We start from the raw sequence: 69,703 nt of genomic DNA, 5'->3' as shown, positions 1-69,703 counted from the left end.
AAATAGTAACAGGATACTTAGCATTTTAAATGAGTTCTGGGCTTGGATCCACAGTTTTCTGGAAATCAGAAGTATTTTGCAAGTGAATTGTGCTCCCTCTAGGTTGTTGGAGGAACAAAAGTTAACATTTTCAATAAGAATGGTTTTAGATGGTTAATTTTGGAATCTAAAAACCTAAGATTATATATTTGTAACATTATAGAGTAATCATTAAAGAGTGACTTATGAGCAATGACAAGAAAAGCAGTGATCCTCAGATGCCCACAGGACTTCAGCACAGTGACTCAGTCTCCCAAGCCCTCAGGTGTTTCTGCCCGCTGGCCTTTTGCAGGTGTCCTCTTTGCCCAGACACTTCCACCCAATCTCTGCAAGACGCTTGGCCCTTTGCTGATATTTAGGCTTCAACTTCCATGCTGCTGCTTCAAAGAGAGTTTTCTTCTGGATCATTCATTTTTCTGTCTGAACATTCTGTTCTTTTTCTTCATAGCACTTATCTCGCTTTAAAATAATATCTGTATTTTCTTGCCCATGTGAGCAGTAAGCTCAATGATGGCGTGTTTGTGTCTTTCATGGATCCGTGTCCTGTTGTACACTATGCGCCTGACCATGTCCCTGATGTTAGTAAATGCTTCACCTGCACTTACTAAGTGAATGACCTCCCTTAGCGAGGCCCCAGGCTGCCCTCCTTGAAGAAACACCTGCGCCGCCAGCTGGCCCCAAAGCGTTCTCCGGGGGGATCCAGAACCCTTGTCAGATCGCAGCCTGTTCCCAGTCTTGGTCCAGCAGCCACTCTCTTCCCTCTCAGTGGCTGCAGGACCAGGATGCGGGGGCTGGGGTAGGGTGGGGGGGGTGGTCGGTGTAGGACTCCCGAGAGCGTCAGCGGGACAGTGTGGGTGGCAAAGGTCTCGGGAAGGGGAGTGGAAAGGAGGTGCGGGTGATGTCCGTCCGAGAACTTCCAGAACTTGAGGAGAAGGAGGGACAAGGACCTGCCAGGTGAGGGACAGGAGGGGCCGAGGAGGGGGCGAAGGCCCGCTGTGTCGGCAAAAACTTAACAAAGGGCCCAGGCTGGGGGAGGGGTGGGGCGGGTGGAGGTGAAGGCAGGGCTGCGATCCCGGCAGGTCGGGGTGGCGGCGGGGAGAAGCCCAGGTGAGAAGAGACGGCCGTGGTGCGTTTGGAAGGCGGGCTGGACCCTTGTGAGCGGCGTGGGAAGAGGTGAGCGCTGGAGAGGTTGGACCAGAGTCCGGGGGGAGAGGGGTTGTTGAAAGGGTTCAATTGGAGGTGGGACGTGAATTTGGGTGGAAGGAGAGAGAACCCAGGTCTGGAGCTGAGACCTGTCGGTGGGCGGGGGTGACGGAGAAGGTGAGAGAGTTGGGAGGAAGGGCAGTGGGTAGGAGACGGGACAGGGGGCCGCATATTCCTGCAGGTGTGGGGGTTCCTTCCCCCGCGCAGAGGAAGAGAGAGCGGAGTGAAGCAGCGTCGCTGCAGACAGTCCCCCCTGCCAGGCCTCAGCCCTGATGGGGCAGAGAGGCCGAGGGCGGGCGGGGCGGGTTTGCGGAGCTGGCGCTGGCTGGGGGTCCACCTGGGTGCTCGCAAAGGCCGCCCAGTTTCCTCTGTTTCTTTCCCAGTTTATGGAAAGAAGAAAAAATGGGAAAAGTGGCGTCCCGGGAGGGTGGTCAGGGAGAGGACGGCTCCTCTGGTTTTCAGCGGAGCCAGAAGGAGGAGACAGTCATGCCGGACCGTAGGGGCCGAAGCGGGGGCTCTGGACGTCCGAGCGAGGGGCCAGCACACAGCGGACGGCGTCTGGGCGGCAGGCCCGTGAGATGAGCGCTTTGCTCTCCAGACCTTTCTGCTGCTGTTCAGGTGCCCGGAGGGAGCGGTCAGCGTTTATACATCAGAAATGTCCCGGGTGAAATAAATGTCCTTGTCTGAGCGGATGCCCCCCCACCCCGAGTGGACATCCTGTCCTCACCGTGTGCTCGGCCAGAGAAAGGGCCAGGACAGAGTCTGGGGGACAGTTCCCGTCCAATAAGTGAAGTGATTGATGGGACGCGTCTTCTCTGGCCGTAGCCACTTTGAGTCGTTCTCCCTAAAGATGAGAGCTGACGTTAATATTGTCGCAAAAGTATGCAGGTCCCATAAAGGACTTGAGGAATCAGGTAGAATGTGTCAGGATAATTGCTTTCCCTCCAGTTGCTAAACTTGGGACCTTTCTTGTCATGAGTTGCTGGGTCTGGACATTCTCGGAGTCAGTGTCGTCTGGTGACTTGGCATCACTGAATGATTAGGACCACAGTGCTGGCTGTGTTCTTCCTTATTTTCCAGTGGTGAGTAAGGTGGAGACAATGACACGTCATTTCCTGGGTTCTATAGTTTCCAATCATATTTTAACTATTTTAGGGGAAGTTGTGGAAGATGTGGCGGCCTTTCAGCTGGAATTTTCCCAGATTTAATGGATTTAAGCAGGACTGCTGGAAGGGGACCCAGGGACCGGCCCTAAAACTGTGAGTGGGGGCTGCATGGCCCCTCCAGCGGGGGCATCCGATTCGCCTCCGTGTCCCACATGCCACCTGTGCACAGGTATCGGGGTGGTGGCATCTCGCGGTCACCCAGGACAGCTCTTTGTGGCTGTCCACCACGTCATGTGGAGCCTTTTTGCTAGGATGGTGGCTTCAGCATCCCCTGAGTAGTGTCTCCTGGGACATGGAGGAACAGATGAGGTGGATGGAGAGTCATTCTACAGAGGACCAGCAGAGGTCTGCTCGATGTGGAAAATTGTGAGGGTTTTCTAGGTTTTTGTGTGGTGTAATGGGGAGTTTGGGTGAGGCAGTTGGACAGAACACAGGCTTGTTTGTGTTTTGCTGCAAATCCTAGAGTAACTAAGAATATTTGAGACTATTAGTAAACATGTCTTGTGGAATACTTTAAAAATTGTTCTGTGAATAAATATATTTCTAGAAGTGATTGAATTTTTTAATAAATACCAATCTAAAGAGTACTGGCGTAATAGAGAATTCACAATTTCTTACTCTTAGTTTTCACTAGAAATTAAGGTTTTTTTTTAAAGGTTAAGAATGGTAATTAAAGGTATAGAAAAAGCAGTAGAGCAAAGACCTGTGTATAAGAGAAAAACAAGATATGTTGTGATTGAATCAAAAGTTATGGGATACGGTCATGTATTTTTCAGAGAAAGGGAATTACCATATATTTTGCTCCATAAGATGCAGTTTTTTTCCCCCAAAAGTGGGGGGAAATGTTTGTGTGTCTTATGGGGCGAATATTGCATCATGGACCATGGTATGTATTACCTGACCTGTCAGCGGTGGCGACAGCTGTTAGAAGAGGAAGAGTGGGTCCACACAAAACCCCTGGGGATGCTTAAATGTCCCAGTCTACTGCTGATTCTCAGGGTGTCTGTCAGTTGCCACCCTCCTCTGCCCATCACCTGGGACCTGGGAGAGTGGAGAGAGCCACCTGACACTCCCAGCTACAAGCACTGAGCTGTCCAATCAGCTGAGGCTAATAACAGGCATGCGGCACAGTGCCAAATGCCAATTGTCTTTGACACTGGGTGGGGTGTGTGTCAGTAGAACCGCCTCCAATCAATCACTGCATTTTAAGCTCTGCCAATCATGAGAGGCAGGTGGGTGGAGCTGAAGTAACATGTTGTCTGCTGGCTACTGGCTCTGTTAGATGCTACAGCTGTCTCGTCTACCTCCATACTGTTTCCAGTTCACCCCAGATTTCTGTGTGAGGAGGCCAGCAGTAACTGGGTGCGCAGCCATAAGTGCTGAAGTTTGTCATATATAAAGGGAGGTATGGTGGGGTCACTATTCTAGTAGTAACACAGGCACTGAGGGGATAAAGGGGTGTCACTAGCCGAAACAGCACTGGGGGTCTTCCGCCAGCACCTGTAACCAGGATAGTGATACTGTCAGTGACTGTTACAACCAGTGATACCTCTTAACTCCCTTAATGCCTGTTATTAAAGGCCCCCATAAATCCTGACGCTAGCGATCATGAGTTCTGGGGGTTCCCAGAAAACTAGAAGAGTACTTGAACTTTAAAGGGTCTCCTCATTTGTTCATGACAGCGATGATGGTTCTTAATACCGGTGTTAACTGCCGTTCACTTTGCATGGTTGAAATATTATTCTGTTATATTTTATTAAATATTTTAGCCCACCATTTGGTTCATAATATTTTGTTTTCTTGTTTTCCTCCTCTAAACCTAGGTGCGTCTTATGGTCAAGTGTGTCCTATAGTGCAAAAAAATAGGGTAATTTTGTTCTAAGTGCGGCTGGTTGTTTTAGAACGAGACAGAGGAAAAGCAGGATGAGAGCAGAATGTTGAAAGGGAAGTAGTAGAAGATTTGTGAAGAGAAATATATAGAGAGGAGGTTTTATAGATGGTGAAGCTGAATACGATGAGAGTAAATTTAATTAAGAAAATGACTGTAAATAAGAAAAGTAAGGTGATGTAGAAGCAGAATTTGGTTCTATTTTATTTTGTTAAAAGGACGGTTTTCTTGTATTGTGTAGCAGCAGATAAGATAGCATGAGACATTTTCTGCCTACACAGTGAAGATACTATGTGTCCTTAAAATATGTTTCTGTTTTATATTGTTTTAACCAGGTCTTTGATTACTAAAGAAGGCAGTCTTCTCAATCCTAAAATCCAAAGATGTGATAACCACATAGTGACCCAGAGCCAACGTGACAGGACCCCTGCTCTCTCGGGTAAGACTCCTGCTGACACTCACAGGACTCAGAGCTCACACCCCAGGATCCTCTCATCTCTCAGGTTGGACTCCTCCACAGTCGCATGCCCCAGAGGCGATGCCAAAGGACCTCACACTCTTTCAGGCGGGTCCACATTTTATACTAAATGGATCTAGAAGTGATGTGAGAGGATCTCCAGTTCTAACGTGAGGGAACATGTCCCCATGGTCAGAGGACTCAGAGGTGACATGACAGAACCCCCTACTTTCTCAGGTGAGACCCCTCCCCACAATCCCAGGGCCCAGATCTGATACGTCAGGGTTCTATACTCTCTCAGGGAAGACCCCTCCCAGCACTCAGAATCCTGAGCGGATGTGGCAGGACCTTCTATGCCCACAGAGTGGAATCGCCCCCCGTGCTCAGATGCACACTGCTAGGAAATGGTCTTCTCTGCTGCCATCTAGTGCATATCTTAGGGATGGCACCTAATAACTAAGCCCTTATTTTTAATGCATTATTTTAATTTTTTTTCCTGTTGAAATTATTCTTTAACTCCGCATTGTGATTTATTTTAAGGGATATTTAGAAATTTATTTTATAACTTATTTTTTTAAAGATTTTTAGTTTATTTTATTTTGAGAGAGAGGAAAAGGGAGGGAGAAAGAGGAGAGAAACATCCATGTGTGGTTGCCTCTTGCTCATCCCCAACCGGGGACCTGGCCCACAACCCAGGCATGTTTCCTGAGTGGGAATCGAACCGATGACCCTTTGGTTCCCAGGGCAGTGCTCAATCCACTGAGCCACACCAGCCAGGGCTATTTCATAATTTTTAACTGTAAGAACTTTCTAGTTACCTTTTGTGACTGGTTTCAAGATTATCTGCAATTAGAGCAAGAAACAGAAAGGGCTGAGAGGGGGGAAATCCTAAAATATTTGTCTCAGCCCAAACTGAGTTTAGTGGACAAAAGGGCTTTGAACAGGTGTGACATGCCTTGCACACCTTCTGCCAAAGAAGCCAGTTATTTTTCCTAATGGGAGACATTAAATATTAATCCCTGCCTGTTGTCATCTAGTGGTTACAATTTTACTTATGCCTTTTAACCCTGTTTCCAAATCTGTTGCTCCCAGAATACGACCAGGATGCCAGTTTGTTCATCAGTGCCAGCCCTTGGGAACCGAGCATGCTGCTGCCCGGGGACAGCCGACTGACCTGGCCTGGACTTTGCAAAATCCTTGCCCCTGTGGGCCACGTGTTTAGTAGGTGAATGAGCTCCCTTGCCAAGGCCCCAGGCTGCCCTTCTTGAAGGAACACCTGTGCTGCCAGCTGGGGGCCCTCACCCAGCACCGCCTTGTTCACCATTTGGCTGCTGGCCTCGCTACCTGCGCCGACTCCTGAGACTTAGCGGGGGCACGGGCGACGTCTGTCGGAGAACTTCCAGAACCCCGGGAGGAGCGCTTTGCTCCCCAGACTTCCGTTCTGCTGTTTGGGGTTCAGCAGGGGGCAGTCGGCATTCATCCATCAGAAGTGTCCCCGGTGAAACAAATGTCCCCGTCCGAGCGGATGGCGCTGCAGTGGGCGTCCTGTTCTCAGCACGTGCTGGCAAGGGAAAGGGCCGAGACGGAGTTTGGGGACAGTCCCGGTCCCACGGGTGAAGCGACTGATGGTGTCTTCTTCGGCCGTAGCCGCTCTGAGCCGTTCCTGCTAAAGATGCGAGCGGATGCTGACACTGTCACAGCATTTGGTGTGTCCCACGTGGACCTGAGGAGTCAGGGGAGAACGTGTCGGAGGGCTGTTCAGTGTGGGACCTTCGTCACCGCGAGTTGCAGAGCGTGGACACCCTCAGAGTTGGCTTAGGTTTGCGGGTCACGTTGCCCAGTGATTGGGACCACAGCGTCGGTGCCCCCGTCCTGGTCTTCCAAGGGCGAGCCATGCGGAGACGGCGCCTGCCCCGGGGCCTGCAGTTCCCAGTCGTGTCTTCCGTCCTGCAGGAGAGGTCACGGAGTCCGCGGCTGCACGTCCGCTGCCAGTTTCCCAAATGCAGCGACTGAAGCAGGGCGGCCGGAAGGGGCCCCGGAGGCCGGCGCGTCCCCGTGAGGGCCGCCCGTCAGGCAGGGGGCGCCCGGGCCCCTCGCAAGCCCCGCCCCCGCCGTGCGTCGGTCTGGCGTTGCCGGCGTCCCGTGCGCCCGGCGCGCTCTGTCCTGTCAGGACGCCGGCGGCGGCTCCGTGCGGGGCCGTTGGGCTGAGGCGGTCGAAGCGGTTTCTTTGGCCCCAGGAGGCACCTCCCGGGACCGGGAGGATCAGGGGAGGCGGAGGGCGCCCGGGTGTGTTTGTTGCGCTGCCGGCTGTAGAGGCCGCGAGGGGGGTGGGACCGTTTGTAAGCGTGTCCCGTGGGTTGTGGAAAAATCGTGCTGCCGTGTCTCCCTAAGTGACCGAGTTTGTCCCCGGCCGTCTAAGGAATGCGGCGCGACAGAGTTCTCAGCGTCGAGTCAGTTCTCACTCGGAGTTAAGGGTGGTTTTGAGGTTGAGGTTCTGCTCCGTCCCGGCCGGTGTGGGTCAGCGGGCGCGGCGGCGGGCCCGGAAGCCGGGGGTCGCCGGTTCGATTCCTAGTCAGGGCGCAGCCGTGGGTCTCGGGCCGGGTCCCCCGTCCGGTGGGCGCGCGAGCGGCGACCACACACGGTTGTTTCTCTCCCTCTCTCCCTGACTTCCACTGTCCGTAAAGGTAAAAAAACAATTAAAAAAAAAAGAAAAGAAAGGAGCTTAGGGCCCGGGTGCTGGGCGTTTTGGGAAGCAGAGAGCCGAGGTTCCTCGTCAGCGGGACGGTGCCCCGGGCGGGAACCGGAGGAGGACCCTGCAGGGCCGAGGCCGCCTCGGGAAGGAGGAACCTGGGGACGGTGAACTGTGGAAACCGAGTCAGTGAGACGGCTGTTCTCAGTCCCAGTGGGAAGCGGGTCTCCACGGGACCCGTGAGTCCTGGAAGGAAGGGACGGTGCGCAGGCCCCTCCTCCGTCGGACCCCGGGGCGACGGAGCGCTGAACGGTTCGGTGTTTCCGCGCGTCCCGGCCCCTGTTCGTGGGGCTTCTCAGCCTAGGACACTCCTCCCCGGTCGGTGCGGGGCGGCAGGCACTTTGTGTCGTTTCCGGTCCCGCTTCCCTGGCAGGCGACAGAAAAGCGGCCCTTCAGTTCCAGGACCCGAAGGGACCCTTGCCGATAGGGAGCAGGTGTCTGGTTGTCGGCACCATTGACTTACGGCGGCCATTCATCCCCCCGGGGGATCTGACGTCCTCGTGCGGCTCCTCGGCTTTGGTCGCCTGCGTTCACCGCTCCCGCCCTTCCTCCACCCCCGGGACTGTTCAAACGGGCACAAGGCCTCAGCCGGAGACCCTTCGGTCCTCTGTGAAAGCAGCACCTGTGCCCTCGCTATGCACGCGTTTACCTGCGTTTTCCTAGGCAAGTCTTTTTTGTAACTGAGACTCGAAACACATCAGCAGCCCAGGGTAGGCTCCGTGGCCCCCGTGTCTGGCCAGCAGGTTGGCGGTGGAAGAGTTGCCACCCCCAGATAGTGCCCGGTTCCAGGGGCGGGGGGGGGGGGTCAAAGGGGCTCCCGCAGAGGGCGGAGGTGGGGGAGGGGGGTCTAATCTGAGGTCAGAGAAGTCAGTCCGTTCCCGTCTGCAGATCGGGATCCCTAGGAAGCACCTAGGCTGTCCCCGGCACCAGGGCCAGCCAAGCGGTCAGGGGTGATGTTCCAGAGCGGGGGTCCCCCAATTCCTCACACCTGTGTCCTGGGGCATGGGGGAAGGGGAGCGCTTTGCAGATGTCTTTGCATTTGTATGGGGCACAGATAGGGTCTTAGTGATGCCAGTGGCTTTGGCTCTTTGGAGTCTCCAAGGAGATGGGAGGGGTCCAACCCTAGGAAGGTGAGGACAAAGCGTGCAGGGCCCCCGGCAGGTTCTGCAAAAGGTCTCATCCTGTTACCAGGCCCAGTGCTTTTGAGGCCGCAGTCAGGAGCTTCAAAAGAGGGTGCAGCCATTGGAAGGGGGAGCCGTGCAGCTTTGAAAGGCGAGAGAGAACCGTGCCGGGTGCCTTGCGATACCTATAGGCTTCTCCGGATGGTTACGCGGAGGCCCGTGTCGTCGCACCCCAGATCCTCAAGGAGAGAGCAGACGGAGAAAGGTCAGGTAAGTCTGGGTATGTGTCTGGCTTCTCTCCTTTTTGGGGTCAAGGGATGCGCCGGGGCCCGTGAGAGAATAGGGCCGCTAAGCACTCCCGTTCAGAGCCCTGCCCAGGTCGGAATATTTTCCATCAAGACCTGTTTTCTTCCATACTAGTTGTTGGGTGTTACAGCGAGGCGCCCCACGAAAGAACCCCCTTCTTTCGGTAGCAGTCCGGCAGTGTCCGACAGCAGCAGTCCCCGTGGGGGCTGTGTAAAGCGAGGCCCGTATCCCCAGAAACACGGTCTTAGGCGTCAGGACGACTCCCCAGACTTAGGTACGTGTCGGGGTCCATGAGGCCCAATCATGATTTTGCTGGGGATTTGGTCTGTGGGAGGCAGTGCACCGACATCGGGGTAGTGACTGAAAGTTATGTCCGGGTGCCTTTTCAAAAAAATTTCAGTGAGTGTTTTTTTGGGGACTGTGGACATTCTTCCACCAGTTTCCAAGGCTTTCATTCCCAGGTCATGGAAGGGATACCTAGCATGTCAAGGCTTTCCCTCCTCCCTCACCAAGATAGACTTTTTCGTGATCTCAGGACAGCGCGGCCGCACTCTGAGACCAGGCCCAGGAGCGTTGGGTGCGCGGCTGAGGCCCATCTGCCAGTGCTCCTCGCCTCCTCCATGAAGTTGTTTGTGAGATCCCCAGGTGAGGTGCGGGCCCTGCCTCCGTTTTTCCTCCATTCCCCGTTGGACTGGACCGAAATAGCTGAGGTCGGGTCTGCAGAGAAGGCTACCTGCGAAGGACACGGGCAGTCCCCATGCGCCAGGGGCCGCAGGTTTCTCGGGGGTCAGGCAGTCCTCGACCCCAGGAGTTATGGGGGGGGGGGTTCGCTAAAACCAGGTGCAAACGCGTAAAAGAAGTGTATTAACTAACTCCCCACTTCCAGGAGTTTGCAGTCCGCCATGTTAGGTGAATCGTAGAGCAAGAAACATGCCGTGTATCGTGTTCGTGCTGCGACGGTCTTGCCAGCTCGCCGTCTGTGGGGTCGGTTGAAAGGTAAACATTTCAGGGAAGACAGGATCACCCTGTGTCTTGGGAGTGAGAGGTCAGCAGGGAAAGCCGCAGAGGACCCCGGAGTCAGCACAGCCGAAGTTCAGAATGTCATTTTCAAGTGTATTTTGCCATCGTAATTGACTCCATTTTAATTGGAAGTCGGAATTTGTTTCTTTTCACGATTTTTTGAGGGGAAGTATTGTCTGAGGAATGTATTTTAAAATATTTTAAGATTTGTGATTCATGTCCTGTTTTTCTGTTCCAGTTGTCTCACTTGTGTGCCCCATTGCTCCCCTGCACTGCGCTCACCCGTGTCACAGTCCACCCCCACCGCGTCCTGCAGGTTCGTGGGTCATTTGCAGAAGTTGGTTGACTAGGGCCTTCCCACAATTTCGCTGCTTCTCCCCCTTCCCCATCCCCTTAGGTCCCTGTTTGTGTGTTCCTTGCCACACCTGTGGTCCTGTGTCCCTCTGTTTTTCTGGCCTGCTGATTTTGCTAAGCACAATCGTCTCATCCATGTTGACAGAGAAGGCAGTTCTTTTTCTGTCTGTCGCCAGAGTGCCATCCCATCCATGTGCCGCAGTTCTCGCATCCACTCATGCACTGTTGGGTGGTTGGGATGTTTCCAGCAGCTGTGTATTGTAAATAGGGCCCCCGTGATCCACGTTTGCCTAGGTTTTTCTGGATCTGTGTTTTAGGATTCTCTGTGTATGGCCCTAGCCATGGAGTTGTAGGATGAAAAGGCATTTCCATGTTCGGCTATTTGAGGAAATTCCACACCGTGTCCCACAGCTGCCATAGCCGTCTGCATCCCTACCCACAGGGCACGAGGATTCCCTTTTTTGCACATCCTGTTCAGCAATTGTTTGTCCTTTTTTTCACGGTGGACCATCTGGGTGCTGTGAGGTGATGTCTCACCGTGGCTTTCACGTGTGTGTCTCTGATGGGTAGTGATGTGGAGCATCGTTTTCTAGGCGTACGGACAGCCTGTGGGTCCTCTTTGGAGAAGTGTTCATGTGTTTCGCCCATTGTTGAAGTATGTAGTCTGCTGTCTTGGTATTGAGATGGGTTAGTTCTATATACACTTTGGAGATTCATCTTTTTTCGAAGTTATCACTGGCAAATATTTGTTTCTGTATGGTCTTGCTGTTATTTTTTTTTGTTCTTACCTAAATCTGTCTTGCCTTAGGAGAAATATTGGTGAAAATAGTGCTATGTGGTGCATCAGAAATTTTCCTATCTATGGTTTTGGTTAGGACCTTTACGGTGTCATGGCTGACACTGAAGTCTTGGATCCATCTTGAGTTTATTCTGTTGTGTGGTGCAGTTGTTATGGAGCATTTGCGAGCAAAGAGGACACGAGGCAATTTAGAAATAAATTTATGGCACTTATTTACCTGGCCAGGGACAGGTCTTCCCACCTTCAGAAGCAGAAGATGGGAGAGCCACCCCGCTTTACAGACTAAAAGGTTTTTAAAGGCGAAAGAGCTATACTCATGTCCTTGGGATAGCTAGATAACAACAAAAGAGAAAAAAACTGCACAGGCGTGAGAAACTACATATACACACACTTTCTAATTTAGAAGGGGCTTCAGCTGATAAATACTTGGCACAAAACTATTCTCATGTCCTTGGCTACAGCTAGGGTCAGCTATCAAAGGGAGGGAGGCCTCAAGGTTGCTAGGATACGTGAGCAAAAAAATAACCTGCCACTGGGGTAAAACGCAAAAAATGGCAAAGAGTAAAAGATGACCCATTACACAGTTTAAATTTTTTTTGCATGTCTGTCTTCAGTTGTCTCAATGCCATTTGTTGAGGAAGAGGTTGTTGTCACTCCATTTTAAGTTCCTTCCTCCTATGTAGAATATTATTTGACTGTATAGATTTGTGCTTATGTCTGGGCTTTTTTGTTGTTTATATGTCAGATTTTAGGCCTGTAGTCTAGCTTGATATCAGGTATTGAGATTCTTCCCACGGTGTTTTTTTTTTAAGTCTATTTTATTGATTATGTTGTTATAGTAGTTCCAATTTATTTCCCTTTGCTCCTCTCTGCCCAGTATCCCCCTTCCGTGCAGCCATATCACCCCCCTTTGTTCATGTCCACAGGTCGTTGATATAAGTTTTTTGGCTTCATCATTTCCTATATTATTCTTAACATCCCCCTGTCTATTTTGTACCAACTGATTATGCTTGGTCCCTGGACCATTTCTCTCCCTCCCCGCTCCCAGCTGATAACTCTCTAAATGATCCCCATACCTATGATTCTGTTCCTGTTCTGGTTTGCTTTGTTGGATGTCGTTTTTATTTTTTAGATTCAGTTTTTGAGAGTTGTGAGTTTGTTGTCATTTTCGTGTGAGTTTGTTGTCATTTTCGTGTTCCTAGTTTTGATCTTTTTCTTAAGTCAGTCCCTCTGACCTTTCCTATAATAATGGCTTGGTGATGATGAACTCGTTTAGCTTCCCCTTGTCTGGGAAGGACTTTATCTGTCGTTCCATTCCAAATGATAGTGTTGCTGGATAGAGTGAGTCATCCTGGTTGCGGGTTGCCTTTCATCCCATAGAATGCTGCTTGCCAGTCCCTTCCTGCCTGCAAAGTGCCATGTGAGAATTCAGTTGATAGTCCTATAGGCACCCCCCTGTAGGCAACTCTGCATTTCTCTCTTGCTGTCCCCAAGACTCTGTCTTTATCTTTCCCCTTTGGCATCTCAGTCGTGGTGTGTCCTGGTGTGGTCCCCTCTGGGTCCAGCTTGCCTGGGGCCCTCCATGCTTCTGGGACCTATATGTCCATCTCCTTTGCAAAACTTGGGAAGTTTTCCTCATTTTTCTTCAATTCCTGCTTCCTCATTCTGTACTGGTTGACCGTTTTTTTCTTCCTTATGGTCCAAATCATTGATTTGAACCCCGGTTTCCTTCCCTTCACCATTGGTTTTGTGTGGATTTTCCTTCGTTTCACTTAGCATAGCCTTCACTTCTTCCCTTATGTGTCTGCCATACTCAAGCGTATCTGTCAAGCCTGTGAGCATCTTTATCACCAGTGTTTTGAACTCTTCATCTGTTAGGCTGGCTGTCTCCTCGTTTGTTAGGTTGGCTGTCTCCTCATTGCTTAGTTCTCCCACTGGAACCTTGATCCATTCCCCCTTTTGGGCCTTACTTCTCTGGCTCCTTATGTTGACAGGCGCCTGTGTTTGTTTGCCTCTGTGTCTTAGGTAGGGCTGTTGCACCTGTTACATTGTAAGGGGTGGAGCCTTAGGTTCAGTGCAGAGCGACCCATTTCACCTCGTTGTGGCGCTGTGTGGGGCGGAGGGGACTGAGAGGGAGCAATGCCGCTTGCTCAGCACTTGCCCCTTTTCCAGGCACTCCTCCCACTTCCGTATGGGACTGGAGCCTCTCTAGCTGTTGCCCTGGCTGTCGTTCCCAGAGTGGGTGGGTCTGTGGACATTCGAGGATCATGGGGACCCTTTAAACAAGCGGACTCTGCTGAGAGACCGGCAGTTTCTGCCTCCTCCCCAACCCCCACTGGTTTGCACAGTCAGAAGCAATGAGGCTTGATTGTCCTCAGCGCAGGGACCATGAGCTGCGTGGTCTGGTCTGGTGTGGGGAGCGGTCTCCAGGTGTCCTTCTTGACTTTTTAAAATGTGTGACTGCACTTTCCACCAGCCTGCCACTGCCACCTCTGCAGCCACCACACTGCATCCTCTCTGCCCCAGCTCTGCCCCTCCTACCTGTCTGGATGAGTATTTCTTCTTTATATCTCTGCTTGTTGGACTTTCATGCAGCTCATTTTCTAGACCTTCTGGTTGTCTCTAGTTTTGAGGTAGTTGTATTTTTTCTTAGTTGTAGAAGGAGACCCAGCGTGTCTGTGTAAGCCTCCATCTTGGTCACAAGTGTCCAAGTTCTTACTTTTAAACAATTTGTTCCAATCCTCACCCAAGGACATGATTATTTATTCTATTTTATTTATTACTCAATATTATTTTTAATATTTGTATTGCATTTTTCCATTACCATTTGTCCCCCTATCTCCTCTTCTATCTCCACCCACTCCTGTCCCCCTATTTATTTATTTTTATCCTCATCCAAGGACTTGTTTATTGATTTTAGCGTGAGGGAGAGTGAGAGAGAGACTGAGAAAAACACTGATGCGAGAGAGAAACATCAATCAGTTGCCTCTTGGACACGCTCCGATTAGGGACCAAATCCACAACCTAGGCACATGCCCTGACTGGGATTTGAACCTGCAACCTTTTAGTTTACAGGATGACCCTCCAACCAAGTGAGACACAGTTGTCAGTCTAAACAAATTATTATTTTTTAAAACTTTCCTCAGTGACCTTTAAGAAGTCTGATCTTTGAAGACAGCATATGTGGGTGACAAACTCCCCAGGGGAAGCTCTCAGTCAGACACTGTCCAGAGTAACTAGGACCAGGGCCAGGGACAGACAGGGCAGGGCTTGGGATTCAGGAAAAAATGTGCCAAGTTTCAGAAGGTATTTCCTAACCCAGATGTAGAGGGCAGTGAGCTGTTTTGTGTTCTTGACTGACCGTTGCGGTCAGTGACCCCCTCACCTGCCCAACTGTGGTCTTCAAACAAGCCGCAGCTCTCTTGCGTGGGTGGGAGACAATCACGGCAGAAACCAGGTGGGGCTGGCCACAGCTGCGGTAGCCACTGTGGCACTGAGTGAAGGGTGTGATGGAGGCAGCCGACCATGCCATCCTGTCACCTCTGCTGCTGACATCCTTTCTGTCCAAGGATGATCAACCCACCCCACTGAGGGCACTCAGAGTCAGGGGGAGGAGTTGGGAAGCCAACAGGTGTAGGTGGAGTGGCCTTGGAGGCCCAGCATGTATCATAGGGACAAGACAGTGACCTCAGCTGCCTGATGGGGGACAAGACCCAGCAGATGTGAGGCCGCAGTCACTCATTGGAGCTTCCTCTTCAAACCAAGGGTCATGGCTGCCTGGCACTGACAGGTGGCTGGGAGGGGCTGTGTGACACCCAGCCCCCTGTGCAAGGGGATCGAGACTGTGTGAACTGTGCAAGCAAGGCTGAAACACAAATGCTTGTTTATGACTCAGCTTTGAGAGCTGCACGCCATTTTCACAACACAGATCAGCCCAGTTGGGTGAAGGAGGTTCTTACAAGGGCAGGGGTGACAGCAGGTGGGCTGGGGGGACATCTCGGAGGCAGCCACACTAGGAATGTGGTTTGTTGCTGAAGGGGAGGGAAAGGAAACGGACCTCTCCTTACTGAGGCTGAATTGATCAGCCTTCTAGGAGAGTTCTAGGGTCAGTCCTGGTGGGGGGTGGAGGTGACCAACCCCTGGCAGTCTGTGGGTTCCCCTCCCCACTGTATTTCAGTCCCAGCCCCTGTGCCAGCATTGCACCAGGACTCTGTCCCTCTTTCATGGCCCATGCCAGCAGCCACAGAATAGTGAAAGTTCATGGTCTTCTCTCTGTTAGGGATGGGCAGCTAGAAGGAAAGAAAACCCAAGACACACCGCTTTTAAATTTTTTAAAGATGTAAAGAGAGATAGATACATCCACTGGTTGCCTGTCACACGCCCCCCACCAGGTACCTGGCCCGCAACCCAGGCATGTGCCCTGTACTGGGAATTGAATCGGCAACCATTTGGTTCACAGGCCGGCTACTCAATCCACTGAGACACGCCAGCCAGGGCCCAAAACTGTTTTGAGCAGTGGGAAAAACGTCTGGATAGGTGTATGGCATCAAATGGAGAGCACTTTGAAGGTGACCGAAGGTTAAATATGTAAGAATAAATACACAACCTTTTATAAAATACATCTTGGTGTTTTTTTACCACCCCACCCCCCATATACTGCTCCCTGGGTGGTAGCCTAATCAGATTGACTCTGGACTCAGGCCTTTGCAGAAGCTGAGTCTCTGTGGCTGGGAGCACGAGCTCTCTGAGGCCCTCCTGGAACGCTCTCCTTTCAGTGATGGGGGGGGTAAGGCGAGTGGGATTCAAAGTTGTATGGAGACAACACATTTCAGAGCAGGAGGCCAAACCACCAGGGAGGAGGTTGGTGTTGGCATCTCCATAGCATTTAAGGAACTGTTTGTCTATCTTACCTCTTGTTATGAAAGTAGAGGATTTGTTTAACCAGTTACTTCTTTACAAATGACACTCTTGGGGAGAGTCAAGGGCTGGTATACTTATCTGAAGTGCCCTCAGGGCAGGGGTGTAAAGTATGTGGAGGCTGCATTTGTCCTATGGCTATCAAGGTGCTAATGCCTTACCCTTGCTGCAAACATAGGGCTTCTCCCCTGAGTGTGTCCTCTGGTGTGAGATGAGAGCTGACTTACGTGCAAAGCCTCGCTCACACTCCCTGCAAACATAGGGCTTCTCCCCTGAGTGTGTCCTCTGGTGTGAGATGAGATCCGACTTCTGTGCAAAGCCTCACTCACACTCCCTGCAAACATAGGGCTTCTCCCCTGAGTGTGTCCTCTGGTGTCTGATGAGAGCTGACTTATGTGCAAAGCCTCGCTCACACTCCCTGCAAACATAGGGCTTCTCCCCTGAGTGTGTCCTCTGGTGTCTGATGAGATGTGACTTATGTGCAAAGCCTCGCTCACACTCCCTGCAAACATAGGGCTTCTCCCCTGAGTGTGTCCTCTGGTGTCTGATGAGATCCGACTTCTGTGCAAAGCCTCGCTCACACTCCCTGCAAACATAGGGCTTCTCCCCTGAGTGTGTCCTCTGGTGTCTGATGAGATGTGACTTATGTGCAAAGCCTTGCTCACACTCCCTGCAAACATAGGGCTTCTCCCCTGAGTGTGTCCTCTGGTGTGAGATGAGATCCGACTTCTGTGCAAAGCCTCGCTCACACTCCCTGCAAACATAGGGCTTCTCCCCTGAGTGTGTCCTCTGGTGTCTGATGAGAGCTAACTTATGTGTAAAGCCTCGCTCACACTCCCTGCAAACATAGGGCTTCTCCCCTGAGTGTGTCTTCTGGTGTCTGATGAGATGTGACTTATGTGCAAAGCCTCGCTCACACTCCCTGCAAACATAGGGCTTCTCCCCTGAGTGTGTCCTCTGGTGTCTGATGAGATCCGACTTCTGTGCAAAGCCTCGCTCACACTCCCTGCAAACATAGGGCTTCTCCCCTGAGTGTGTCCTCTGGTGTATGATGAGATGTGACTTCCGTACAAAGCCTCGCTCACACTCCCTGCAAACATAGGGCTTCTCCCCTGAGTGTGTCCTCTGGTGTCTGATGAGAGCTGACTTATGTGCAAAGCCTTGCTCACACTCCCTGCAAACATAGGGCTTCTCCCCTGAGTGTGTCCTCTGGTGTATGATGAGATGTGACTTCCGTACAAAGCCTCGCTCACACTCCCTGCAAACATAGGGCTTCTCCCCTGGGTGTGTCCTCTGGTGTCTGATGAGAACTGACTTCTGTGCAAAGCCTTGCTCACACTCCCTGCAAACATAGGGCTTCTCCCCTGAGTGTATCTTCTGGTGTCTGCTGAGCTGTGACCTGTCATTGAAGCCTTGCCCACACTCTCCATATTTAATTGTTACAATTCTTGACGCTCCTACTCCCATGAAAAATTTCTCTGTGTCCTCTGGATTCACCTTCTGGCCAGTGCTGAGCTCTTCCTCCATCATCCCCTCATGCTCACTCAAGCTTCCCATTTGTTTATCGGGAGGTTTCAACAAGGCCCCTGAAACCCTCCTCTGCCTGATCCTTTTAAGCAAAGGTTTGGACCTTTCTTTGGCCACTCGACCTTCCCCTGTGTCCTTCCAGCTGTGTGTAACGGCATGGTGCTGCTGCTGCTGCTGCTGCTGCTGACTCTGCTCCGCTGGGCAGCAGTCCTCTGACGGAAGGTGTTTTCTCGCAGATGTTCCCGGGAGAATCTGAGAGGGGTGACTGCGTTTCACATGTTGGCTGAGGAATTTCTCACTGGAGAAGGCGAGAGAGCAGGAGGGACATGGGTGGACCTCTGGCTTTGGTTCTGCTGAAAGAGAAGGTTTTGGTCAGCAGTGACATGGACAAGGCTGCCTCAGCTGCACACTTGGTCTCCTGAGAAGACCTGTCTCGCCAAGCATTCTTATAGTGTTGACAACGCAAGCTCTGTCCCCCACACTGTTCCTATTTTTCTTTTTATTTGTATGCACTGCAATGTTTTCAGAAAGCAGAAAGCCCGTATCATGGGTCGTGCCTGCACATAGGCCAGACTAGGGACTTTCAAGTAGCGTCAGAGGCTGTTCCACTCGTGTGGATGGAACTGCAGTGACCTTTTCCATATACGTGTATCTTCTAAGTAAGTCATAGTAAAGAGAGAAACCACAGGCCCCACCTAGCAATTGCTTCTCTCAGCTCTCTGAAATTATAAAATAAAAACATGTCCTTCCTCAGCCTCACACCAAGTATTCACACTTTATTTCATTCAGTGTTAGCCCATTTCAAATACACTAGGAAGTCCTGTTTTAAAATAGTTATCCAACCACAGTTCCAACACACCCGACTCCCATACTCCTGCAGCCCATCCGCATCTTCTCTCACTTGTAAATGAAGTCATCACTGTGGGATTCCACTGAAGTTGATTTTCCAAAATTTAACAAAGCCTAATTTTAGAACAGAGTCACGCCCTGGCCTCTGCAGGGCTTTCCAGCCATCACTCTCTCATGTTCACGCTGCAGCTGAAAACAGCACAGTTGTCCCATCTTGCCAAGGAACATCCAAGTGGCTCAGCTTGGATCATGGACCCTGTGTTTCCAGCTGCTGGACCTGTATCTGATTTGCATTGTTACCCTCCATGTTGAGGTCGAGACCGAGTGTCCCTCAGACAGCTCAAACCCCCCCTCTCCTTCTCTGCACTAGCTGCCCCTCTACCTGGGACCCTTTGCCCACAGGTATTGTTCTAAGTGTTCTCCATGGAAAGGACCCTCCCTGAGCACCAGCCACACTGCACCCTCCATTCGCAGTGATCCCCAGGTACTTGGTTGTGGATTCCTTTTCCCTAAAGTACTAATTGTTGTGTGATATTGTGCACATGCAAGCATCCGTCCCTGAGTTTCCCTCCTTCGCCCGTCAGCTGCTCAAGAGCAGCGATTCTCATCTTTATGCTAATCGGTATCTCGAGTTCCCAGAACTCTGTGTGGCACAGAGTAAGAACTCACAGGACAACTACCTGAAATAATGAATAAGTGCATATTAACATGCACATTTCATCTAGAAATACAGAGGAAAGTAAGAAGAAACCGCTATAAAAAGGTTAGAAAAATCTGCCTTGGTGAGAGAGTTGGTTAGTGTTTAAAAACTTTTTTTTGCTCTGTCCATGGTGGTTCAGTTGGTTGGGTGTTGTCCCACAAATTTAAAGGTCACGGGTTTGATCGCTGGTCAGGGCTCATGGATGGGTTGAGTGTTTAGTCCCCAGTCAGGTCAGGGTGCGTACAAGAGTCAATGGAAGACGTTTTTCTCACACATCGATGTTTCTCTCTCTCTCTCTCTCTCTCTCTCTCTCTCTCTCTCTCTCTCTCTCTCTCTCTCTCTCTCTCTCTCTCTCTCTCTCTCTCTCTCCTCTCTCTCTCTCTCTCTCTCTCTCTCCCCCCTTCCCTTCTCTCTAAAAATAATTAAAATCTTCTTTAAAACTTGGGTTTTTTGGCCTCTAAGCCTTTCAGCACTATATGCTGTTGTGTATTTAGTGCATGAAGCATTTTAAAAATAGGAACAGAAAGAAAATAAAAATTGTTCCTAGGAGTCAAATGCATATGAAATGACTCCTTGGTTTCTGAAGCATCTGACTTGAAATTGTACTGACTTTAGAGTGGAGTTGGACTGTGAACATTTCTACGAGAGTTCTCTCTTTTACTTCTGTCTTGAAGGAGAACAGCGGTGCCCACCTCTCCTGGCCGCAAGCTCTGTCTTCCACTTGCTGCCCCACTTGATGCCCAGCTCCTGGCCGTACTCATCCCCGTACCAGACCAGCAGTTCACAGCCTGGCCTGACGACCCGGCAGGTTCGGTAGAAAATCTGCCTGTGATACTGAAAGGCCACCAGGTTCTGTTCTTCATCATCCCGGGCACAGTTCACATACCTGGGATTGAGGGAGAGGAAGGGAAAGAAAAACACATCAGTGAGTTCCCGCTACCTGTCACATCCACGTCCAGCTCCTCACTGATGCTTAAGACCCTCGGGCTTTGATGTCACCCACTCCCCCCAGTGCTCCCGGGGAGCCTTCTGTTCAACATCTGAGCCTCTGTCAGATGTCATATGAATATCTGTCTCCAAGTCCTGCTCACGGGGCTCATCTTGCCTAAGACCATTTCCCAAAGCCCAGTTCCAGACTTAAGATCCACCCCTATTGGCCATGAAACGCAGCTCCCTCTAGCTTCTCTAAACACTAAGTCGAGTTCTGTTTCACACCAGAGAACCTGGTGCTTGATCTAGACTCTGCTTCTAGATTATCTCACATCATTCAATACTCATCCCAAGTCTATCTTCTCTTGAGAGGTCTTTCTCCAATCATTGCATACTTTTCTTAGGGTAAAATTAACTTGTCTCCCCCAAGGTTCCCATAGAAACCGGGAGGCCTCTCTGTCTCAGCAGGATAACAGAGCAATGATAGTTGATTCACATTCTCTTTTCCCTGATTAAAAAAAAAAAAAAGAGCCGCTCGTGCAAGGGGCTCATGACCACTCATCTGCAGGCCTGAGAATGCAGCTCTAGTTAGAGGTGATGCTGGGCTGCTTTGCTGGGCTGTCCTTGGTTTAGCCTATCCTGGCACTGTGCACTTCTGTAAAGTTAGGAAAAGTGTACTCATATACTTCTAAAAGCAATGATTTAATGTCTGTCTGCAGTAAGTCCTTCATAAGGACACGGGTTGTGTGATCTCTTTAAGTAATAAATAACTTGGTCTAAACTGGAACCATAGTAAGTGCTTAATTAATGTTAGATGAAGTAAAGTATAATCCAGTATTCCAGTACATCTAGGCTCTTCAAGGTTTCTTTTCCCCATTGCCCAAAGTTTGTCTAGCATACATCTTTATATTTTGAGTATGTACACTGTATTTTTATCTCCTTTTTTCCTAAATGTCTCCTGATACGAAAGAATCCCATGTGGAGAACAAAAGAAACAGGATTGAGGGAGGCCACCAAGGGGGCAGGATGACAGGGAAAGCCTGTGGCAGACAAGAGTCCTCTCGGGCACCCAGAAATTGATCGACCGTACCTCATCCAGTTGGCCCAGGATTCGTCCTTCCCATCCACATACTCATAGCAGTTTCTGCCTTTGGTGATCTGCGTTTCAGGAGAAGAAGTTAAAGGCTTTTTTTGGTGGGGAGGTAACAGAAGAATTATTTCACTATACTGTCATCGAAGCTCTTTCAGATCACATGGGGATTCAACCGCCAATTGCGACCACAGGATATTTTTCTTACTCATCAGGATATTTTTCTTACTCATCATGTACACATATGAGTCTGTCCCATCAGAGCAGGAGCCTATAAGGGAGGAGCCAGTGCCTTGTGTGTGTACCACTTTGCTCCCAGTTACCCTCTGGTCCTTTTGTTTTTAAAGAATTTATTTATTTTTAGAGAGAGGGGAAGGGAGGGAGAAAGAGAAGGAGAGAAACATCCACGTGTGGTTACCCCTCACGTGTTGACTGGGAATCGAACCGGCGACACTTTGGTTCGCAGGCCGGCACTCAGTCCACTGAGTCACAACAGCCAGGGGTACCTTCTGATCCTTAAACAGGAGGAGCTTCCCGTTCATGCAAAGCCCATTCAGTACACAGAGCTAACCATATTATTTATCCCCATCCATGTCTAGCATGTAGAAGGTGAGGTCCCACCAGGCCTCAGGAAGGATGTTGGAAGCCAGAGGGCAGGGTAAGAGGTAAACACTTCTCTCACCAGCCAGGAGTATCCGCCGTTGGCAGCCTCTTCATCGTCTGTGACGCGACCCTCATAAGGGCCAAAGTGCAGACCCACAGGTAGATCAGAAGCCTCGTTCCACACTCCAAGCCCAGCCTCAGGGATGCCTGATGTTGCAATTCTCAGCCCAGGGGGCAGAGTGAGGGCTGAGCGGTCGGGATGCCCCTTGTCTACTGCATGATCTTTTACAAACGTAGGGGACCCGTGCACATCACAGCTGTCAGTGAAGAACTTCTGACACTTCTCACAATCTGGAGGCAAGAGGAACAGGGGTTAGGGGTTTCTGAATACGGAGAGCTTCAAAGGGAGCGCAGGCCCTCACCTCACTGAGGCTCCATCCTGCTCTCCTGGTCACTGGAGGAAGGGAATGATTTGGGGACCAAGTGGCTAGATGAAATTATGTAGCAAGACAAAACGTGCCCCTTTGTGAAGGTCACTTACAGAGGAAGTCATCATCCTGGTGCTCGCTGACCTCTCGGTACACATGGCCCTTTCTTTCTCGTAGGCTGTACATCTTCACGTCAACCTCCTTTCTCTTGGGGTCTGAGTTTGAGAAAGAAGAGCAGGCGAGCTAGGTTGGTGGGGTCTGGAGTGTCAGTCTCTGTTTTGTCAGAAAGCACACAATCTCCTCCCCTGAAAGCATCACCCATCCTTTCTACGTACTCTGGTATTTCCCTCCATTCACTACTGGTTCAGAGAGACTAAGAGTCCACACTGACTAGAGATGGAGGATTCAATGTCAGTTTCTAGATCGTCCCATGACCAGGTGTAACTTCCTAACCTTCACTCGGTTATAAAATATTTATTGAGGGCACATTACGTGTCAGCATTAAGCAAAGGCCTGAGCATACGACAACAAGGATGTACGGTCGGGTCGCTATTATCACAGGTGGGTTTATTGGACAACTCACACATGTCAATAGTTTTAAATTTAATGTAATGCTTTCAAACAATATATGAATGATGTGTCCTTATCTTGACTTTACACATCAGCATTCAGGAGCTAAGAGAACTTATAAGATCAGCCCAAAGCTCCAGTGCTGACTTCAGTGTCAGCTTTGTCCAGCTTAAACCCAGGACTATCCCAAGTTTGCCCCACACACCTAGGCCATACTTATCATCCATTCCAGAGGACTTAGAGGAGCTGTAGTGTCCAAGTGATTCTATCTTACCCAATTTTCGTCTAGAGCGCTCTCCAGAGGTCCTTGCTTGTCCAGGAGGGGCCACGGGTTTCTGGGCATGCTCTGAGCCACTCGCAGTCAGCAAAGTAGCCATTGTGGACAATTCCTTCAAACTAGATTCATTGCTTAATGGTGGTCTGGAGATTGCCTTCAATGTGAGAGTCACATATTAAAAGATAAGATGCATTTATTTAATTTTAAGGGCTTTGATATATTTCCACATGTATGAATCTAAGTAACACTTCAACAGCCCCTGGAAATACCGGAGGAGTGTGGATATCAGAGGGAGAAGAAAGGGCCTGTATGGATACTGAATTCAAGACGAAACCGATGCCTTAGGCTCTTTTATTTCAGGTTTCTCTATGATAGTGAGAGTAAGGGGCATTGGGAAGAGAGTAAAAAAATAGTTGGCAGAAACATGTCTAGACACTAGTGAAAATGATGCTCAAATTTTCAAATTGCTATATTTTGGGAAGTACATCTGTAATTAATTAGATTAGCTGGTTCCCGTTCCCACCAATTTTGTTTGAATAAGGTTGTACCACTAGCTAGTTCTCTTCATCTTCTGGATCTATAACACACTCATTGTTAACGTCATGGCAAAGATGAAATACAACAACGTTCACCAAAGTGTTGTGTGAGCTGTGTAACAGAGTCTGAATGTGAAATCATGGTCCTCCTATCAACTTACCCCTCAGCTATCTCCATATTGAAATCTAACAGAAATTATCTTCAGCGTTTGCGGATCCGTGGTAGTTTAATTTGTAATTGTGAAATCATTCATTCAGCAAAAGTTCAGGGGCTCTCAGGGTCCCTGGGACTCCTGAGAAGAATCAGGTATGGACCGGCCTCCTCTCAGTGCAGAGGTAGGCAGGCTGAGCCCATGAGTCCGAACAGGATGAGAGTGGCCAGGTTAGTGCTCAGAGGAAGAAGCTGTTACTTCTTCCTACACAGATGGGCATTTGAAGTCAGTTCAAGGGGACAAGTGTCTGTCAAATAATGAGTAACCTGTGTGATGTCCTTAAGCCATTGTATTACTTGTTGTTTTACAATTATCCAACCTGAAGCTCCTCATGGTTGGGGGACAGGGGGTGCTCTGGTTCCAGGGAACCTATATCCTCCTTCACCTGGGACCATCTGCTGTGCAAACCGCCTATACATCAGTATGCTTCCCTCCGTCAGAGGGTCTCAGCGCACCTTTCACTTCAGCGCAGAAGAAAAGGAGTGCGTTGGAAACCATTAGTTGGACATATGATGTAACAGTATATGGCTAAGAGAGTGTAAACTTGGTACCACTGGGAAAGTTTCAGTGTAAGAGGTGTGGAGTAGGAGCTGTGGGTCAGATTGCACCACTGCCGATACTGTGATCTCAGGCATCTAATGAAGCATTTCTACATCTCTGAAACTCTGCATTTTCCTACTCTTACCTGCATTGTATCCATGGGAAAGAGTTTCTTGTCAACAGGATCTGGGAAATACTCACCTTTGGGTGTTTACTGTGTCCCCCTCTGAAGGCCACCGAAGGTTTGACTAAAAGATGAGGAGAAATCAGTGCTTTGGTTGGCAAATGTTTCCAAAATCTGGAGATGCTCATTAGGTGCACAGAATTTGGAACCAGAGAGCAGTCCAAGGGCGATCCAAGGACTGCTGGGAATGTTTTCTGAGCTATCGTTAAGGCCCGTGTTGCTACAGGGGGGCACCAACTAATATTCTTAAGAAGTTGTAAAAAACTAGACAAAGTGTCATCTGTGCTTAATGCTACCTTTACAAATTAGCTATTATATTTATTAAAAAGTAAACTGGCCTTTCACGGCAGAAATAAAAGAAAGGCCATGTAACTGTGCAGGAACTCCATTTACACAACACGACCCGTTCCCCTTTCTGTTGTCTTCACCCCGACAGCCTAAGGGCCCCACGGCCGCCTCGCCTCCTTCCTGTCTAATGCTCCACGTTTCACACTCTGGCCGTCCACCCGCTCCCTCAATCATCAGATCCTGGTCAGCAGCGACCAGTCCGGGGATGGAGCCTCAGGTCTGTTGACCTCAGAAACGGACTTTCCATCAAGGCAAAGGTAACATGTTGCCTTCAGCTGTTTCAAGCTCAGACCCCTGAAAGCAGACCCTCCCTGCCCACGATGGGCTCAAGGAAACTAGACAGGGCGAGTCGGTGGCCGACACCAGAGGCCGATGCAAAGCTGAGCTGCTCCCTACCCCGGCCCAGGACCCAGCTCCCTTCATCGCGGGGATCAGGGATCTTCCCGCGTGCCCCGTGCGGGCCGTCGGCACTGGGGTCTCACGGCCCTGCCCACCCGGCAGACCTGCCTCCTCTCTTGTGATGGCCACTCTTCTGAATCGGTCGTTTCTTATCCGCTTTTACATCTTTATGCAGTCCCCGCTTATTCATGCATGTACACATACATGTAATCAACCCCACATTCGGAGAGTTCCCACGAACGCGCCGGCCGCACAAAGCGCCGTTCTGCGCCCCGCTGGCCGCTGACGCTCGTCAGCTCCTGAGACGCAGCCGCGGCCCCGGCGCTCACCTGGCTGCCGGGGGGTCCACTCCTCGTCGGAATCCTCGCTGTCCTGCGCCCGGGGCCCGGCGGTCCGCCTGCGGTGGCACATGAAGGCTGGCCGCGGCGCTCGGAGACCTGGGGAGGAGCAAGATGTCCGGGTGAAAGCAGCAGCCCGAGGGGGACCAAGCACCGCAGAGTCAGTGCGACCCGCTCCCACGGTGGGGGGAGGGGGGTTCCGGAACGAGGCGCCGCGGTCCCCGGCCCGGGGTGCGTGTGTGCGCGCGTGTGCGCAGTCCGCCCGCGTCGGCGTCTGCCTGGACGTTACCGAGGCCGACGAGCACTTCGTAGTTGCTCTTCACGTTCCGGTAGCGGCGCTTCTCCCAGTCCCCCATCGCCGCCCAGTCTTCCCGGGAGAAGTAGACGGAAATGTCCCTGAAGGCGTCTCCGGCCTGCGGAAACGGGATCGCTCAGGGCTCGTCGCGGCGACCGAGAACGGCAGCCGGCCTCCCCCGCCACCCCCGCCCTGGGTGCAGGGGGCGCGCCGGGTCCCTCCCGGCCGTGCCCGGGGCGCCGAGACAGCGGGGTCCGCACGGGCGCAGGCGGGGCCTCCCCAGGCCAGCGGCCGCGGAGCTCTGGGGCCCCGCCCCCCGCCGACGCCGGAGCTCACCTTTGGCTTGCGCCCGGTTCTCCCCGCTTCTCCCTCAGGGCACCCCCGCGGCCCGGCGTCGGCGTTCATGGTCTCCCAGCCCCGAGGCCCAGGCGCCTGTGGAAGGAGAAGGTGCCGAGCGGGCTGAACGCCTTTCCCGCTGTTGGCGGGGCGTCCGGAGAGGGAAGACGTGGGGACCCAAGGGGACGAGGGGATGGGTGGGGCGCAGGCCGGGCGGTCACGGCGATGCGCCCGCGGGGGGTGCACTGCGCCCGCGAACCCCCGACCCGCGCGGCCGCCTCAGCAGAAGCGCCGGCTCCCGAGCGACCCGCGCGCAGCGGCCCCGACGGCGACCGGTTCTGGGGAAACCCGCGCGTGACGCAGGCGCGGTCTGCAGCGGACGGGAGTGTCTGAGGCGCCGGGCCTCGGGGTCCCTCAGGATAAGCTCGGGGGCGTCTCAGGCCGAGGGCATTTCCAGCGCCCGGGGGGAGAGGCTCCGAGACCGCTGAGGCTGAGGAGAGTCTGGTCAGCCATTGCGGCCTTTCGGTTCCCCAACATTGCGTTCCCCGGCCGACGGCACTTCGGGTGTCAGGGTTTGGGGCCATTCGGTCTTTCCGGGCCAGCTGTATCAGGCTGCCCCGAGCCGAGGGGAGTTGGGGTTCTCAGGGCGTTTTGGGGTGTAAGCCTTGAGGGATTGTTTGGGCGAGACTTGGGGCCCTCCGCGTTGCCCGCCGTGGGCCCCTGGAGGCTGAAGGGATTTGGAGCCTGTCAGGTGAGAGCACCGGGGCTCTTAGGCTGGACTTGGAAGGTCTCGGGCTAAGGGTTTCGCACGGCAAGGTCCCCCGTCCTCCTGTCAGTCTCCCGGACCCCCTTCCGCGCCGCCCACCCTGGCCGTGGTCTCCGAGTTGCAGCGCGCTTCCCGCCCTCAGGAGGTCTGAGGCGGTGACAGCGAGGTTCCAGGTAATATAGTGGCGTGGGCGCGAGCGGCCAATCAGTGCCGAGATCGCAGCGCCCTGCCCGCCAATGGGTGGTGAGAAGATGAAAGGGCGGGGCAGGGGGGGTGGAGCGTGACCGTCGGCGGAAGACCCGCCCCACTCCCCGGGGATTGGCTGCTCAGTGTCTGTCATGCGGCCTTCATCGAGGACCGCAGCGCGGCGGTTTCCGGTTTCTGTGGTGCGGGGTGTACCAGAGGTTGCGGATGGACCCGCCCCACAGGAGCTGGGGCCCGGAGCCCGGCAGCTGTTTAGCGTGGGCGTGGCCTTCTTGCCGCCTGGTGACAAAGCGGCCTCTTCCACCAGGCTGTAGTGGGTAACCTGAACTTTCGTGAAGTGTAGAATATGGTCGGGGGCGATTAGATAATTCCAGCAAGCAGGATGAATGGCCAATACGCTCAGAGGACTGTGGCTGGCTCAGACCATCAGCCCTGAGCAGTGCAAGCACCTTCCTTTTATTGGATTTTGCAGATATGCTCATTAACAGGGAGGGTCCAGGAATGAGCTCACAGGCACATTCCAGGAATGATTACAATGTACTTGAAACTTACAACAGAGGAAGCTTAAAAGGTTAACTGAAAAGAATGCTTCCTGACAAACAAGTCTATATAGCATTCATAGACAGGAAAACAGAAATCCAATCACTTACTCTTTTAAGGCTAAGGAACTGATGCACTGTTCCTTAAACACTAACAGAAAGCAATCAAGGTTAAACACCATTTGTACTTAGTTTTGTTTGCTTTCCTTATCAACATCAGGGAAGATGGAGTACTCAGCAAGATTCTAAGTCACAGGATGTCTTTAAGATCCTGAGGCCTGAGCAGTCAGAGACTGTTGTCACCAGCGAGTCCAGCTCACTGCTCGGATCATTAAACACCTGGACCGAGAGGTATGTAAACATACCTCAAATCAGAAGTCTTAATTTCCAGCATCACTTTCGTCTAGGCCCTTCTGTGCTCTTGGTTGTCAAACCCACCTTCGGCAGGACCCGCATAACCCAGTGAGGACTCAGGCAAGGCTGCATGGCTCTCCAGGGAAACGGCAAATCAGTGAATTCGGACCACCTGGTTTGTAGGCACAAAATAAGTTGCAGAGGGGTCAGAGATTCGCACACAACACACGTAGCGGTAAGCATCCTGGAAAAAGCACGGGGAAGCAACGCAGGTCTACAGAGTCTTCAGAAACGGGAAGACAAGATAGAAGCAAACTGAAAACAAAGCAACCGAAAACCCGAAACAACCTACAAGTATTTTGCATAAAAAACAAGGCATGCACTTTAAGGATCTAAGGCCCTGAGTCCACAGATCAGGGTCAGTTTAGCTGCCACCGGCTTTCAAGGGATAACGTGAGCAGAGGGTCTCTGGCCCTTGCCTGGTTCTGAGCACAGAAATATAAGTTGATTCGCGTGGATTGCAAATAAGCCAACTAACTGTAATTACTACTGTGAAATTGCGTAAAGGGAAACGTCAGTACAGTGGAGTCGGCGGGTCTGGTCACTGGGGTCTTCTCAGGTCGCACCACCTGAGGTCAACGGCAGGAAAAAGTGGCAGTCACGGGACCCAACACGGCGATGTACCGAAAAACTGACTCCCCAGGCACTCAGCCAGTGAGAAACCACCATCACCCAGAATTATTCTTTTCTCCAATGAACTTTTCTTCAGAATGACCCCTCCTGACCGGCTGGTCCCACACCATGCGTTTGCATCAAGGTGGGCTGGGAAGAGAGCAAATCTGTTTCAGCAGCATCCCGACTCTGCAGTCACCACCGAGATTTGCACACGTGTGATGTCTGTGCCTCCTGTTGGGAAGTAGGTGACACGCCTAGGTCTTTGTCCTTCTGAGGCCACCCAACCCTGGGACAGATGTTTCACCCCCAACCCCCAAGGCACACAGCCGAGGTGCCTGGGGAAGGAAGGCAGCTGTCCTCCACTGGGCAGCGACTTTGGGCCTTGGGTCTGAATGGCTGGAACCTCACCCACCTGGCCCTTACTGCAGAGCTTCACCTCCCTTCTGTTTAGTGTCTCTTCCTGCTTCAACCCAGGAAGTTCCTGGGGTGCTGGTAGCGTGAAGCTCTTCATTTTTGCTCATTTCGGTTTAGTTGTAAAAGAAGTCCAGTCGAGCCACGACCCCACCGTAGACTAAGCCAAACAAGTTGCTTTAGTTTTCTTTATTTGGCTGTATTTGAGACCATTGTTCAATAAACACATGGGTGTTACTCTGTGTCAGACAGTGCATGTAGCCACCACTCCCAACCACAGGAGGCTCTTGTTCCTAACCCCTTTCCTGTCTGTCAGCAGCGCTTGGCCTTATCATGGCACCTGTGACCTAGGAATCTGTGTTTCCTTAGTGACTCTTGACAGCAGCCTCCTTTCATGGGCTTATGGGCCACTGGAATGCCTTTGTTTCTGAAACGTCTTCAGTCTTGGGAGATGTTGCTTGTTCATTTCGAAATTGTATTTGCCGTTCGTCTTCTAAAACCATCAGATTTTTTGCAACTCTGTCCTTATTTTCCTCTGTGAACAAGAATAATACCCTGTTAATGGATTTCCTGCAATGCGCCTCTGATCCCATTGCTCCTGAATCGTGGGCCCTGCCAATTTGCATGTGACACATGTGCTTTACTGGGCACAAAGCGTATTCCAGAGAGCAAGGGGCACCGGAGATCCAGGACAGCGGCCAATTTGGTGCGGGTCTCGACATCCAGACCGGTTCGGCTGCATGGTGGTGTGTGACACAGAAGCAGCTCGGGCCCCTGCTCCTTTTTTTCTGGGTGGACAGAGGGTGCCACCCCTCTATCGCTCTCCAGGGCATGACTGTTCAGTTTCTGCAGCCATATTATTTAAATTCTGTCCCACTCTTTCCACCATGGGGAATTTAACTGGCTTTCCCCTGTGGGGTTCATGTGAGTGAATTAGTTGGTATGGGTATCAGTTTCTGTGGCTTCTGTAAGAAATCAGCCTAAATCAGGTTACTCAAGCAACAGAAACCGATCACCCGTGGCTCTGGCCTAGGAGGGTGGGCCGGGTCTCCCGAGTCAACGCCACTTTCTCCACAGGGTGCTTCCCTCCGAGGCTCCAGAGAGCATCCATTTCTTGCTTTTTCCAGACTCGTGGCCTGTGGACCTCATTTCCACTTCACATCTTCCCTGACCCTGACCCTCCTACCTCTCCTTTCCTAGGAGAGACCGTATTGAGACCGATTGGCAGGTAACACTGTAAGTTTAAGATGTGCGATGTGACAATCTGATAGTCGAACGTGCAGGAAAGATCCCGCGTCCTTCACCTCCCAGTTACCGGTTTTCTGTGGTGACAGCATTTAATATCTACTGTTACAGTGATCTTCCAGTATGTACATGGTGTTGTCACCATGCAGCAGTCACTCATCAGTAAGTGGCAGTTTGTACCTGGGACAGACCTCTGCCCTCCCCTCCCCTGGCCCCACAGCCACTATTCCTTTCTCTGTCCCTATGAGGCTGTGTTCTCAGCTTCCACATGTAAGTTCGATCAAGCCTACATGTCTTCCTCCAGCTTATCTCAGCACAACTCCCTCACGGTCCCTCCACACTGCTGCAAGCGGCATGATTCTGTCCTTATTTGCGGCTGCACAGTGTCCATCACACACGCAGAGACAGCTCACGTTCTAATGTGTCCATTGCTCACACACAGCCCATGCCCTCGGCATCTAGCTAGTGTGGATCGTGTTGCAGCAAAGGTGGGGGTGCAGATGCATCTCAGAGGGCGAGACCTGCCTCCCTATCCTAAGGAGCCCCATCATGATACCAGGATAATAGGGGGTAACCTTTCATCTTAAAGAGAAAGCGGAACACAGTTTGTTTTCTGTTTTAAAGCACCATACTTTGAATTTCTAGCAACGGAGTCTATGAAGAGCACCATGGCAGGAGGAACTGCACACTGGTGGTGCTGCAGGCAACACAAGTCCAAAGCAGGAGGTGAGGCAGAGCTGGCTGGCCTCAGATGGCACTGTTGGTGAATACCTTCCGCCACGCTTCCGGGATGCGTCCGCCCTCCTGGTCCCACCCCAAAGGACTTCCGGGTGACTTCTGCTTCCGGCATACCCGCCATCTTGTTCCCGCCCTAGAAGGTCTTCCGGGTGTTCGGCCTCACCCCGCTTCCGGGAGTCCTCTGCCACCCTGTCCCCGCCCCCGAAGAACTGCCGCGTCCTCTTCCATGTCCCCGTGGGACTTCGGGGTCCTCTGTCCTGCTCCCGAAGGTCTTACACATCCTCCGATAGGGTTCCGGCACCTCGTCCCCGCCCCTGGAGGACTTAGAAGCCGCTTCCGTGAAGTCTGACCTTCTGCCACACTTCCGCCCTCCTGGTACCACCCCAAAGGACTTCTGGGTGACTTCCGCTTCCGGCATACCCGCCATCTTGTTCCCGCCCTAGAAGGTCCCACGCAGCCGAGGCCCAACCCCCGAAGGTCTACACACCCTGTCCCGCTTCCGGTAGGCCCGCCATCTTGGTCCCACCCCCGAAGGTCTTCCGGGTGTTCCGCCACCCTGTCCCCGCCCCCGAAGAACCGCCGCGTCCTCTTCCCTCTCCCCGTGGGACTTCGGGGTCCTCTTTCCTGCTCCCGAAGGTCTTACACATCCTCTGCCACGCTTCCGATAGGCTTCTGGCACCTCGTCCCCGCCCCCGGAGGACTTAGAAGCCGCTTCCAGGAAGTCTGACCTTCCGCCACACTTCCGGCACACTTCCGCCCTCCTGGTCCCACCCCAAAGGACTTCCCGCTGTTCGGCCTCGCCCCGCTTCCGGTAGTCTTCCGCCACCTTGTCTCCGCCCCCAAAGGGCTTCCTTGTCCTTGGCCCCGCCCCCGGAGGGCTTCCGTATCTTCGGCCTGTTCTCCCCTCGCCCCCCACCCCGCGAGATCGTTCTGCGCACACGCGTGGGCCACATGGGCAGCGGACACTCGGCGGGGTGATAGTGGATTTTTCCTGTGGCGTGAAGCCCTCCGTGTAGCCCTCAATTCCAGTTTTTCTGCTCCGGTTAGTACCTGCCTTTGGGCGCTGCGCCGGCGTGGAGCATGGGGATGAGGACTCTTCGGCGGCCTGGTCGCAGGTCACCGCCTCCCAAAGTGCCAGGCAGCCCCGAGGCCCAGCCCACCTTTAAGAAATCTCGTCTGGGCGCGCCGGTCCTGCGGCCTTCGTCTGGTGTTCCGCTATTTGGGAAACGTGCTCTGGGGGCCGAGGTCGCCCCACGCCCCCACCCCCACCCCCCGCCTCCTTCCGCATGCAGGACCCCAGCCCTCCGGGGAGAAGCCTCTGCCCCTCTTCACGTGTCCGTCCTCCTGGACTCCGTGGTCGGGATACTGGCTTGGCTTTCGAGCGGCTGCGATTCTTTTTATTTTTTTAAGCTTCGGCCGTTTGTCTCTTGCCCGTGAGGCGTCTGACTCAGTGTTTTCTGCTGAAGCTTCCTGCTCCGCCTGGACGCCCCGTTCTTTCTCCTTCCCCAGTTCTTCCTCTTGCACCTGCAGGGTCTCATCCCTCTTTCTGCCTCTCCCATGTCCCATTTGGGCTCCTTTTCCGTGTTGGTTTTTTTCAAAAAAGGGCTTTTTCGATTTTCCCCTCCAGCCCGGTGCCTCGGTCTCCACCTGTGTCAAGTCGCGTGTGCGTCCCTCACCTGACCACCAGGCGGCGGTGTCGCAGCGGCTACAGAGCCTGCTGCGCTCAGTAGCTGCACTGCGGAGTCAGCCAAAGAAGGGGGTGGACGGAACGGGTTTAAGTCGTGGAAATGCTTTCTCAATTGTAACTTTCGTTTTAGTAAGGATCTTACTTTCTTTTGACAGGAGCTGTAACGTTCAGAAAACACGGTAAGTCACGCACACGTCCGTAAGCTATCGCCTGACAGAGGGTCTGGTACTCAGCTTACGGACCTGCGTGAGCAAACCGGAGTGGGAAGAAATGATCGGTTCCCTGCTACACACTGGACTCTGGGTGCCAGGATGTGTTTTATGCAGGAGTTACCTTCAGCGGACGGGAGTCATGGGTATATTTTTCCTTTGAGGTCTCGAAGATATGACTCCAGGACCACTCTATTTTCTCCAGGAGGTAAAATAGGAATTGCGTAATCTTGTCTCCAAAGTATTTTTAAGTGCTTGACGTTTTGGGGGGGTGGGGGGTGGGGGGGCGGAAATCAAGACACTTTTTTTATAGTTCATGCTCTCTTGTGTTCTGATGTAATTATGGTCACCAGGTTGATCGCGCGCAGCACGAGAGAACGAGAGAGGGACGCGAGGGTAGAGCCTGTCAGGGTTCCTGCTGACTCTCTTGGCCCAGTGGTGCAAGCACCCGGAAGGGAGTCTCGGTTTCTCACCGCTTGTGTTTTGCAGGTCGCTTGTACCAGGTTGAATACGCCATGGAGGCCATCGGACGTGCGGGCACCTGTCCGGGAACGTTAGCGAACGGCGGTGTCTGGCTTGCAGCAGAGCGACGCAACACCCACAAGCTGCTTGATGACGTTTTTTTTTCTCTGAAAAAATGTATAAGGTCAGTGAGTGAGTGAGCTCACAGGGGAGAGGGTTTCAATACCTCACGTGCTCACATACGTAGGATCTCACGTATTTCGGGAGGGCTGGCCCGTGTGCCATAGTAAACTTGAAGTGAACGCTTGTTATTGTGCCTTTACTGGTGGACATTTTTGATTTGTACTTGAAACTTCCTTGAGGCTTAGGACGATGCGTTATTCTTTTGACGTGCAGGGCCAAGCCCTAGGTGGAGAAACTATTTTATACCGTTCGGAGTACAGGCATGGTAGGTGTGCAGGCCTGGGTTAAGTCTGTGTGACCTCGCGCCCGTTGCTTTCCTTCTCTGGGCTTCGGTGCCGCCTCGAGTGCTGGTGGCCGTTTAATGAACTAGAGTAAAACGAGTGAAATACACTAGCGCAGGGTCTGACACGTGGCAGGCTCCCCAAGTGTTCAGAATGGCTACTCGGGAATTCTGTGGAAGTGTCCCGAATCTTACCCCTGGAGGTCTGGGAACAGTTTAGATGAGCCCCGTCAGTTTCGCGTCGTTGGGCGTGCAGGACTCCTAGCTGGCGGGGCACTGGGTTTGCCTGTCAGAGACTTCCCCCCTGAGTGGGGGGACGAGGCGGGTGCCGGTTCTAGGGCCTTTGGATGCGTGTCCAAGGAAGCGTCATCCCTCCAGAGTCACCGCCGGGCCACGGGCCGCTTGGCAGCTGGCAGGCTTGCAGAGGTGTAGTGACAGCAGGTGACAGAGGGTGTCAGCTCTAGGGGAGCCAGCGCAGCCCTCGGGGAATGGCAGCAAAGAAAGGAAAGGCGCCTTTCCTGGGAGCCTAGCCCCTGAGCCCCCTCCCTCGGCCCCGGCCAGCCAGGCCTTTGGAGGTGAGAATACCGATGACCCAGGAGTGGGGGTAGTTTTTCTTCCTCTCTGGCAAAACCTCTGTCTTGCTTCTGGACCCTCTCGGGACTTGCTTTAGCTTCCTAGTGCTCCTTCTCTCGCCCTGTTCGGCGTCGTGGTGCTAAATACACCTATCGAAGAACTGGAGGGGGCGCCATGTATCTTTCGTGTTAAATGATGTCAGGTTTGTCCTGCAAAGATAAACCTTCTGTAGTTTCTGTCTGTTCAGAAGTAAACCAGAGCATTGAAGCGAGCATGGTAAACTTATCATGGAACTCGGGACTTTGCAAACACTTCTTAAAGGCCCTCTCAGACACCTGCTCTGCTTACAGACACATGAATACATTTTTTTCCTCCAGGGACATGGCTTGCAGTGTGGCCGGCATAACTTCTGACGCTAACGTTCTGACCAGTGAACTGAGGCTCATGGCCCAAAGGTATGGTCAGAGAGGGTGTGACTGATGATCTCTAAGTTAGTTTGTTTGATATCTCTAAGGAGAACTCGTTTTTGCAAAGATGAGAGTCATTACAGATCTATTAATTGAAAATTGTTTTTTTTTTTAACCCGAACTTCTAAAATGTTGTGGTAGTAAGATTGTTAGGATGTTGACATTCCCCTGCTCCCCTCTCAAATGACAGGTGACTGTTAATGTCCCCATGGAGCAGGTTTATGTCCAGAATATGTTTTGCTTAGATTTTTGTGTTTTAGAAAAAAATGATGACTATGCCAATGTTTTCATCCTAGGTATTTATTTACTAGTGTCGGGAGCCAATTCCTTCTGAGCAGTTGGTGACAGCGCTCTGTGATATCAAACAAGCGTACGCACAGTTTGGAGGTAGGAAATCTGGGGCATATTTATTCCAGAAATGGAAAACATTTTCTAAGTAATAATTTTTTTATGAGATGATAAAAAGAAATTGAAAATTAAGTAAAAACATTGCACATTTCCGCTTTGTGGTTTCCGCGATATGTATTATCATATGTTTTATTAATAGACTATCGAGAGGCAAAAATAGCATTTTTAAATCTGGAAACCGATTGTTTTTTACCTAATAATTAAACTCAGCACTGAGAAGCAGTCCTCCATGTCTTAATTCCATCTCCCGGAAGCAAGTGGACGTTTTGGTGGGCCTTAGTCTGTGGTGGCCAGAACAAAGCCACTTACGAATGCTCAGCTTCACAGAAAGGTGCTTCGGCTACGTTCAGGGAGCTCAAGTGACTATAGCGATACTGCATTTGGGCGGTTGATGTACTTGACAGTCCTCTTTCTTGGTTAAAGGGAAAAAACGTCCCTTTGGCGTCTCGCTGCTGTCCATTGGCTGGGATAAGCGTTACGGCTTTCAGCTCTATCAGAGCGACCCAAGCGGAAATTACGGGGTATGGAAGGCCACATGCATTGGAAATAACAGCGCCGTGAGTATTTCTGTGTTGCTGTAAAACCTAGCAATAGGTACCTAACATGATTTTGAAACGGCGATGAATGTAAATGGTATTTTAAGGTAGCTGCAACAACTTTAGCATCTGTGATTGCTATTGGTGATGCAGTCGCAGGTTCTGCTAATACCACTGGGGTTTATTGCCTACGTTTGTAACAAAAGGAAATAGTGATTTTCAAAGGCAAGTTGTTGAAATAAGATACAGTTTTTTTCATATCCTGGTGGATAATCCCCTTGAATTCTATCACAAAGTCTTGGAGGTCTGAGGCCCCGGGTTAAAGATTCCATTCACAGAGCATCGACACTCCCCCTCCGCCCCATCCCATGTGTCCCCGCCCATCATAATTTCTTACAGTGGTTACATGCTAATAATAATTCAGGCATCAGTCTTCTGCCCAGTCCACGTTCCTGAAAAATGCAGACATTTAAAGGACGTTCTTTTTGATGATTATTTCTGCTTCGTAGGCAGCTGTGTCTATGTTAAAACAAGACTACAAAGAAGGGGAAATGACCCTGAAGTCAGCACTTGCTTTAGCTATCAAAGTCCTCGACAAGACCATGGACGTGAGCAAGCTCTCTGCTGAAAAGGGTAGGTTATGTCCCCTCCTCCGATTCGGTCAGTTTCCTGGACCGCGTCGGAGAGGTTCCTACGAGGAAATTGCGGTTCCTTCTGCTCAGCACAGCTTACAGCGGGTTGGCTCGTGGGACTTTTTCAAAGGAAGGGACAAAACAGCAGCTTAGAAGGTTGGAATGGGTCAGGAGAAGAAAGATCGTTGACGCAGAAACGTGAATAAAAGTATCCGTGAATCATATGAAGCACAAAACACGAAGGGGTGGTGAGCGAAGGCCGACAAAGGGGGGGGGGGTTGAACCGGGTCGCCTGTGCGGGCTGAGTGCGCCCCGTAACGCAGCCGTGTGTGTGTGTGTGTGTGTGTGTGTGTGTGTGTGTGTGTTTGCCCCCAGTGGAAATTGCCACGCCGACCAGAGAGAATGGAAAGACGGTCATCGGAGTCCTCGGACAGAAGGAAGTGGAACAGCTGATCAGAAGACACGAGGAAGAAGAAGCTAAGGCTGAGCGTGAGAAGAAAGAAAAAGAACAAAAAGAAAAGGATACGTGGGAGACAGAATTGGGGGTCTTATAAATCTTTTGAGCCCCATTTCAGCCGCCCTCTTCCACAGTGAGCACGTGATGGCTTTTGAACCCAGACGGTGGGAAAGAGGGATGGTAGCATCTGATCGGGCCCTCGTCTTTCTGTAAGTTGGGCGGTGACTGCTCTTCATGGACCTTTCTACCCCCCTCCCCCCCTTTTCTGGGAATAAAACTCGGTAAGAATGGAAACGGTGAAGGAGAATTGTCTGTAGCAGTCACTGTTGTTCACCGGGATCAGTGGGTCTGTGATCCTTCATGCTTCAGTGTCCTGGGGCAGCCCTGGAGGTGCCGGGACACAAGAGGCTAAAGTTGGTGGGTGTGAGTGTCATCAGCAGGGAAAGATGGGACCTGTGCCCTGAAGGCCTCCCTTGCTGTGTCCCTACCGTCTTGGAGAACCCGTGGCCCTCGGCCTCTGTGGGAATCACGTTCTTGTACCTGTTGCCAGCCATCGACATCGATGGCTCTTCCTAGGACCAGAAGTGTGTGCGTGCACATGTATACACACAGGCGTTCACACAAACCGCTCCGAAAACACGTGAAAGGCCCGTTTACAGTGCAAGCCCTGCACCCGCTACGGTAATCGGTCATCAGTGCTTCTGAGCACCTCTGGATCCCTCAGATCCCATTTCCCTCTCCCCCTCTACTCCCGAGAGAGAACTCGAGTTTACCTTTCCCCTTACCTACGGTTCTTACAATGCGTTTGTCTGTTCCTCTGCCCCAGGTGGCACATCCCTCAGGGTGGCCGGGTGTGCCCTCTCTCCGTCTCCAGCGCTTGGTTTAAGAACGACCGTGGGCTGAGCCGACCCAGACCAGACGGGCGGGGGGATGACAGCTGCGGACGCTGCAGCAGGCCCACGGCGGGCATGTGGCAGGTCCTGTGCAGGAGAGATTATGGCCACAGAGGAAAAGGGGCCGCAGACGAGAGCAGTCGGTCTTGGCTGAGGCGGTGGGGTGGGGGGCCCTGGTCTCAGCCCAGGAAGGCTCCAGGGCCACCGACGCAGTGCCGGCCTCCCACACTTGTCCCCTCCAGCTCTCCTCAGAGCACATTGAACCCTTCCGTCGGTTCCCCATGCGAGAATTTCACAGATCTGCTGCGAAGTGAGTGAAGCTTAAGCTTCAGGACCCCTCGCTTCGGAGGCCTGGGAAGGGACCCTCACGATGTGTTCCATGCTCGTGCTTTTTGTAAAGTCTGCAAAAGTAAGGTCTTCTACCTGCAGTTAATAAGCGCTACCGTCTGTTTCTGCAGCGGAACATACTTGTTCGCAGATACTTCCATGCGTAGTGAGGTTATTGTTACTCACCTCAGGGTCCAAATGGCTCTTGGGACGTGTTCCTCACCCACCCGCTGAGCCTGCATACCCAGTATAGTGACAGGAAGGCATAGGAACAGAAGTTGTCACCATCGTTGGAAGTTCCCGGGACAGTGGGAGAGGAACAGGGCTTGACATGTGCCAAGTCAGAAGCTCTACTGTGGCAAACTTCATCCTTAAGGTGTGTGCAGTTACCATCTGGGGATTCAGGTCCCGTGATGCCGGAAACGCCGGGGGTGGGGGGGTGCCTTACGGGTATGTCGGCTCATCGAACTGCGGTAATTTGGTGAGGTTTCTCATTCTGATTTTCAATTTGATGCCCAATTTTGTATTTGCACTGTCGTATTCTTTGGCTTTAAGAGAACACCGCCCCCCCCCCAGCCCGCTACACACACACACAAATAGTATGTTCTATATAAACCCGAATCAGCTCCTGCTTTCCCTCGTCCTGAGAATAAAGTCCACTTTCTTCATTCTGACCTGCAACTCGCCACTGCCTTGTTGCTGATGCTCTGTCCTGGACCCCCCCTCTGTACCGCCCTCTGTCTGTCCCTCACCCTCTCTGGAATGCTCTCCTCTCTGCACTCTGTGTCTCCCGCCCCCGAAGAACTACCCCGTCCTCTTCCCTGTCCCCGTGGGACTTCGGGGCCCTCTATCCTGCTCCCGAAGGTCTTACACACCCTCCGTCCCGCTTCCGACAGGCTGCCGGCACCTCGGCCCCGCCCCTGAAGGACTTAGGAGACGCTTCCGGGAAGTCTGACCTTCTGCCACACTTCCGGGACACTTCCGCCCTCCCGGTCCCACCCCAGAGGACTTCCGGGCGACTTCCGCTTGCGGCGGACCCGCCATCTTGTTCCCGCCCTAGGAGGCCTCACGCAGCCGAGGCCCAACCCCCGAAGGTCTACGCAGCCTGCGCTGCCATCTTGGTCTCACCACGAAGGTCTTCCGGGTGTTTGGCCTCGCCCCGCTTCCGGGAGTCTTCCGCCAACCTGTCCCCGCCCCCGAAGAACTAGAACTACCGCGTCCCCTTCCCTGCCCCGCACTGGGACTTCGGGGTCCTCTATCCTGCGCCCGAAGGCCTTACACATCCTCCGATAGGGTTCCGGCACCTGGCCCCCGCCACTGGAGGGCTTAGAAGCCGCTTCCCGGAAGTCTGACCTTCCGCCGCACTTCAGAGACACTTCCGCCCTCCCGGTCTGACCCCAAAGGACTTCCGGGCGACTTCCGCTTGTGGCGGACCCGCCATCTTGTTCCCGCCCTAGAAGGTCTCACGCAGCCGAGGCCCAACCCCCGAAGGTCTACGTAGCCTGCCCCGCCATCTTGGTCCCACCCCGAAGGTCTTCCGGGTGTTCGGCCTCGCCCCGCTTCCGGTAGTCTTCCGCCACCCTGTCCCCGCCTCTGGAGAACTGCCGCGTCCCCTTCCCTGCCCCACCCCCGCCCAGGGACTTCGGGGTCCTCTATCCTGCTCCCGAAGGTCTTACACATCCTCCGATAGCGTTCCGGCACCTCGCCCCCGCCCCTGGAGGACTCAGGAGCCGCTTCCGAGAACTCTGACCTTCCGCCGCACTTCCGGGACACTTCCGCCCTCCCGGTGCCACCCCAGAGGACTTCCGGGCGACTTCCGCTTGCGGCGGACCCGCCATCTTGTTCCCGCCCTAGAAGGTCTGACGCAGCCGAGGCCCAACCCCCGAAGGTCCACGTAGCCTGCTCCGCCATCTTGGTCCCACCCCGAAGGTCTTCCGGGTGTTCGGCCTCGCCTCGCTTCCGGGAGTCTTCCGCCACCCTGTCCCCGACCCCTAAGAACCGCCGTGTCCCCTTCCCGGCCCCCCCCCCCGGGACTTCGGGGTCCTCTGTCCTGCTCCCGAAGGTCTTACACGTCCTCCGCAATTCTATGGAGAGGTTTACGGTATCAAATTACAATAGTAAACTCAACATTTACTTAATCTGATGGTGCTCAGACTTTTTTAGAAAGTGCAAATCATCACCTCTCGATTCGGACGCCAGGCTCTGGGATTGCCAAGAAGCCACTTAAGTCCACTGAACTCAACGCGCTTCACCTGCTCCTGTGCGCTCCAGAGGAACTCTTCCATCAACCTGTCAGTGTGCTTGCCGGCTGTGGCTCCCCGCCTGTCTCAGTGCTGCCCTCCTGTGGGGAACTCTGGGAATTACAGCTAAGGGAAGCTCACCGAGTCCATTGTACGGATAGGGCTAGATGGCTAGGCTCAGGGTTGATAGGTTTAGCGTTAATGAGCCTAGGGTTAACAGGCTTCTATCTTTAATAGACTCAGCCTTCCTGGATGGAGCTTCAGAAGAGCTAACAGATTTCCAGAAACGCTTCGTATGTACCCCATCATCAGGCCCAGTGCTCTTTCGGGGTGGCTGTAGGAACCCCGAAAGCGAGGAGTAAGGCCAGCGGGAGACTGTGCAGAGCGCACGTCTGCCCCAGCACACTAAGTGTGAGTAGTCGTAGCGGGGGTAAAAAAAAAAAAGAGTGGCAAACTACCTAGATACTACCTGACTTAGTAAGATAATATAGCTTATTTAATTTTTTCTGCACAACAGTGAGGCAGCAAAGCAGAAGTTATCCTTTCTTATTAATTTTCTAGAATTAAAAAATTCAAACATACATAAAATATTCAAATATAATGACTTGAAGAGTTCTTGCCATACACTTTTAACAATTATTGACATTGTGCCAATAGATATCCATATTGATGTAGGTTAGGATATTGTGGCATGTGCAGGTTCACAGCTAAACGAGTGGTGGTGCCAAGTATTCAAAATAAGGTTTTCAGCTTTGCAGTCTTTCGTCCTTCCTTAATCACCAAATTTTTTAGGTAAATCATTCTTCTAACTCCCCAAATTTGAGACAGTACTAGAGAAATGATATTCAAAGTTAAAATTGAATTTGTACAGCCAAAACTTAAGTCTCTCAGAGTGTTAATGTCATGTTTCTTATTTATACCTTTTATGTATCCAGTTTACTTTGTCTCCTGTTATTGGCAATTTTTTGGTCTTGTTTTAAATTGTTGTTCTTTTACGGTTGTCCCAGTTTTTCTCCCGTGTTGTTTGTATTTTTAACTATCGGCCCAATACCTTCTTATTTTTGTTCTTATACTGTTTTTAGTGTGCGTCACTGCTTGAACCCCTTCACTATTTTTTTTTTGAAATATGTCATCTGTGTGCTATTAGTAGGTTGCTCTTCTAATTATCATTATTAGCTTTAAAGGGTGTAGACTCTGGGAAAGCTTCTTATTGAACTGTCATTGTACTGTGCAGACAGTGCCCAGTTCCACAGACAAGCTCTTCCCTCGTATTTTGCAAGGTTCCGTTCCTCGGATGATCTGTAGGGAAATGACCTTTAGTGGCCCTCCGGGAGGTTTCAGGCAGAATCAGTAGCTCTGCAGGCAGTGACTGCTTTTGTTGCAATATTTCTGTGTATTTTTGTCTTTGGAGGTCTATCGGTTACCATTACTCTAGTAGTCATTTGTGGAATAATCAGAATGACCCCGTGCTGGCACTTCCATGCACAGTTTTATTTCATCCTCACCGTGGTCAGTTTTACAGAAGGCAAAACTGATATGCAGAGAAGGAGGTAACTTGCTTTCAGGTCAGACAGCAGGTGTTAGAGGCTGGAAGGAACCCAAGCCGTCCACCTGAAAATCCTGTGTTCTTAACCAGCGTGCTGTTATCCCCTCTCTTCATACTCAAATCTGAGTAAGACTAGGTCTCCAATTTTAAGAAGCGCAGGCTAATGCCTCATCATCCTTAATAGCAAATTTCTGCAACTAGGTGAAAGTTGTTTCGCGACCGGCGATGAAACTCCGAATATTGGAAAGAAAAGGGAATTGTCAGATGGTATGGACTCGTGTATTCATTCGTGTATGCATTCAACAAAGTGAGCACCTACTATGTACCTCATATATCTTTGTATATTAAAATCATGTATGTCTGGCTGGTGTGGCTCCGTGGGTTGAGTGAACTAAAGGGTTGCTGGTTCGATTCCCAGTCAGGGCACAGGCCTGGGTTGCAGGCCAGGTCCCCAGTCAGTGTGGGTGCATGAGAAGTGACCACACACTGATGTTTCTCCCCCTCTATTTCTCCCCACTTCCCGTCTAAAAATACATCAATAAAATCTTTTCTAAAAACATGTAAATTAAAGCACGTTTATTTTACATCTACCGTTGATACGTTTATTTTACTCCCATACATGTTTTCTAGGTTTGAAATTTTGTGTCAAGCAACCCCCTAACTGGTCATTTAAAGGCTTCTGTTACTCGGAAGTTAAATAAGTCTGTACTAAGTACCGAGTGCTTCTTAGGGAACTCTGCCTATTTCCATGAGAGTCCTCTGATTTAACTTAAAAACATATCTGAACCGGAGTGTTCCTTATTGATCACAAAGAATTGTATTAATATTTCACCTTAAAAGTACTATTAATAATAGCCTAACTAATAGTTTGGTTCACTAATGATGACGGACTTTTAAAAGTTATTTGTAGGAGAGAAGCCAGTACGCTAACTTTTAAAAATTTGTTAGACAGGATTAGCTGAACCGTTCTTTATTGCAAAACATGAAGATAGCTTGTTTAAGGATTTATTTCGAGGCGACGAAAGATGGGTTCGTCCTGTGGAACACCCACGAATGACAAGATAAAAATCCAGTTTGGCCTCGCAATATCTCAGTTAGTGGGTGTGGTAGGTGTGCATGTCATTCTGTATTCAATGCCATCCTCCTCTGTAGGTCAAATCGCTCGGGGGCCGTCCGCTAAGCTATTTATTCTTCTGTCCTCTCCGCGACTCTAGGGACTCCCGGCGTCGGCGGCACTCTAGGGACGCAGAGTGTACCTACAAGCTTTACGAAGCTGCCGTTCTAGCTGTGGCCTCGGTATTTTTTTCTACGTAGCAGCTTCACAGAGATTCAAGCCTGTGCCTGGGCTCCTTGGGTGTTGGTAAGCTTGGAGAAGAATACACTGGGAAGGAGGACAGGGCGTGTCGGCGTCTGAATAGGATGGTCTGGAAAGGTGTCCCTGAGAAGCGACCGGGCGTGGGACTACCCCGGGGAGGGTGTGTCAGGCCGGGGAACTGTCGCGAGTGCAAAGGCCCTGAGGCTGGCGTGTGCCGGTGTGTTTGCGGAGCAGCGAGGAGGCCCGTGTGGCTAGAGGCGAGTGACCCCTGGGGAGGAGTGCAGGAGATGAGGTCAGAGAGGCAGTGGCAGGCTGGCTACTCGGAGATTTTGGCTTTGACAAAGATTTTGGCATCAGAACCTGGCGGCGACTGGAACGCCCACCCGGACTTTTGACGTATGCAAATGAACTGCATGCAAATAAACCTAGTCCCAGCATCTCCCAGAGGAAATAAAAATGGACTTTGCTCCTTCTCAGAAGAAATGTTGATGGACTTAGCATGATACATGACCGGCCTGGCGGGGAGAAAAGCAGGGCGATATAAATAGCCTGCTGAATGTGTCGCCGCGTAAACTCGCTGTAAGTGAAATGTACTGTTTGGAAAGATGTGGAGGGAGGTCTTGCACCGCCCCCGCTCCGCTTCCGATAGGCCGCCGGTACCTGGTCCCCGCCCCCGGAGGGCTTAGAAGCCGCCTCCGGGGAGGTCTGACCTTCCGCCGCACTTCCGCCACGCTTCCCCACCTTGGTCCCACCCCAAAGGACTTCCCGGTGTTAGGCCTCGCCCCGCTTCCGGGAGTCTTCCACCACCTTGTCTCCGCCCCCGAAGGGCTTCCTTGTCCTCGGCCCCGCCCCCCCAGAGGACTTCCGTATCTTTGGCCCGTTCTCCCCGCCCCATTCCCTCCCACCCCGCGAGATCGTTCTGCGCACGCGCGTGGGCCACATGGGCAGCGGACACTCGGCGGGGCGATAGTGGGTTCTTCCTGTGGCGTGAGGCCCTTCGTGTAGCCCTCGATTCCAGTTTTTCTGCTCCGGTTAGTACCTGCCTTCGGGCGCCGCGGGGGTGCCGGCTGCGCCGGCGTGGAGCATGGGGATGAGGACTCTCCGGGGCCTGGTCGCAGGTCACCGCCTCCCAAAGTGCCAGGCAGGCCCCGAGGCCCTGGCCCACCTTTAAGAAATCTCGTCTGGGCGCGCCGGTCCTGCAGCCTTAGTCTGGTGTTCCGCTATTTGGGAAATGTGCTCTGGGGGCCGAGGTCGCCCCACGCCCCCACCCCCAACCCCCCGCCTCCTTCCGCGTGCAGGACCCCAGCCCTCCCGGGAGAAGCCGCTGCCCCTCTTCACGTGTCCGTCCTCCTGGACTCCGTGGTCAGGATACTGGCTTAGCTTTCTAGCGGCTGCGATTCTTTTTTTTTTTTTTTTTTTTTTGAGCTTCGGCCGTTTGTCTCTTGCCCGTGAGGCGTCTGACTCAGTGTTTTCTGCTGAAGCTTCCTGCTCCGCCTGGACGCCCCGTTCTTTCTCCTTCCCCAGTTCTTCCTCTTGGACCTGCAGGGTCTCATCCCTCTTTCTGCCTCTACTGTGTCTCATTTGGGCTCCTTTTCTGCGTTGGTTTTTTTCCAAAAAAGGGCTTTTTCGATTTTCCCCTCCAGCCCCAGTGCCTCGGTCTCCACCTGTGTCAAATCGTGTTTGCGTCCCTCACCTCGGCCAAAGAAGGGGGTGGACGGAACGGTTTTAAGCCGTGGAAATGCTTTTTCAGTTGTAACTTTCGTTTTAGTAAGGATCTTACTTTCTTTTGACAGGAGCCGTAAAGTTCAGAACACACGGTAAGTTCCGCACACATCCGTAAGCTATCGCCTGACAAAGGGTCTGGTACTCAGCTTACAGACCTGCGTGAGAAAATGGGAGTGGGAAGAAATGATCGGTTCCCTGCTACACACTGGACTCTGGGTGCCAGGATGTGTTTTATGCAGGAGTTACTTTCAGTGGACAGGAGTCATGGGTATATATTTTCCTTTGCGGTCTCGAAGCTATGACTCCAGGACCACTATATTTTCTCCAGGAGGCAAAATAGGAATTGTAGGATTTGTCTCAAAAGTATTTTTAAGTGCTTGACTTTTGGGGGGGTGGGGGTGGGGGGGCGGACGTCAAGACACTTTTTGTATAGTTCATGCTCTCTTGTGTTTTGATGTCATTATGGTCACCAGGTCGATCACATGCAGCACGAGAGAACGAGAGAGGGACTCGAGGGTAGAGCCTGTCAGGGTTCCCGCTGACTCTCTTGGCCCAGTGGTGCAAGCACCCAGAAGGGAGTCTCGGTTTCTCACCGCTTGTGTTTTGCAGGTCGCTTGTACCAGCTTGAATACGCCATGGAGGCCATCGGACGTGCGGGCACCTGTCCGGGAACTTTAGCGAACGACGGTGTTTGGCTTGCAGCAGAGCGACGCAACATCCACAAGCTGCTTGATGAAGTTGTTGTCCCTGAAAAAATTTATAAGCTCGATGATGAGTAAGTGAGCTCACAGGGGGGAGAGTGTTTCAATATCTCACGTGCTCACATACGTAGGATCTCACGTATTTCGGGAGGGCTGGCCCGTGTGCCGTAGTAAACTTGAAGCGAACGCTTGTTATTGTGCCTTTACTGGTGGACACTTTTGATTCTTATTTGAAACTTCCTTGAGGCTTAGGACGATGCGTTATTCTTTTGACGTGCAGGGCCAAGCCCTAGGTGGAGAAACTATTCTATACCATTCGGAGTACAGGCGTGGTAGGTGTGCAGATCTGGGTTAAGTCTGTGTGACCTTGCACCCGTTGCTTTCCTTCTCTGGGCTTCGGTGCCGCCTCGAGTGGTGGTGGCCGTTTAATGAACTAGAGTAAAACGAGTGAAATACACTAGCGCAGGGTCTGACACGTGGCAGGCTCCCCGAGTGTTCAGAACGGCTACTCGGGAATTGTGTGGAAGTGTCCTGAATCTTACCCCTGGAGGTCTGGGAACAGTTTAGATGAGCCCCGTCGGTTTCGCGTCGTTGGGCGTGCGGGACTCCTAGCCTGCGGGGCACTGGGTTTGCCTGTCAGAGACTTCCCCCCTGAGTGGGGGACGAGGCGGGTGCCGGTTCTAGGGCCTTTGGATGCGTGTCCAAGGAAGCGTCATCCCTCCAGAGTCACCGCCGGGCCACGGGCCGCTCGGCAGCCGGCAGGCTTGCGGAGGTGTAGTGACAGCAGGTGACAGAGGGTGCCAGCTCTAGGGGAGCCAGCGCAGCCCTCGTGGAGCTGCAGCAAAGAAAGGAAAGGCGCCTTTCCTGGGAGCCTAGCCCCTGAGCCCCCTCCCTCCGCCCCGGCCAGCCAGGCTTTTGGAGGTGAGAATACCGATGACCCAGGAGTGGGGGTAGTTTTTCTTCCTCTCTGGCAAAACCTCTGTCTTGCTTCTGGACCCTCTCGGGACTTGCTTTAGTTTCCTAGTGCTCCTTCTCTCGCCCTGTTCGGCGTCGTGGCGCTGAATACGCCTATCGAAGAACTGGAGGGGGCGCTGTGTATCTTTCATGTTATAAACGACATCATGTTTGTCCTGCAAAGATAAACCTTCTGTAGTTTCTGTCTGTTCAGAAGAAAACCAGAGCATTGACGCGAGCATGGTAAACTTATCATGGAACTTGGGGCTTTGCAAATACTTCTTAAAGGCCCTCTCAGACACCTGCTCTGCTTACAGACACATGAATACATTTTTTTTTTTTCTTCCTCCAGGGGCATGGCTTGCACCGTGGCCGGCGTAACTTCTGACGCTAACGTTCTGACCAACGAACTGAGGCTCATTGCCCAAAGGTATGGTCAGAGAGAGTGTGACTGACGATCTATAAGTCAGTTTGCTTCATATCTCTAAGGAGAACTCGTTTTTGCCAAGATGAGAGTCATCGCAGATTTATTAATTGAAAATTGCTTCTTTTTTCTAACCCGAACTTATAAAATGCTATGGTCATAAGATTGTTAGGATGTTGACATTCCCCTGCTCCCCTTTCAAATGACAGGTGACTGTCAATGTCCCCCCATGGTGCAGGTTTATGTCCAGAATATGTTTTGCTTAGATTTTTGTGTCTTAGGAAAAAATGATGACTATGCCAGTGTTTTCATCCTAGGTATTTATTTATTACAGTATCGGGAGCCAATTCCTCGTGAGCAGTTGGTGACAGCGCTCTGTGATATCAAACAAGCGTACGCGCAGTTTGGAGGTAGGAAATCTGGGGCATATTTATTCCAGAAAAGGGAAACATTTTCTAGGTAATAATTTTTTTATGAGATGGTAAAAAGAAATTGAAAAGTAAGTGAAAAACTTTTTGTACATTTGCGCTTCGTGGTTTCCGCGATATGTATTATCATATGTTTTATTAATAGACCATCGAGAGGCAGAAATAGCCTTTTTAAATCTGGAAACCGATTGCTTTTCTTACCTAATAATTAAACTCAGCACGGAGTAGCGGTCCTCCGGGTCTTGACTCCGTCTCCTGGCTGTGCCCATCTCCCGGAAGCAAGTGGACGTTTTGGTGGGCCTTAGTCTGTGGTGGCCAGAACAGAGCCACTTACGAATGCTCAGCTTCACAAGAAAGGTGCTTCAGCTACGTTCGGGGAGCTCGAGTGACTGTAGCGATTCTGCCTTTGGGCGGCTGATGTGCTTGACGGTCCTCTTTTTTTGGTTAAAGGGAAAAACGTGCCTTTGGTGTCTCGCTGCTGTCCATTGGCTGAGATAAGCGTTACGGCTTTCAGCTCTATCGGAGCGACCCAAGCGGAAATTACGGGGGATGGAAGGCCGCACGCATTGGTAATAACGGCGCCGTGAGTATTTCTGTGTTGCTGTAAAACCTAGCGATAGGTACCTAACGTGATTTTGCAACGGCGATGAATGTAAACGGTATTTTAAGGTAGCTGCAACAACTTTAGCACCTGTGATTGCTATAACGCAGCCGTGCGTGTGTGTGTTTGCCCCCAGTGGAAATTGCCACGCCGACCAGAGAGAATGGAAAGACGGTCATCGGAGTCCTCGGACAGAAGGAAGTGGAACAGCTGATCAGAAGACACGAGGAAGAAGAAGCTAAGGCTGAGCGTGATAAGAAAGAAAAAGAACAAAAAGAAAAGGATACGTGGAAGACAGAATTGGGGGTCTTATAAATCTTTTGAGCCCCATTTCAGCCGCCCTCTTCCACAATGAGCACGTGTTGGCTTTTGAACCCGGACGGTGGGAAAGAGGGATGGTAGCCTCTGATCGGGGCCTCGCCTTTCTGTAAGTTGAGCGGTGACTGTTCTTCATGGGCCTTTCTACCCCCTCCCCCCTTTTCTGGGAATAAAACTCGGTAAGAATGGAAACGGTGAAGGAGAATTGTCTGTAGCAGTCACTGTTGTTCACCGGGGTTAGTGGGTCTGTGATCCTTCATGCTTCAGTGTCCTGGGGCAGCCCTGGAGGTGCCGGGACACAAGAGGCTAAAGTTGGTGGGTGTGAGTGTCATCAGCAGGGAAAGATGGGACCTGTGCCCTGAAGGCCTCCCTTGCTGTGTCCCTACCGTCTTGGAGAACCCGTGGCCCTCGGCCTCTGTGGGAATCACGTTCTTGTACCTGTTGCCAGCCATCGACATCGATGGCTCTTCCTAGGACCAGAAGTGTGTGCGTGCACATGTATACACACAGGCGTTCACACAAACCGCTCCGAAAACACGTGAAAGGCCCGTTTACAGTGCAAGCCCTGCACCCGCTACGGTAATCGGTCATCAGTGCTTCTGAGCACCTCTGGATCCCTCAGATCCCATTTCCCTCTCCCCCTCTACTCCCGAGAGAGAACTCGAGTTTACCTTTCCCCTTACCTACGGTTCTTACAATGCGTTTGTCTGTTCCTCTGCCCCAGGTGGCACATCCCTCAGGGTGGCCGGGTGTGCCCTCTCTCCGTCTCCAGCGCTTGGTTTAAGAACGACCGTGGGCTGAGCCGACCCAGACCAGACGGGCGGGGGGATGACAGCTGCGGACGCTGCAGCAGGCCCACGGCGGGCATGTGGCAGGTCCTGTGCAGGAGAGATTATGGCCACAGAGGAAAAGGGGCCGCAGACGAGAGCAGTCGGTCTTGGCTGAGGCGGTGGGGTGGGGGGCCCTGGTCTCAGCCCAGGAAGGCTCCAGGGCCACCGACGCAGTGCCGGCCTCCCACACTTGTCCCCTCCAGCTCTCCTCAGAGCACATTGAACCCTTCCGTCGGTTCCCCATGCGAGAATTTCACAGATCTGCTGCGAAGTGAGTGAAGCTTAAGCTTCAGGACCCCTCGCTTCGGAGGCCTGGGAAGGGACCCTCACGATGTGTTCCATGCTCGTGCTTTTTGTAAAGTCTGCAAAAGTAAGGTCTTCTACCTGCAGTTAATAAGCGCTACCGTCTGTTTCTGCAGCGGAACATACTTGTTCGCAGATACTTCCATGCGTAGTGAGGTTATTGTTACTCACCTCAGGGTCCAAATGGCTCTTGGGACGTGTTCCTCACCCACCCGCTGAGCCTGCATACCCAGTATAGTGACAGGAAGGCATAGGAACAGAAGTTGTCACCATCGTTGGAAGTTCCCGGGACAGTGGGAGAGGAACAGGGCTTGACATGTGCCAAGTCAGAAGCTCTACTGTGGCAAACTTCATCCTTAAGGTGTGTGCAGTTACCATCTGGGGATTCAGGTCCCGTGATGCCGGAAACGCCGGGGGTGGGGGGGTGCCTTACGGGTATGTCGGCTCATCGAACTGCGGTAATTTGGTGAGGTTTCTCATTCTGATTTTCAATTTGATGCCCAATTTTGTATTTGCACTGTCGTATTCTTTGGCTTTAAGAGAACACCGCCCCCCCCCCAGCCCGCTACACACACACACAAATAGTATGTTCTATATAAACCCGAATCAGCTCCTGCTTTCCCTCGTCCTGAGAATAAAGTCCACTTTCTTCATTCTGACCTGCAACTCGCCACTGCCTTGTTGCTGATGCTCTGTCCTGGACCCCCCCTCTGTACCGCCCTCTGTCTGTCCCTCACCCTCTCTGGAATGCTCTCCTCTCTGCACTCTGTGTCTCCCGCCCCCGAAGAACTACCCCGTCCTCTTCCCTGTCCCCGTGGGACTTCGGGGCCCTCTATCCTGCTCCCGAAGGTCTTACACACCCTCCGTCCCGCTTCCGACAGGCTGCCGGCACCTCGGCCCCGCCCCTGAAGGACTTAGGAGACGCTTCCGGGAAGTCTGACCTTCTGCCACACTTCCGGGACACTTCCGCCCTCCCGGTCCCACCCCAGAGGACTTCCGGGCGACTTCCGCTTGCGGCGGACCCGCCATCTTGTTCCCGCCCTAGGAGGCCTCACGCAGCCGAGGCCCAACCCCCGAAGGTCTACGCAGCCTGCGCTGCCATCTTGGTCTCACCACGAAGGTCTTCCGGGTGTTTGGCCTCGCCCCGCTTCCGGGAGTCTTCCGCCAACCTGTCCCCGCCCCCGAAGAACTAGAACTACCGCGTCCCCTTCCCTGCCCCGCACTGGGACTTCGGGGTCCTCTATCCTGCGCCCGAAGGCCTTACACATCCTCCGATAGGGTTCCGGCACCTGGCCCCCGCCACTGGAGGGCTTAGAAGCCGCTTCCCGGAAGTCTGACCTTCCGCCGCACTTCAGAGACACTTCCGCCCTCCCGGTCTGACCCCAAAGGACTTCCGGGCGACTTCCGCTTGTGGCGGACCCGCCATCTTGTTCCCGCCCTAGAAGGTCTCACGCAGCCGAGGCCCAACCCCCGAAGGTCTACGTAGCCTGCCCCGCCATCTTGGTCCCACCCCGAAGGTCTTCCGGGTGTTCGGCCTCGCCCCGCTTCCGGTAGTCTTCCGCCACCCTGTCCCCGCCTCTGGAGAACTGCCGCGTCCCCTTCCCTGCCCCACCCCCGCCCAGGGACTTCGGGGTCCTCTATCCTGCTCCCGAAGGTCTTACACATCCTCCGATAGCGTTCCGGCACCTCGCCCCCGCCCCTGGAGGACTCAGGAGCCGCTTCCGAGAACTCTGACCTTCCGCCGCACTTCCGGGACACTTCCGCCCTCCCGGTGCCACCCCAGAGGACTTCCGGGCGACTTCCGCTTGCGGCGGACCCGCCATCTTGTTCCCGCCCTAGAAGGTCTGACGCAGCCGAGGCCCAACCCCCGAAGGTCCACGTAGCCTGCTCCGCCATCTTGGTCCCACCCCGAAGGTCTTCCGGGTGTTCGGCCTCGCCTCGCTTCCGGGAGTCTTCCGCCACCCTGTCCCCGACCCCTAAGAACCGCCGTGTCCCCTTCCCGGCCCCCCCCCCCGGGACTTCGGGGTCCTCTGTCCTGCTCCCGAAGGTCTTACACGTCCTCCGCAATTCTATGGAGAGGTTTACGGTATCAAATTACAATAGTAAACTCAACATTTACTTAATCTGATGGTGCTCAGACTTTTTTAGAAAGTGCAAATCATCACCTCTCGATTCGGACGCCAGGCTCTGGGATTGCCAAGAAGCCACTTAAGTCCACTGAACTCAACGCGCTTCACCTGCTCCTGTGCGCTCCAGAGGAACTCTTCCATCAACCTGTCAGTGTGCTTGCCGGCTGTGGCTCCCCGCCTGTCTCAGTGCTGCCCTCCTGTGGGGAACTCTGGGAATTACAGCTAAGGGAAGCTCACCGAGTCCATTGTACGGATAGGGCTAGATGGCTAGGCTCAGGGTTGATAGGTTTAGCGTTAATGAGCCTAGGGTTAACAGGCTTCTATCTTTAATAGACTCAGCCTTCCTGGATGGAGCTTCAGAAGAGCTAACAGATTTCCAGAAACGCTTCGTATGTACCCCATCATCAGGCCCAGTGCTCTTTCGGGGTGGCTGTAGGAACCCCGAAAGCGAGGAGTAAGGCCAGCGGGAGACTGTGCAGAGCGCACGTCTGCCCCAGCACACTAAGTGTGAGTAGTCGTAGCGGGGGTAAAAAAAAAAAAGAGTGGCAAACTACCTAGATACTACCTGACTTAGTAAGATAATATAGCTTATTTAATTTTTTCTGCACAACAGTGAGGCAGCAAAGCAGAAGTTATCCTTTCTTATTAATTTTCTAGAATTAAAAAATTCAAACATACATAAAATATTCAAATATAATGACTTGAAGAGTTCTTGCCATACACTTTTAACAATTATTGACATTGTGCCAATAGATATCCATATTGATGTAGGTTAGGATATTGTGGCATGTGCAGGTTCACAGCTAAACGAGTGGTGGTGCCAAGTATTCAAAATAAGGTTTTCAGCTTTGCAGTCTTTCGTCCTTCCTTAATCACCAAATTTTTTAGGTAAATCATTCTTCTAACTCCCCAAATTTGAGACAGTACTAGAGAAATGATATTCAAAGTTAAAATTGAATTTGTACAGCCAAAACTTAAGTCTCTCAGAGTGTTAATGTCATGTTTCTTATTTATACCTTTTATGTATCCAGTTTACTTTGTCTCCTGTTATTGGCAATTTTTTGGTCTTGTTTTAAATTGTTGTTCTTTTACGGTTGTCCCAGTTTTTCTCCCGTGTTGTTTGTATTTTTAACTATCGGCCCAATACCTTCTTATTTTTGTTCTTATACTGTTTTTAGTGTGCGTCACTGCTTGAACCCCTTCACTATTTTTTTTTTGAAATATGTCATCTGTGTGCTATTAGTAGGTTGCTCTTCTAATTATCATTATTAGCTTTAAAGGGTGTAGACTCTGGGAAAGCTTCTTATTGAACTGTCATTGTACTGTGCAGACAGTGCCCAGTTCCACAGACAAGCTCTTCCCTCGTATTTTGCAAGGTTCCGTTCCTCGGATGATCTGTAGGGAAATGACCTTTAGTGGCCCTCCGGGAGGTTTCAGGCAGAATCAGTAGCTCTGCAGGCAGTGACTGCTTTTGTTGCAATATTTCTGTGTATTTTTGTCTTTGGAGGTCTATCGGTTACCATTACTCTAGTAGTCATTTGTGGAATAATCAGAATGACCCCGTGCTGGCACTTCCATGCACAGTTTTATTTCATCCTCACCGTGGTCAGTTTTACAGAAGGCAAAACTGATATGCAGAGAAGGAGGTAACTTGCTTTCAGGTCAGACAGCAGGTGTTAGAGGCTGGAAGGAACCCAAGCCGTCCACCTGAAAATCCTGTGTTCTTAACCAGCGTGCTGTTATCCCCTCTCTTCATACTCAAATCTGAGTAAGACTAGGTCTCCAATTTTAAGAAGCGCAGGCTAATGCCTCATCATCCTTAATAGCAAATTTCTGCAACTAGGTGAAAGTTGTTTCGCGACCGGCGATGAAACTCCGAATATTGGAAAGAAAAGGGAATTGTCAGATGGTATGGACTCGTGTATTCATTCGTGTATGCATTCAACAAAGTGAGCACCTACTATGTACCTCATATATCTTTGTATATTAAAATCATGTATGTCTGGCTGGTGTGGCTCCGTGGGTTGAGTGAACTAAAGGGTTGCTGGTTCGATTCCCAGTCAGGGCACAGGCCTGGGTTGCAGGCCAGGTCCCCAGTCAGTGTGGGTGCATGAGAAGTGACCACACACTGATGTTTCTCCCCCTCTATTTCTCCCCACTTCCCGTCTAAAAATACATCAATAAAATCTTTTCTAAAAACATGTAAATTAAAGCACGTTTATTTTACATCTACCGTTGATACGTTTATTTTACTCCCATACATGTTTTCTAGGTTTGAAATTTTGTGTCAAGCAACCCCCTAACTGGTCATTTAAAGGCTTCTGTTACTCGGAAGTTAAATAAGTCTGTACTAAGTACCGAGTGCTTCTTAGGGAACTCTGCCTATTTCCATGAGAGTCCTCTGATTTAACTTAAAAACATATCTGAACCGGAGTGTTCCTTATTGATCACAAAGAATTGTATTAATATTTCACCTTAAAAGTACTATTAATAATAGCCTAACTAATAGTTTGGTTCACTAATGATGACGGACTTTTAAAAGTTATTTGTAGGAGAGAAGCCAGTACGCTAACTTTTAAAAATTTGTTAGACAGGATTAGCTGAACCGTTCTTTATTGCAAAACATGAAGATAGCTTGTTTAAGGATTTATTTCGAGGCGACGAAAGATGGGTTCGTCCTGTGGAACACCCACGAATGACAAGATAAAAATCCAGTTTGGCCTCGCAATATCTCAGTTAGTGGGTGTGGTAGGTGTGCATGTCATTCTGTATTCAATGCCATCCTCCTCTGTAGGTCAAATCGCTCGGGGGCCGTCCGCTAAGCTATTTATTCTTCTGTCCTCTCCGCGACTCTAGGGACTCCCGGCGTCGGCGGCACTCTAGGGACGCAGAGTGTACCTACAAGCTTTACGAAGCTGCCGTTCTAGCTGTGGCCTCGGTATTTTTTTCTACGTAGCAGCTTCACAGAGATTCAAGCCTGTGCCTGGGCTCCTTGGGTGTTGGTAAGCTTGGAGAAGAATACACTGGGAAGGAGGACAGGGCGTGTCGGCGTCTGAATAGGATGGTCTGGAAAGGTGTCCCTGAGAAGCGACCGGGCGTGGGACTACCCCGGGGAGGGTGTGTCAGGCCGGGGAACTGTCGCGAGTGCAAAGGCCCTGAGGCTGGCGTGTGCCGGTGTGTTTGCGGAGCAGCGAGGAGGCCCGTGTGGCTAGAGGCGAGTGACCCCTGGGGAGGAGTGCAGGAGATGAGGTCAGAGAGGCAGTGGCAGGCTGGCTACTCGGAGATTTTGGCTTTGACAAAGATTTTGGCATCAGAACCTGGCGGCGACTGGAACGCCCACCCGGACTTTTGACGTATGCAAATGAACTGCATGCAAATAAACCTAGTCCCAGCATCTCCCAGAGGAAATAAAAATGGACTTTGCTCCTTCTCAGAAGAAATGTTGATGGACTTAGCATGATACATGACCGGCCTGGCGGGGAGAAAAGCAGGGCGATATAAATAGCCTGCTGAATGTGTCGCCGCGTAAACTCGCTGTAAGTGAAATGTACTGTTTGGAAAGATGTGGAGGGAGGTCTTGCACCGCCCCCGCTCCGCTTCCGATAGGCCGCCGGTACCTGGTCCCCGCCCCCGGAGGGCTTAGAAGCCGCCTCCGGGGAGGTCTGACCTTCCGCCGCACTTCCGCCACGCTTCCCCACCTTGGTCCCACCCCAAAGGACTTCCCGGTGTTAGGCCTCGCCCCGCTTCCGGGAGTCTTCCACCACCTTGTCTCCGCCCCCGAAGGGCTTCCTTGTCCTCGGCCCCGCCCCCCCAGAGGACTTCCGTATCTTTGGCCCGTTCTCCCCGCCCCATTCCCTCCCACCCCGCGAGATCGTTCTGCGCACGCGCGTGGGCCACATGGGCAGCGGACACTCGGCGGGGCGATAGTGGGTTCTTCCTGTGGCGTGAGGCCCTTCGTGTAGCCCTCGATTCCAGTTTTTCTGCTCCGGTTAGTACCTGCCTTCGGGCGCCGCGGGGGTGCCGGCTGCGCCGGCGTGGAGCATGGGGATGAGGACTCTCCGGGGCCTGGTCGCAGGTCACCGCCTCCCAAAGTGCCAGGCAGGCCCCGAGGCCCTGGCCCACCTTTAAGAAATCTCGTCTGGGCGCGCCGGTCCTGCAGCCTTAGTCTGGTGTTCCGCTATTTGGGAAATGTGCTCTGGGGGCCGAGGTCGCCCCACGCCCCCACCCCCAACCCCCCGCCTCCTTCCGCGTGCAGGACCCCAGCCCTCCCGGGAGAAGCCGCTGCCCCTCTTCACGTGTCCGTCCTCCTGGACTCCGTGGTCAGGATACTGGCTTAGCTTTCTAGCGGCTGCGATTCTTTTTTTTTTTTTTTTTTTTTTGAGCTTCGGCCGTTTGTCTCTTGCCCGTGAGGCGTCTGACTCAGTGTTTTCTGCTGAAGCTTCCTGCTCCGCCTGGACGCCCCGTTCTTTCTCCTTCCCCAGTTCTTCCTCTTGGACCTGCAGGGTCTCATCCCTCTTTCTGCCTCTACTGTGTCTCATTTGGGCTCCTTTTCTGCGTTGGTTTTTTTCCAAAAAAGGGCTTTTTCGATTTTCCCCTCCAGCCCCAGTGCCTCGGTCTCCACCTGTGTCAAATCGTGTTTGCGTCCCTCACCTCGGCCAAAGAAGGGGGTGGACGGAACGGTTTTAAGCCGTGGAAATGCTTTTTCAGTTGTAACTTTCGTTTTAGTAAGGATCTTACTTTCTTTTGACAGGAGCCGTAAAGTTCAGAACACACGGTAAGTTCCGCACACATCCGTAAGCTATCGCCTGACAAAGGGTCTGGTACTCAGCTTACAGACCTGCGTGAGAAAATGGGAGTGGGAAGAAATGATCGGTTCCCTGCTACACACTGGACTCTGGGTGCCAGGATGTGTTTTATGCAGGAGTTACTTTCAGTGGACAGGAGTCATGGGTATATATTTTCCTTTGCGGTCTCGAAGCTATGACTCCAGGACCACTATATTTTCTCCAGGAGGCAAAATAGGAATTGTAGGATTTGTCTCAAAAGTATTTTTAAGTGCTTGACTTTTGGGGGGGTGGGGGTGGGGGGGCGGACGTCAAGACACTTTTTGTATAGTTCATGCTCTCTTGTGTTTTGATGTCATTATGGTCACCAGGTCGATCACATGCAGCACGAGAGAACGAGAGAGGGACTCGAGGGTAGAGCCTGTCAGGGTTCCCGCTGACTCTCTTGGCCCAGTGGTGCAAGCACCCAGAAGGGAGTCTCGGTTTCTCACCGCTTGTGTTTTGCAGGTCGCTTGTACCAGCTTGAATACGCCATGGAGGCCATCGGACGTGCGGGCACCTGTCCGGGAACTTTAGCGAACGACGGTGTTTGGCTTGCAGCAGAGCGACGCAACATCCACAAGCTGCTTGATGAAGTTGTTGTCCCTGAAAAAATTTATAAGCTCGATGATGAGTAAGTGAGCTCACAGGGGGGAGAGTGTTTCAATATCTCACGTGCTCACATACGTAGGATCTCACGTATTTCGGGAGGGCTGGCCCGTGTGCCGTAGTAAACTTGAAGCGAACGCTTGTTATTGTGCCTTTACTGGTGGACACTTTTGATTCTTATTTGAAACTTCCTTGAGGCTTAGGACGATGCGTTATTCTTTTGACGTGCAGGGCCAAGCCCTAGGTGGAGAAACTATTCTATACCATTCGGAGTACAGGCGTGGTAGGTGTGCAGATCTGGGTTAAGTCTGTGTGACCTTGCACCCGTTGCTTTCCTTCTCTGGGCTTCGGTGCCGCCTCGAGTGGTGGTGGCCGTTTAATGAACTAGAGTAAAACGAGTGAAATACACTAGCGCAGGGTCTGACACGTGGCAGGCTCCCCGAGTGTTCAGAACGGCTACTCGGGAATTGTGTGGAAGTGTCCTGAATCTTACCCCTGGAGGTCTGGGAACAGTTTAGATGAGCCCCGTCGGTTTCGCGTCGTTGGGCGTGCGGGACTCCTAGCCTGCGGGGCACTGGGTTTGCCTGTCAGAGACTTCCCCCCTGAGTGGGGGACGAGGCGGGTGCCGGTTCTAGGGCCTTTGGATGCGTGTCCAAGGAAGCGTCATCCCTCCAGAGTCACCGCCGGGCCACGGGCCGCTCGGCAGCCGGCAGGCTTGCGGAGGTGTAGTGACAGCAGGTGACAGAGGGTGCCAGCTCTAGGGGAGCCAGCGCAGCCCTCGTGGAGCTGCAGCAAAGAAAGGAAAGGCGCCTTTCCTGGGAGCCTAGCCCCTGAGCCCCCTCCCTCCGCCCCGGCCAGCCAGGCTTTTGGAGGTGAGAATACCGATGACCCAGGAGTGGGGGTAGTTTTTCTTCCTCTCTGGCAAAACCTCTGTCTTGCTTCTGGACCCTCTCGGGACTTGCTTTAGTTTCCTAGTGCTCCTTCTCTCGCCCTGTTCGGCGTCGTGGCGCTGAATACGCCTATCGAAGAACTGGAGGGGGCGCTGTGTATCTTTCATGTTATAAACGACATCATGTTTGTCCTGCAAAGATAAACCTTCTGTAGTTTCTGTCTGTTCAGAAGAAAACCAGAGCATTGACGCGAGCATGGTAAACTTATCATGGAACTTGGGGCTTTGCAAATACTTCTTAAAGGCCCTCTCAGACACCTGCTCTGCTTACAGACACATGAATACATTTTTTTTTTTTCTTCCTCCAGGGGCATGGCTTGCACCGTGGCCGGCGTAACTTCTGACGCTAACGTTCTGACCAACGAACTGAGGCTCATTGCCCAAAGGTATGGTCAGAGAGAGTGTGACTGACGATCTATAAGTCAGTTTGCTTCATATCTCTAAGGAGAACTCGTTTTTGCCAAGATGAGAGTCATCGCAGATTTATTAATTGAAAATTGCTTCTTTTTTCTAACCCGAACTTATAAAATGCTATGGTCATAAGATTGTTAGGATGTTGACATTCCCCTGCTCCCCTTTCAAATGACAGGTGACTGTCAATGTCCCCCCATGGTGCAGGTTTATGTCCAGAATATGTTTTGCTTAGATTTTTGTGTCTTAGGAAAAAATGATGACTATGCCAGTGTTTTCATCCTAGGTATTTATTTATTACAGTATCGGGAGCCAATTCCTCGTGAGCAGTTGGTGACAGCGCTCTGTGATATCAAACAAGCGTACGCGCAGTTTGGAGGTAGGAAATCTGGGGCATATTTATTCCAGAAAAGGGAAACATTTTCTAGGTAATAATTTTTTTATGAGATGGTAAAAAGAAATTGAAAAGTAAGTGAAAAACTTTTTGTACATTTGCGCTTCGTGGTTTCCGCGATATGTATTATCATATGTTTTATTAATAGACCATCGAGAGGCAGAAATAGCCTTTTTAAATCTGGAAACCGATTGCTTTTCTTACCTAATAATTAAACTCAGCACGGAGTAGCGGTCCTCCGGGTCTTGACTCCGTCTCCTGGCTGTGCCCATCTCCCGGAAGCAAGTGGACGTTTTGGTGGGCCTTAGTCTGTGGTGGCCAGAACAGAGCCACTTACGAATGCTCAGCTTCACAAGAAAGGTGCTTCAGCTACGTTCGGGGAGCTCGAGTGACTGTAGCGATTCTGCCTTTGGGCGGCTGATGTGCTTGACGGTCCTCTTTTTTTGGTTAAAGGGAAAAACGTGCCTTTGGTGTCTCGCTGCTGTCCATTGGCTGAGATAAGCGTTACGGCTTTCAGCTCTATCGGAGCGACCCAAGCGGAAATTACGGGGGATGGAAGGCCGCACGCATTGGTAATAACGGCGCCGTGAGTATTTCTGTGTTGCTGTAAAACCTAGCGATAGGTACCTAACGTGATTTTGCAACGGCGATGAATGTAAACGGTATTTTAAGGTAGCTGCAACAACTTTAGCACCTGTGATTGCTATAACGCAGCCGTGCGTGTGTGTGTTTGCCCCCAGTGGAAATTGCCACGCCGACCAGAGAGAATGGAAAGACGGTCATCGGAGTCCTCGGACAGAAGGAAGTGGAACAGCTGATCAGAAGACACGAGGAAGAAGAAGCTAAGGCTGAGCGTGATAAGAAAGAAAAAGAACAAAAAGAAAAGGATACGTGGAAGACAGAATTGGGGGTCTTATAAATCTTTTGAGCCCCATTTCAGCCGCCCTCTTCCACAATGAGCACGTGTTGGCTTTTGAACCCGGACGGTGGGAAAGAGGGATGGTAGCCTCTGATCGGGGCCTCGCCTTTCTGTAAGTTGAGCGGTGACTGTTCTTCATGGGCCTTTCTACCCCCTCCCCCCTTTTCTGGGAATAAAACTCGGTAAGAATGGAAACGGTGAAGGAGAATTGTCTGTAGCAGTCACTGTTGTTCACCGGGGTTAGTGGGTCTGTGATCCTTCATGCTTCAGTGTCCTGGGGCAGCCCTGGAGGTGCCGGGACACAAGAGGCTAAAGTTGGTGGGTGCGAGTGTCATCAGCAGGGAAAGATGGGACTTGTGCCCTGAAGGTCTCCGTTGCTGTGTCCCTACCGTCTTGGAGAACCCGTGGCCCTCGGCCTCTGTGGGAATCACATTCTTGTACCTGTTGCCAGCCATCGACATCGATGGCTCTTCCTAGGACCGGAAGTGTGTGCGTGCACATGTATACAAACACGCGTTCACGCAAACCGCTCCGAAAACACGTGAAAGGCCCGTTTACAGTGCAAGCCCTGCACCCGCTACAGTAATCGGTCATCAGTGCTTCTGAGCACCTCTGGATCCCTCAGATCCCATTTCCCTCTCCCCCTCTACTCCCGAGAGAGAACTCGAGTTTACCTTTCCCCTTACCTACGGTTCTTACAATGCGTTTGTCTGTTCCTCTGCCCCAGGTGGCACATCCCTCAGGGTGGCCGGGTGTGCCCTCTCTCCGTCTCCAGCGCTTGGTTTAAGAACGACCGTGGGCTGAGCCGACCCAGACCAGACGGGCGGGGGGATGACAGCTGCGGACGCCGTGGCAGGCCCACGGCGGGCGCGTGGCAGGTCCTGTGCAGGAGAGATTATGGCCACAGAGGAAAAGGGGCCGCAGATGAGAGCAGTCGGTCTTGGCTGAGGCGGGGCGGTGGGTGGGGGGGTGGGGGGCCCTGGTCTCAGCCCAGGAAGGCTCCAGGGCCACCACCGCAGTGCCGGCCTCCCACACTTGTCCCCTCCAGCTCTCCTCAGAGCACATTGAACCCTTCCGTCGGTTCCCCATGCGAGACTTTCAAAGATCTGCTGTGAAGCGAGCGAAGCTTAAGCTTCAGGACCCCTCGCTTCCAAGGCCTGGGAAGGGACCCTCACAATGTGTTCCGTGCTCGTGCTTTTTGTAAAGTCTGCAAAAGTAAGGTCTTCTACCTGCGGTTAATAAGCGCTACCGTCTGTTTCTGCAGCGGAACATACTTGTCCACAGATACTTCCATGCGTAGTGAGGTTATTGTTACTCACCTCAGGGTCGAAATGGCTCTTGGGACGTGTTCCTCACCCACCCGATGAGCCTGCATACCCAGTATAGTGACAGGAAGGCACAGGAACAGAAGTTGTCACCATCGTTGGAAGTTCCTGGACAGTGGGAGAGGAACAGGGCTTGACATGGGCCAAGTCAGAAGCAAACTTCATCCTTAAGGTGTGTGCAGTTACCATCTGGGGATTCAGGTCCCGTGATGCCGGAAACGCCGGGGGGGCGGGGGGGGCGCCTTACGGGTATGTCGGCTCATCGAACCACTGCGGTAATTTGGTGAGGTTTCTCATTCTGATTTTCAGTTTGATACCCAATTTTGTATTTGTACTGCCGTATTCTTTTGCTTTAAGAGGACACCCCCCCACTCCGCTACACACACACACACACACAGATAGTATCTTCTATATAAACCCGAATCAGCCCCTGCTTTCCCTCGTCCTGAGAATAAAGTCCACTTTCTTCATTCTGACCTGCAACTCGCCACTGCCTTGTTGCTGATGCTCTGTCCTGGACCCCCGCCCCCCTCTGGACCGCCCTCTGTCTGTCCCTCACCCTCTCTGGAATGCTCTTCTCTCTGCACTCTGTGTCTCCCGCCCCCGAAGAACTACCCCATCCTCTTCCCTGTCCCCGTGGGACTTCGGGGCCCTCTATCCTGCTACCGAAGGTCTTACACACCCTCCGCCCCGCTTCCGACAGGCTGCGGTCCCACCCCAGAGGACTTCCGGGCGACTTCCGCTTGCGGCGGACCCGCCATCTTGTTCCCGCCCTAGGAGGTCTCACGCAGCCGAGGCCCAACCCCCGAAGGTCTATGCAGCCTGCGCCGCCATCTTGGTCTCACCACGAAGGTCTTCCGGGTGTTCGGCCTCGCCCCGCTTCCGGGAGTCTTCCGCCACCCTGTCCCCGCCCCCGAAGAACTAGAACTACCGCGTCCCCTTCCCTGCCCCGCACTGGCACTTCGGGGTCCTCTATCCTGCTCCCGAAGGCCTTACACATCCTCCGATAGCGTTCCGGCACCTCGCCCCCGCCCCTGGAGGACTTAGGAGCCGCTTCCGGGAAGTCTGACCTTCCGCCGCACTTCCGGGACACTTCCGCCCTCCCGGTGCCACCCCAGAGGACTTCCGGGCGACTTCCGCTTGCGGCGGACCCGCCATCTTGTTCCCGCCCTAGAAGGTCTGACGCAGCTGAGGCCCAACCCCCGAAGGTCCACGTAGCCTGCTCCGCCATCTTGGTCCCACCCCGAAGGTCTTCCGGGTGTTCGGCCTCGCCTCGCTTCCGGGAGTCTTCCGCCACCCTGTCCCCGCCCCCTAAGAAAACTGCCGCGTCCCCTTCCCTGCCCCACCCCCGCCCCGAGACATCGGGGTCCTCTATCCTGCTCCCGAAGGTCTTACACATCCTCCGATAGAGTTCCGGCACCTCGCCCCCGCCCCTGGAGGACTTAGGAGCCGCTTCCGGGAAGTCTGACCTTCCGCCGCACTTCCGGGACACTTCCGCCCTCCCGGTGCCACCCCAGAGGACTTCCGGGCGACTTCCGCTTGCGGCGGACCCGCCATCTTGTTCCCGCCCTAGAAGGTCTGACGCAGCCGAGGCCCAACCCCCGAAGGTCCACGTAGCCTGCTCCGCCATCTTGGTCCCACCCCGAAGGTCTTCCGGGTGTTCGGCCTCGCCTCGCTTCCGGGAGTCTTCCGCCACCCTGTCCCCGACCCCTAAGAACCGCCGTGTCCCCTTCCCGGCCCCCCCCCCCGGGACTTCGGGGTCCTCTGTCCTGCTCCCTAAGGTCTTACACGTCCTCCGCAATTCTATGGAGAGGTTTACGGTATCAAATTACAATAGTAAACTCAACATTTACTTAATCTGATGGTGCTCAGACTTTTTTAGAAAGTGCAAATCATCACCTCTCGATTCGGACGCCAGGCTCTGGGATTGCCAAGAAGCCACTTAAGTCCACTGAACTCAACGCGCTTCACCTGCTCCTGTGCGCTCCAGAGGAACTCTTCCATCAACCTGTCAGTGTGCTTGCCGGCTGTGGCTCCCCGCCTGTCTCAGTGCTGCCCTCCTGTGGGGAACTCTGGGAATTACAGCTAAGGGAAGCTCACCGAGTCCATTGTACGGATAGGGCTAGATGGCTAGGCTCAGGGTTGATAGGTTTAGCGTTAATGAGCCTAGGGTTAACAGGCTTCTATCTTTAATAGACTCAGCCTTCCTGGATGGAGCTTCAGAAGAGCTAACAGATTTCGTATGTACCCCATCATCAGGCCCAGTGCTCTTTCGGGGTGGCTGTAGGAACCCCGAAAGTGAGGAGTAAGGCCAGCGGGAGACTGTGCAGAGCGCACGTCTGTCCCAGCACACTAAGTGTGAGTAGTCGTAGCGGGGGTAAAAAAAAAAAAAGAGTGGCAAACTACCTAGATACTACCTGACTTAGTGAGATAATATAGCTTATTTAATTTTTTCTGCACAACAGTGAGGCAGCAAAGCAGAAGTTATCCTTTTTTATTAATTTTCTAGAATTAAAAAATTCAAACATACATAAAATATTCAAATATAATGACTTGAATAGTTCTTGCCATACACTTTTAACAATTATTGACATTGTGCCAATAGATATCCATATTGATGTAGGTTAGGATATTGTGGCATGTGCAGGTTCACAGCTAAACGAGTGGTGGTGCCAAGTATTCAAAATAAGGTTTTCAGCTTTGCAGTCTTTCGTCCTTCCTTAATCACCAAATTTTTTAGGTAAATCATTCTTCTAACTCCCCAAATTTGAGACAGTACTAGAGAAATGATATTCAAAGTTAAAATTGAATTTGTACAGCCAAAACTTAAGTCTCTCAGAGTGTTAATGTCATGTTTCTTATTTATACCTTTTATGTATCCAGTTTACTTTGTCTCCTGTTATTGGCAATTTTTTGGTCTTGTTTAAAATTGTTGTTCTTTTACGGTTGTCCCAGTTTTTCTCCCGTGTTGTTTGTATTTTTAACTATCGACCCAATACCTTCTTATTTTTGTTCTTATACTGTTTTTAGTGTGCGTCACTGCTTGAACCCCTTCACTATTTTTTTTTTGAAATATGTCATCTGTGTGCTATTAGTAGGTTGCTCTTCTAATTATCATTATTAGCTTTAAAGGGTGTAGACTCTGGGAAAGCTTCTTATTGAGCTGTCATTGTACTGTGCAGAGAGTGCCCAGTTCCACAGACAAGCTCTTCCCTCGTATTTTGCAAGGTTCCGTTCCTCAGATGATCTGTAGGGAAACGACCTTTAGTGGCCCTCCGGGAGGTTTCAGGCAGAATCAGTAGCTCTGCAGGCAGTGACTGCTTTTGTTGCAATATTTCTGTGTATTTGTGTCTTTGGAGGTCTATCGGTTACCATTACTCTAGTAGTCATTTGTGGAATAATCAGAATGACCCCGTGCTGGCACTTCCATGCACAGTTTTATTTCATCCTCACCGTGGTCAGTTTTACAGAAGGCAAAACTGATATGCAGAGAAGGAGGTAACTTGCTTTCAGGTCAGACAGCAGGTGTTAGAGGCTGGAAGGAACCCAAGCCGTCCACCTGAAAATCCTGTGTTCTTAACCAGCGTGCTGTTATCCCCTCTCTTCATACTCAAATCTGAGTAAGACTAGGTCTCCAATTTTAAGAAGCCCAGGCTAATGCCTCATCGTCCTTAATAGCAAATTTCTGCAACTAGGTGAAAGTTGTTTCGCGACCGACGATGAAACTCCGAATATTGGAAAGAAAAGGGAATTGTCAGATGGCATGGACTCATGTATTCATTTGTGTATGCATTCAACAAAGTGAGCACCTACTATGTACTTCGTATATCTTTGTATATTAAAATCATGTATGTCTGGCTGGTGTGGCTCCGTGGGTTGAGTGAACTAAAGGGTTGCTGGTCCGATTCCCAGTCAGGGCACAGGCCTGGGTTGCAGGCCAGGTCCCCAGTCAGTGTGGGTGCATGAGAAGTGACCACACACTGATGTTTCTCCCCCTCTATTTCTCCCCACTTCCCGTCTAAAAATACATCAATAAAATCTTTTCTAAAAACATGGAAATTAAAGCACGTTTATTTTACATCTACCGTTGATACGTTTATTTTACTTCCATACATGTTTTCTAGGTTTGAAATTTTGTGTCAAGCAACCCCCTAACAGGTCATTTAAAGGCTTCTGTTACTCGGAAGTTAAATAAGTCTGTATTAAGTACCGAGTGCTTCTTAGGGAACTCTGCCTATTTCCATGAGAGTCCTCTGATTTAACTTAAAAACATACCTGAACTGGAGTGTTCCTTATTGATCACAAAGAATTGTATTAATATTTCATCTTTAAAGTACTATTAATAATAGCCTAACTAATAGTTTGGTTCACTAATGATGACGGACTTTTAAAAGTTATTTGTAGGAGAGAAGCCAGTACGCTAACTTTTAAAAATTTGTTAGACAGGATTAGCTGAACCGTTCTTTATTGCAAAACATGAAGATAGCTTGTTTAAGGATTTATTTCGAGGCGACGAAAGATGGGTTCGTCCTGTGGAACACCCACGAATGACAAGATAAAAATCCAGTTTGGCCTCGCCATATCTCAGTTAGTGGGTGTGGTAGGTGTGCATGTCATTCTGTATTCTGTACCCCGTCCTCTTCCCTGTCCCCGTGGGACTTCGGGGCCCTCTATCCTGCTCCCAAAGGTCTTACACACCCTCCGCCCCGCTTCCGACAGGCTGCCGGCACCTCGGCCCCGCCCCTGGAGAACTTAGGAGCCGCCTCTGGGAAGTCTGACCTTCCGCCGCACTTCCGGGACACTTCCGTCCTCCTGGTCCCACCCCAGAGGACTTCCGGGCGACTTCCGCTTGCGGCGGACCCGCCATCTTGTTTCCGCCCTAGGAGGTCTCACGCAGCCGAGGCCCAACCCCCGAAGGTCTACGCAGCCTGCGCTGCCATCTTGGTCTCACCCCGAAGGTCTTCCGGGTGTTCGGCCTCGCCCCGCTTCCGGGAATCTTCCGCCACCCTGTCCCCGCCCCTGAAGAACTGCCGCGTCCTCCTCCCTGCCCCCGTGGGACTTCGGGGTCCTCTGTCCGGCTCCCGAAGGTCTTACACATCCTCCGATAGGGTTCCGGCACCTCGTCCCCGCCCCCGGAGGACTTAGAAGCCGCTTCCGGGAAGTCTGACCTTCCGCTGCACTTCCGGGGCCCTTCTGCCATCTTGTTCCTGCACACTGACTGCTGCTTCCAGCAGGCCCGCCATCTTGTTCAACCCCTCTTTCCCCCCACACTTCTCTTCCCTCTGCTCTCCACCACGCTGCAAAGTAGGCAGGGAACCAGCAGTGTCCCCATCAGAAATGAGAAACCGGGACCCACTCAGCCCTGATGCCAAAATCTGCGTTTCCACGGAATCCCCAGTGATTTGCAAGCATGTCTGAGACCCGCTGTCAAGGAGCAAGAAGGGTGGGGGTGCTCAGATCCTGAGACTCATCTGAGCAGGATGAGCCTCTCAGTGACCGTGGAGGCAATGTGACAGAACCCCTGGGCTGCTCCAATTGAAAACAAACCCACGGGCTCTTTAGTCAGGGGCCCGATTGCCCGCCACCAAAATGATAACTCTGAATACCAGAATTTAGTGAAAAGAAAAAGAATTGTTTATTTAACAGTTATCTAGATTTAGATTATATGCGGATTTCTGCTGTTAAGTATTATGTTCTTTAAAACACCCATAAACACATATCCTTGCCTCCCCCCTACCAAACCAGGCTAGTTTTAGAAAAGTTAGAGAAACCGTTTCCCCACTTTCCAAACACAGTTCAGCTTTGGCAGCAGCGGCCAATCACTCAATTCTGATTGGGGAGGTCCTTTCTGTGCTGTGGTGCCCTCCAGGTCTTAATGCAGAACCGCCTGGTTTCTCAGCCTCCTTGGAAACTGCCTTCTTCCTGCAAAGCGCATGGATCTCCTCAAAACCACATGGCGAGAGCCTCTTAAAGCAGCCTGGAGACCCCTTCTCTAAGCCACATCGAGAACTTAGCTTCTTTATTCCGCATGGAGAAGGCCCCTTCACCAAGCCGCGTGCCTTTTATAGGCACCCGTCCCACTTGCACACTGGATTGGTGCTCCTCTAGCTGCTTTCCTGGCCGTTGTTCCCAGAGTGGGTGGGTGGGTCTGTGGACATTCAAGGACCTTGGGGTCCTTTTAAACAAGCAGACTGTGCTGAGACTATCAGTTTCTGCCTCTGCTTCAACCTCCACTGGTTTGTATAGTCAGAAGCAATGAGGCTTGATTTTCCCAGGTGCTGGGACTGGGTGCTGAGAGGGCTGGTTTGGTGCTGGGACTGGGTGCTGAGAGGCCTGGTGTGGTGCTGGGAGCACTGCCCAGGTGTCTCTGCTGAGTTTTCAAAAACGTGTGGGTGTGCTTTCTCCTGGCGTGCTGCTGTTGCCAGTGCCACCACACCGTGCCGTATCTGGCCATGCTGTGCTGCTCCTACTTGGTGAGTGTTTCTTCTCTCCACGTTAGTTTGCTGGACTTCCGTGCAGCTCGATGTTGTGGAGCTTTTGGTCGTGTCTACTTTTGAGGTCGTTGTATTCTTTCTCGGTTGTGGAGGGAGATGCAGCGTATCCGTCTAGGCCTCCATCTTTGCTGGAAGTCCCTGTGGTGTTTTTTCATGGGTCTATGGAGCGGTTCAGGAATTTGCTTGTCATTGGTTTGTAGGGGCCATGCTCACGTTCTCATCAGTGTCTGAAGTATGAAGTTGGTCTGCTTGTTTTAGGTCCCTGTGTTTTAGAAATGATTGCCTTTTCCTTTTTAAAGCAGCATGTGATCAAAAAAACAGGTGCCTGTAGGCCATATCCCAGGGAAGGGTGAAGATATGCAAGTCATGTAGGAAGCAGGGAGGGATCCTCAGGGAGGCTTGGCCAAGTCTTCCAGTGTCATAGCAGGTGAGCTACTGAGAAGGATGTGTGTCCCCGAGGGGGGCCTTTCATGCGTGCCATCTGTCTCATGGGTAGGAGGGCAGATAGGGATGGGAGGTAGTCCTGTCTCTTGTCAGTATTCCCTGATGGAGTGGGTTGTTGAGTTGGCCACTTTGGGTATGTGGTGGAGCAGGGTAGAGGATAAGTCATCATTGTCTACTGAGGGGTTGGGTGCTTGGTGTGCTGGGGTCCAGTAGATTTTCCTGTGAATATAGGGGAGGCAGCCTCCCTTGCCTACTTTTGGGAGATGGGTGCGGAAATTAGAATGGGTGTCCATTGGAATGTCACCGCCAGTTACCCAAGTGGATCTATTCTTTGGCAGAGAAGAGATGTGTCTTTTCAGAATCTCTGGCTATTGTTCTGGCCTCCAAGTAGAGTTGATGGCATCGGAGTAGGGTGCCATCATCCCTATTCTGACAGTCAGGGTATGTCCCGTTGTCCCCTACGTTGTGTGGAGGTCCATCTGTATTGTACTGCAGAAGAAAATGAGCCTCTTTGTTGTGAGACTTTTGAGTGTCCAAGTTGTCCTAGTTGAGAGTTGTGAATTCCAGCTGTGATAGAGCGGGGTTGGGGTGGGAATGGAGGGCATCTCTGTTTCTTGGCTGGTGTCCTACTTAGAAAAGAAAAGAAGAGAAAAGGCAAGGCAGGGGGAGGGGAGGAGGAGGGGGAGGGAAGAGAAGGTGAGAGAAGGAATGGTCCAGGAGAAAGAGAAACATAAAGATAAGAGAGTTCTGGGCTCTGAGAGGATCCCCGTGTCCTTATTCCAGGAGTCAGCTAGTGGGATGTAGGGTGTCCCTTGGGTTTTTCAGCATAAAGCTATTGGATATCTGTGGTGAGAGGAGATAGAATGAAGATGAGTTGCTTGTTTTATTCAGAAGTGTCCCCCTGGATCTCCTGAGGGGGTGGACAGCGGTTCACGGGGTGTCCCGTCGCTCCCCTGTGAAAAGCAGTGTATGCGTCTGGTGACACGATGCCGTGGTCAGGCTGCAGAGATTCGCCGTATCCATGTTTTTTCCAGAGAGCAGGGATAGTTTTAGATGAAGGTGTACCGTTTCTATTCATGTCAGTGCTTTTCTCTGTGTGGCTACTTTCCTGGAAGGAGCAGGAGAAGGAGGGAGAGGAGGAATGGTAGAAGTTTGATTGGAGATGTTATGCAAGGAATGTCGGTTGGTAGGATGCTCTTGCACTGAACCGGAGAGGTTTGTAGTGTTTTAAAACATCTGCCCCCTAGATGTCTTTGGCTTACTCCACTTTAGCTTTGGTGGGTATATTTTAGGAAAATGGAGGATGCTCTTAAACAGGAGTCATCAAGGCATCTGTGTAAAAGCATTCTTGGTGAGAGGTGGGCTGGGATAGTAGGCTAACCTGTTTTAGAAGGATCTCCTCTATGATGGTCCTTGTTTGTCTGAGGGCAGGGCCTGGAGAGAAACAGTGAGAGGAGAGGAAGGTTCTGGCAGTAGTTGAGAAATGGGCCGAGTTTTACCGTGACCCTGCTTTCTATGCTGTGTCTTAGAGGCAGGTATTTGTCATTTTAAGTGTAGAATTGACAGCCTTTTGTAAGAAAAAAGGAAAAGCGGT

At 51.9% G+C, this 69,703-nt stretch overlaps 1 protein-coding gene and 4 long non-coding RNA genes across 6 annotated transcripts; 4 read left to right on the top strand and 1 right to left on the bottom strand.

Moving 5' to 3' along the window:
- Nucleotides 1–16,160: 16,160 nt before the first annotated feature.
- On the bottom strand, nt 16,161–25,921 carry LOC150014012 (histone-lysine N-methyltransferase PRDM9-like). Its single transcript, XM_090271426.1, is given in 10 exon segments — nt 16,161–16,806; nt 17,419–17,899; nt 19,788–19,981; nt 21,116–21,183; nt 21,798–22,069; nt 22,260–22,361; nt 22,991–23,147; nt 24,483–24,529; nt 25,542–25,649; nt 25,840–25,921. Coding segments are annotated over 10 exon segments (2,142 nt in total). The 5' UTR covers nt 25,907–25,921.
- A 3,974-nt stretch (nt 25,922–29,895) lies between these two features.
- Nucleotides 29,896–45,158, top strand: LOC150014010 (uncharacterized). Of its 2 annotated transcripts, none has more exons than XR_016509892.1 (3): nt 29,896–30,366; nt 31,021–31,101; nt 45,122–45,158. It is a non-coding gene; the product is annotated as an uncharacterized LOC150014010 (long non-coding RNA). The 2 variants fall into 2 exon arrangements; XR_016509893.1 differs by lacking the exon at nt 45,122–45,158 and adding an exon at nt 31,782–32,045.
- On the top strand, nt 35,820–37,301 carry LOC150014011 (uncharacterized). Its single transcript, XR_016509891.1, has 3 exons — nt 35,820–35,939; nt 36,428–36,551; nt 36,926–37,301. It is a non-coding gene; the product is annotated as an uncharacterized LOC150014011 (long non-coding RNA).
- Nucleotides 45,159–45,555: 397 nt separating the features above from the next.
- On the top strand, nt 45,556–48,597 carry LOC150014009 (uncharacterized). Its single transcript, XR_016509890.1, has 4 exons — nt 45,556–45,790; nt 47,061–47,138; nt 47,467–47,542; nt 48,298–48,597. It is a non-coding gene; the product is annotated as an uncharacterized LOC150014009 (long non-coding RNA).
- An 8,328-nt stretch (nt 48,598–56,925) lies between these two features.
- On the top strand, nt 56,926–59,967 carry LOC150014008 (uncharacterized). Its single transcript, XR_016509889.1, has 4 exons — nt 56,926–57,160; nt 58,431–58,508; nt 58,837–58,912; nt 59,668–59,967. It is a non-coding gene; the product is annotated as an uncharacterized LOC150014008 (long non-coding RNA).
- Nucleotides 59,968–69,703: the final 9,736 nt, after the last annotated feature.

The sequence above is a fragment of the Furipterus horrens genome, unplaced genomic scaffold, assembly GCF_987537825.1.
Source record: "Furipterus horrens unplaced genomic scaffold, mFurHor1.1.pri manual_scaffold_3, whole genome shotgun sequence".
Taxonomy (NCBI): Eukaryota; Metazoa; Chordata; class Mammalia; order Chiroptera; family Furipteridae; genus Furipterus; species Furipterus horrens.
The sequence above is the reverse complement of the archived record's forward strand: the minus strand, read 5'-3'. Positions and strand labels throughout refer to the sequence as shown.